The 61,347-nt window shown below is 38.7% G+C and overlaps 2 protein-coding genes and 1 long non-coding RNA gene across 3 annotated transcripts; 2 read left to right on the forward strand and 1 right to left on the reverse strand.

Moving 5' to 3' along the window:
* The first annotated feature begins 5,612 nt into the window (after positions 1-5,612).
* Positions 5,613-9,584, forward strand: dlx5a (distal-less homeobox 5a). Its single transcript, XM_061255279.1, has 3 exons — positions 5,613-6,278; positions 6,901-7,085; positions 7,437-9,584. The coding sequence occupies exons 1-3, from the start codon at positions 5,921-5,923 to the stop codon at positions 7,740-7,742; spliced, it is 849 nt and encodes a 282-aa protein (XP_061111263.1). The 5' UTR covers positions 5,613-5,920; the 3' UTR covers positions 7,743-9,584.
* A 1,087-nt stretch (positions 9,585-10,671) lies between these two features.
* LOC133137130 (uncharacterized) lies at positions 10,672-31,076 on the forward strand. Its single transcript, XR_009709590.1, has 2 exons — positions 10,672-10,799; positions 29,740-31,076. It is a non-coding gene; the product is annotated as an uncharacterized LOC133137130 (long non-coding RNA).
* Positions 12,415-15,538, reverse strand: dlx6a (distal-less homeobox 6a). The gene is made up of 3 exons (XM_061255187.1): positions 15,002-15,538; positions 14,027-14,220; positions 12,415-13,516 (listed from the first exon to the last, which is right to left on the reverse strand). Exons 1-3 carry the CDS (start codon positions 15,309-15,311, stop codon positions 13,277-13,279), a joined length of 744 nt encoding a protein of 247 aa, XP_061111171.1. The 5' UTR covers positions 15,312-15,538; the 3' UTR covers positions 12,415-13,276.
* Positions 31,077-61,347: the final 30,271 nt, after the last annotated feature.

Genomic DNA, 61,347 nt, shown 5'->3' on the forward strand with positions numbered 1-61,347 from the left:
CTAATTCAGACCAGCTCCTCAATCAACAGTTTGACCAGCTCAAGCTATGTATTGAAACAGCTCTCAGCTGGTCAGAAATGTACCGGTACTAGTTTCTAATCAATTTGTGTGTCAATGACTCCTGGTCCGAAGTCGGTTCCGAGGTTTCTGGAATAGACCTTCTACTTTCTGGAACAGACCCCAGATATAGCCTATGTATTGTGTGTTTGGGCAGTGCTATAAAGCCACAAATGGTATCACTGAAATTGATTGACTGAGGCACCTAGCTCTTCATTCTTGAAAATTGATTCCTTTTGCTATAAGACATGTTTTCTGTTTAAAGGAAATGTTTGCCACCAGCCTGTGCTCTATACTGCCTCTAATATCAGATGGATAGTTTACAGGCATTAACAGAAATAACAGATTGTAAATGCTATTTAATTTGCTGGCATTGTCACTCACATGTATTGATATAACATTCCAACTGAACAATAATCTGTGAATTTAAATAGCCGATACAACCACCGGTGTCCACGCTTTGACAACATATCTATGATTATAATAAATGAAAATTACAAAGATTATTAGTAAGACAGTTTTGGAAAAATATATTTTTTTAAGTCAACTTAAAACCCGAGTGGTTGAACCTCTGACTTGAGCCAATGTAGGCCTATCGCAAGTCTCAATATCGCTCTCCTCAAAACTGCAGAACTGCTGTAGGGGAAAATTCACAGAACAAAAGATCTCCCTTCTAAAAAAATGATAAACAATCACAAGTCAAAATCAGACTCCACCTTAGTGAGCAGGCTGGTTCCTCCAAAACTCTCGACGATGTATGCTAAAAGTATATCAATATATCCATATTAAAGTATGATATGTACCCTGTATAGTTTCAAACTGATTAACTGCTAAATTGTGCTAGAATTACACAGTGAACCCATATGTAACCATATGTATGGGGGAGGCGTCTCGAACTGTGTCAAGGACAGCGGGCAAAGCGAGATATGCCTTTACAGCTGATTTCTCCGGGACTCTCGATATTTTATGCCAGAAGTGTATCCATATGCAAGTGACTTATAATCAATATATCCCATGTACGCTGCTTGTTATCAAATCAAATGAACCTAGAACATTAATTATAGCTGAGCTTATGAAAATGCAAGAAACCACAGTGAAAACTGTTGAAATAAGAGCAAAGAATGCAATGTACATTTACTCACTTAGAAGAGAATAATTAATCAAATGTTTAGGATGTCTGTGTATTAGAAAAGTATATTAGAAGTGAATATTAATCAAATGTTTAGTATGTCTGTATATTTTCAATGATTTACTGCTCATAAGATCGTGACAGAAAAGTGACCCATATGTGGAAAGATACAGAGTGATGTGTATGGATGACGTGTGTTAAAGGTGGGGCATCCAGAACTTTATGAGATCTTGTAGTTTCCCACTCTGCCAAGAGCAGGTGCGGGGTGAAGTGAGGACAGGGGGCGTCCTGAACTTTGTACAGAGCTGGCAGAGCATAAGGACCTTTGGCGATTTGCCACAATGACGTTGTGGGAGGAGTTGTGGGAGGAGTTAAGATAAGAACAATGTGGGTGATTTGCCAGAATGAGGTTGGAGGTGGAGTTGTAGGAGGAGTAACTGTGTATAAAATGGGTGTAAAAATGGCAGTCTGGGTCCATGTTTTTGGTCCGGCTTTATGCACTTGTGCTAAATAAAGTCTGATTTTCCTGAACAGCTTGCTGCCGTGGTGTCTTTTCCCCCGTGAAGATGTTTTTCGACAAATTGGAGATTTGGACTCTGTGGTTTCCTAGACACGACACTGCGTTTTCTTGGTGTGAAGCAGATCGATAGCCGAAACATGGATCTGTATCCTGGGCGTGGCTTTTGATTGAAGTTTTGTATGCCGTCACGATTAATGACAAATTAAACGATTAATGCCAATGATGGTGAACGATGAATGATAAAAACGGGCTCTGTTTTCAAATCAAATAAACACGGCTTTAATCAAATCGCACATGGCAGCGTTTCCCGATAACGGTGTCTCTTAATGTTTTGCAAAGACTTGAAAGGTTACTAAAGCTGTTTACGTTTCTAGATGTGTTCCCCGAACTATCCCTGAGTATGTTGCTTCAGGCATAGCTTCTACATGCGACGTTACCAGGCCCATCGACCTTTCTAAGATCGATTATTCACTCCATGCAGCGACTGCTTGACTGCGTTACGAGAGAAAGTAGTGTTCTTTATGAATAGAACACTGCAGGAATAGCTACTTGAAAACATTGCATTTATTGCATTGCATTACTTACAAACTAAATTATCCAACCGTATATATAGTTTTCGCCTTTATATTGTATCCGGTTTGTGATATCAGATTGTGGTATCACACCTCATCCCGCTACGCCACCTAGCAATACGCCTTCTTTGGCATGTCATATTTTATTTACATTATTTTTATATGTTTGTCGTGGTGCCTTAAATGACTTTGCAATTTGGGTTGATTTGCCAGAAGCAAAATCACATTACAGGTAAAATAACTATGGTTAAACATCACTCCAGCCCACAGAGAGAGTGGGCTAAGAAGGTTTTGGGAAACACGCTGCAATGTTAAGGTAGAGCTTTAGGTATAACTTACGAATTATGTAGTGTTAAGAAGGCTTTGGGAAACGCAGCGCATGTCACTTTATTAATTAATGTGTTGGGTTTGCAAGCAATGTAGTTCTTTGTAAATTCACCTGTTTTCATTGTTAGATATGGTGGATAATTTAAAATGTGGCACGGAATACACTCAGTGTGCAGTTTATTAGGTATTTATTAGACTTCATTTTTATGAGTTATGATGCGTTGTGTGTTCAGAGGTGCACTTCTGCATACCACTGTTGCAATGTGTGGTTATTCGCGTTACTGTCACCTTCCTGTCAGCTTTTACCAGTCTGGCCATTCTCTTTTTTGTTTTTTGCACCGTTCTTCGCAAACTGTAGAGACTATTGTGCGTGAAAATCCCAGGAGATCGGCAGTTTCTGAGAAACTCAAACCGACAATCATTCCACAGTCAAAGTCACTTCGATCATATTTTTTCCCCATTCTGATGGTTGATGTGAACATTAACTGAAGCTCCTGACCCGTATCTACATGATTGTATGCATTGCACTGCTGCCACACAATTGGCTGATTAGATAATTTCTTATTACTGTACCTGGTGCACTAGTAGATACATGCAATTGTGTAACATGTTGTCGTGAAGGAGAGTATCTTTTTCTTCCAGTCATGCACCTCATTTCAAACAGTCTTCACTGTCTCTTTTATATTTATTGAGCCTTGTAGCTTGAAATGTTTGTATTTAGCAATAGTGCCTTTTATTGACTGATCTGACTGATAATGGTCACAAATCTTTTGCCTTAGAGTTTCTTATTGTGTGTGGATCTTGCTTTGTATATTATTGCTGTTCTATTAGCAATGATATAAGACACTTCTATGAAATCGCTTCCAATTGTATGGCAAAAGTGTTGTTAGATCTTGCTAGTGTTGGGGCTTTCTGGATTCGTAAGCTAGTTGTGATTTTTTTGTTTTGTTTCATTAATATTTGCTGAGTGTTTGGCTTTATTCTTTCAAATAAAGTCTCTCTAGTTTAATTTTCAGGACATCACAGGACATAATCCTATCAATGTCACTTGAAAGCAGAATTCTCTGTGTATCTTCACTGGAGAACTCAAAAGTCGTTGCACAGTTATGAGTAAGCACATTAATATCTTGAGAGCTCATTGTTGAAAATCTCAAAAATGATTTAACTGAGTAGGTTGCCAAAAGAAAAAGGCCATGAATTGTTGACTTACTAAGACAAAAACTACTTCTGTACGCCTACTGAGACACATACAGTGTGTACTAAAAGGCAATGAGACAATAGGCCAGTACCTTTCCTCCAGCAATGTTTATTTCACAGCCTTACAGACAGGATCCTCCCTCTTTCTTTAGAGCCACGGGAAACAGCTTCAGACTTTGTCTATTCATTTCTTCGAAACCTACTCCCTGTTTGCCTGTTGCCTGCGCAATCAGTAATTAATTAAAAAGATTCAAGGTTTAAATGCTTGCTAATGTCACTGAAACTAAGCCTTCCTGACTATTCTAATTATGAGACATCATGGCAACTCCAGGGAAGCAACTCACCCCAAAGCAATGCCGCAGCTATATAAAATAATCTCCATAGCGTCATCCACAATCCACTATATTGTACAGTATATACAGGATGTAAATTGATTAGCTTGAAAATGTTTTCATACAGTTCTCATCAGATTCTGAGACGTCTTAGCTACTACTGATCTATTTGGCTGATGTTTTACTGAAAGTGCTTTATTTTAGAGTATTTGCATCCATATTGTCTGTATAGGAATTATGGCTCTTTTTATACATAGTCTCTTCATTTTAGGGAAACTATGTGTTGTTGCATCATTAGTTCATGCACAAGAAAACAAAAGGTCTACAGTTTATTCTAGGTGTGGAATTTGCATTTGGAGTCTGTTGAAGACCTAATAAGTATCAACACCGGTAAAGCAGGCCATGAATGAGGCTTAATATTTTGAATAAATCAATAAGAGATATAACTAAAACAATTGTTTGATGCATCGTTAGGAATCAAGGTAGCACATGACCTCGTGGACCATGTAAGATGACTGTCAACTGTCAAACAGATCAAGAACACAGGATCTTTTACAGATCACCCGATATGGACATAAATGCCCTCAAATTAAAGCCGACAGGCTGCGCTTCAACCTCACTGCTGTAGATTAAAACAATGGCTTCTTATAGGTACCACAGGGTGGCGCTATTTTACCACCATACAAAGATTATGTTCTCCCCTCGCACTGTGAGCATTTTGTCAGCCTCCTTAATTGTTTTTACAGTGACTGCTCTGATTGCTATCACAATCAATCGGTTGGCTTTCACTTTATGAATTTGTGTGGATAATGACTTCGCATACATGTTTTAATAACGTGCGCCATGTTTTTTATGTCTGTCTAAGGTAAAAAGATATACCCTATACGTTACACAGATGTGCACAGACAGTATGAGTGAATAAATCAGTTAAACATACACTTAACCAGCTAAACGCAAAAGATGACATTCATATATCCGTCTGATACTATAGCCGACACGATCGTTTCTGTATTTATTGTTCGGTATTCTTATCTGAAGAAATAAATACATTCAATATATTTATATAACTTGTGCCATTCGATTGGTTTGTTTCAATGCAAAAATTTATTCAGAACGTATTTAGGAGAATATGGCAACATGGCATTCTCTAAGGGTTGAACCTGCTAGGGCGCTTGCTTGTTTTTTTTTTTTTTTTTTCTTGTTTTTTTTTTATACGCAAAGATAGATTGATTATCAGTTATTTTTAAGCATGATGTAAAACATCACAGAGTAAAATATGTTTGTTACATCTGATCAACTGGTATGACACGGGAAATTAAGCAATAGGCATTCATTCACCCAATATACGTTTTTATTTGGATTTAGATGGCATTGAGGGGCGTGTAAAAACATTTGTGGGCGTTCATTCAAACTTCCAATATAATTTCGGCTGGCTTCATATAACGTCTACGCAGCAATTTTACGAAATTAATTAAGCAGTGTGTCCAGTGTACCTTGGGCATTTTGGGCTGATATGTAAAAACAATATCTTGGTATCAATAAGCTTTGTTTTGCCGAACCGGTTGAACGAGTTGGGTGTAGTTCCTGTCTGCTCCCTTTGGCCAATGGAACCAGATCCTCCCTGCAGTGCGTAAGAGCGCAATTTAGGATTTAACCAAGTCTTTGCTGCGAGGCTGGCAGCAGTCTGCGAGAGAACCCGTCTGTGTAGCACACGCAATGTCAGCGTAAACTTAAGACCATTATTCTTAGGCTGCCCTTCGATCACCACGGCTGCACAACTCGAACTATGACTGGAGTATTCGACAGAAGAATTCCAAGTATTAAATCTACAGATTTCCAGAACCCTTTTCAAATTTCCACGATGCATCACCCGTCTCAGGAATCGCCAACGTTGCCCGAGTCATCGGCCACGGATTCTGGCTACTATAGCCCGGCTGGCGGAGTTCCTCACGGCTATTGTTCGCCCAGTTCGACCTCGTACGGGAAGGCGCTTAATGCCTACCAATACCAGTACCATGGGGTAAATGGATCTGCTGGAAATTACCCTGCAAAATCATATCCAGATTACACTACGTACACGAGCGCCGCTTACCACCAATATGCCGGAAGCTATAGCAGAGTGCAAGCGCAAGCGAGCCCACAAGGTAAGTTGTTTATTATTATTATTATTATTATTATTATTATTATTATTATTATTATTATTATTATTATTATTAGATATTAACATACAATCCCCACATTCCAAATATCAAAAACATCGGAATAGCCTACACCCATATAAATTCTTGCGAACAATTTACTTTATTTCGAAAAAGTAAAAGTCCACTGCCTCCAATTCAACATATTTTTGGAAAAGGTTGCCTATATTTGTTGCTGCGTCGGCTATTTAGACGGGATATGTTTTGGGGTTTCTAGCGAAAATAGGTAAAAGCCTAATTTTGATGGTCCTTTTATAGCCCAAAATCCAATGCTTCCAGACAGCAGACAGCATTGTCGAAATGATCAGCTACAGTAGACTATCCAAATGGAAATATTGCCTGTATTTAAACTCGTTTCTATCATTGAATTTTTCCTGTTTCTATGTATTTTGTTATTTTCGATGTTTATTTTAAGATATATTCGCGATTTGCGAACTATCTGGATATTTTTCCCAAAGCACGATACATTGGACAATTTTATTTTTTTTGGTTTCGGCTATTAACGTTACAAAGTGTCGTTGTCGAAATATCCTAACTTTTTTTTTTTTTTTTTAATTCTTATTTTCAGAAAAAGAAGTGGCAGAGCCCGAAGTCAGAATGGTGAACGGAAAACCGAAGAAAGTCCGAAAACCTCGCACGATCTATTCAAGTTTTCAACTTGCTGCCCTACAACGCCGATTTCAGAACACGCAATACCTCGCCCTGCCGGAGAGAGCTGAGCTCGCGGCCTCTCTTGGGCTCACACAGACACAGGTAATAAAACATGGATCTTTTAAATTTGCGAAGCTTAAATTTTTATTTTATTGTTTCATTTTATATTCTCAATTACCCATCGAGTAGGCACTTTTAATTACTGGAATCCGGCATTATACGCTATTGCTTCTCAGCTAGAATCTCAAACCAAACATTTAACAATTTCCGAAAGCTATTCATTCTGGTGTTGATATTTGTAATAAGAATTAGGTTTTTACGTTTTTTCCCCCTCTTACCTCGTTGCTTTTAGCTTTTATTCATTTTATTAATCATCTTTATCGGTCCTGTATAATGAAAAGGCTAATATGTTTTGAATTGTGTCTTCACTTTGCACTGTTTGGTTCCCCGCAGGTCAAAATTTGGTTCCAGAACAAAAGATCTAAACTGAAAAAGATTATGAAAAACGGCGAACTACCACCCGAGCATAGCCCGAGTTCCAGTGACCCCATGGCGTGCAACTCTCCCCAATCTCCCGCTGTCTGGGACTCACAAGGCCCCACGAGGCCTCACAGCCACCAACAGAACATCAACGCCACGGCAACCTTCTTGGAAAATTCAAGTTCTTGGTATTCTTCAGCGGGTACAGTTAACTCTCACCTTCAGGCCCCCAACTCGATACAACACTCGTTGGTTCTTGGATCGGGGACGTTGTATTGAAACCTTATTTAACTATTTAAATGTACTGGACTCATGTTAATTTTTTTTAAGGAATATGCAATGTATTAATACGACAGTTATAGAGAAAAGTGTATAGTGTGTAAATGTGTGCATGTAATTTATTGCATTTGGAACAGACATTAAACATGTTTTAAACGGACAATGGAACTCCGGACACTTGGAATGGTGCCTTCAATTATGACCTCAAGACTTCTCATCCCCTATGCATACGCTGCATATGTTGATAGGGAAATCCAGTTGTATATAGTAACAAGGAGTATCTGGTACAAAACGTGGACCTCTGAGAATGAATTAGAATCTCATATCCATCTGCATTTAATCAAAAACGATTAAAAAGAAGCATGATTAGCTACATCATTGTGTGCATTGATTTAATTGACTTCAAGATGTGGTCGCTGGAGTTTCCGTTATGATAAAATAATCATAAACCTTTCTTTCTATTAATTTAAATAGGACTGGGATGTGAATACCATATCTAAAAAGTAGTAATAAGCTATGTTTTTTTTAAAATATATATATAAAGAAAATGTACTATGTTCATTTTAAAATGGTACTCAGCTCACAAAACTAAAATGTGGAAACAATATTTTTGGAGATAACTTCGTTTTATGTAACCTTTAATTTCACAATTGTGGTAGAAAATCTAGAAATGCAACGGGTTAATATAATTTTTACCGCTACAATTTAGGTTTAAGCAATATTGTTTGGAGAGGTTATCTACGTCGCTCACCGGCTACGTTAGAGCTAAGCAGTGGTTTTAAAAGTGAGGTCTAACTGTACGCTGTAATTTTTTAAAATAAGATTTGCCTGCGTCATACTGTTGTGCCACTGAAAGATAGATATATATCTTTCATAAGCATAAATGTATATATGTTTTTTCAGCATCGGTGCATACATATCAGAGCACAGTGCTGTGATGGTTTTGAAGCTTATAGAAGCTTTTTATGTTGTGCTTATGGCTTTTAAGTCAAAGTTAGAAACGAATACCCTTTTCCCCTTATTTTTCTTCTTCGTTGCGTTACTATTTCTGTGATTGTAACTGTAGTGTTTTGTGTTTAAAGTTTCGTGGAGTGATGGGGTTTTCCCGCAGAATGAGCTGATAGCATTTTTGTCTTATTTCTTGGGTTACATCTGGATTCCAACCTCCCGAAAATGTGGGTGTCGGTCTGGCAGACAGCAGTCTCTCTCTCTCTCTCTCTCTCTCTCTCTCTCTCTCTCTCTCTCTCTCTCTCTCTCTCTCTCTCTCTCTCTCTCTCTCTCTCTCTCTCTCTCTCTCTCTCTCTCTCTCTCTCTCTCTCTCTCTCTCTCTCTCTCTCTCTCTCCTTCCTTCCCTCCCCTACAATTAGTTGCTTTGAATGGAAGAGAGGAGGCGAAGGGGCGGCTTGGAGATCTGAGGCAACCCGCATTCCTGTGGGTGCAGACCGGCTCCAGCTCTCTGCCACTCCCGACCACAGTCCACACAGTCAAATCGTGTTGGTGCTTCATCGTAATAATAATAATGATAATGATGATGATGATAATAATAATAATAATAATAATAATAATAATAATAATAATAATAATAATAACGTTTCTTATATGTTTACTTTTAAAGCAAATAGTTTGAGATCGAAAAACATTTAGGCTTTGCACCTATATAGGCCTATTGATGGCGTATTTTGGTTGTCATATGTATAGCATGTCGAACTGAAGTTCAAAGTGCATCTTACCGTTTGTCCCATGGGGAAATGTACAACTCTTTGGTTTAAGTCACGTTTTGCAATGAATGTTTGGGCATCTGTTAGTCATCCCGATTAAATCATTAAAAACATTTATTAGACATTTTTGGCTCGAGTCAAATTTTGTCCTGCGGGGAATCTACAAATTGGTGTAGCCTATTGCTTGGCCTATACATGACAAGTTAGGAACATATTAATTGTGAACAAGCAGACACCAAACGGAACTTTTAGTGTTGCTAACACTCCTTTTTGTTCAGAATTCACTGAGCTGTTATATCCTAGTTGTTTGGTTTTCCAATATTTAAATGTAAAGCGATTAGCAGTTATTGTTGGGTGTCGGACTGTTTTCAGTCTCTCTCTCTCACACACACGCGCGCTCACACACGGTCTAACCAATATAGCAGTTTCTGGAATGAAATAAATTAAAGATATTGGACACTGTACCACAACCCGAATAGATAACGAATACAATATAGCCTAATCTATAGTTCCTGAGATAGCTCAATGCCTCTTCCGGAAGCCTTTAGGCCTTGCAGTTTTTCCCAGGGCTGATATAGCCTCTATGAGTGGGATTAGTCTACGGACAAAGCACTACGGACGGACTAATTGTTTGAAAGATTGAAGAACACGCAGGCCGTCTGTATAATGTAGGCTACATACAATGTGGTGTGTTTACAAGCTGCTGGAAGACATAGGCCGACAAAAGGTACAGCCAAAATATGTCTCTTGTCTCAACGTAGCCTACGTAGACTATTTCATACGGTGCAAACATCGTACGCCTTGTCTTTAAATATGTTTGATTTGATCACTCCATCATAGATGTATCGCTGTTTACCCCTCCTCCTATCCAATGCCATTATATCGAGTGCCCCGTTAAATTTAAACTGAACATTTTCCACTCAGCAAATCCATCTGCACAGGAAAATCGAGTCTAAATAATGACAGAGTTAGCTTCACTGGACAGCCTTAACTGTAACACTCAAAAATAATTATACTTCTGCCTGGATTAGGATTCCATTATCATAATCTGGACATTTACAATTATCTATAATTTGCAAAGATGCGCCCGGTCTTGATTACAGAAAGCTTTTTTCTAGCTCACCATCACTAAACAGTGACAGTAATAACAGCTAATTTTGCTGGCAATATAAGAGGTGTCGGGGTGTGCAAACAATTTCACACCTGGATGTGCTTACTCAACCAAGAGCCGTATACCAGACCGCGCTCAGTTGCAGAAAACTCCTTCTCTCGGCTCCGGTCCTGTTTGACCATTCCAATTTAAGGCTATTTCAGAAGAAAATATATTTCAATAATCAAGGTAAGGATTTTATCTGATAATATATTGCTTAATATATCTTTCAAAATTGTATCGCTAATTTGCTTGCGACTACGTTTCAGTCGACCAGCTTTGTTTTCGTTTATAGTTTATTTTTTTTTGTTTGTATGCAGGGACTTATTTAGTGATAATTAATTCAGTAGCATGCTGATGCTACGCATTGCAGATATTTCCAATAAACAACGTGGCTTGTGTAATATCTAAACAGGACACTTCGCGTTTGAAACGAAATATTTTTTCTCTCCTAGATATGGGGATATGACTTCTAATTTCTCACGTGCCTGGATCATATGGTAGCATATGCTAAACTATCGATCTCATTCAAAATATTCTTATTGGCATGTGTTTCATGACCCAAAAAAGGAATATCTGGATTGAAATGCTCTCTTGAAATAATTTCCGATCTGGTGGCGATGCCTGTTTGCTGGATCGGTTGTGGTTGTGCTTAAAAACCAACCACATAACTATAAACATCATAAACCTGATTGAATCCAGTATTTTCACCTTCTCTCTCTCTCTCTCTCTCTCTCTCTCTCTCTCTCTCTCTCTCTCTCTCTCACACACACACACACACACACTCTCCCTCTCTCTCCCTCTCTCCACTATCCTCTCCATCAGTATTTAATATTTCTTCTTACCATTGATTGATCCATTGGCTGTAGCCTATAGAGGCATGCAATCCAATAAGAATCAAAGTTATCACATTTATGGCGACATTGTTATGTCACAAAACGTACAATAAATAGGCCGCGTGCAAATGTAAATTTTTCTGAAATAATAATATTAATAGAGTTGCCCACTCAAAAATAACTAAGACAACTCACTGACACACAAACAAATCCATACACACACGCATGCACACACACGCACACACACAATCATACACACATAGCGTACATACATACATACATACACATTTCCATTTGCACGATTCTGAAATATTTCTTTGTAAATCAATACTGAAGTACTAGGTGCCTACAGCATCAACGACTTGACAGCTGCAGGGCTTTCTCATTTTTCTTTTCAACATAGTAATTTCAGATAATTTCCCCCGCGTTCTCTCTTCTTGGCAATTTGTATATGAATAACAGAATAATTTTGTCTTTTGTTTCCTCTTTGCTACCTCAAATCCAAATAAAGATGCCTTTTAGTATTAAAAGTGGTAGAAAATTACAGGTAATTATCTTTGACGGTAAAAACGCTGTAATCAGCGGGCTACATCAAAAATTACCCTAATTATGCCTGCATTTATGAGAATGAGAAAAAAAACCTTCTCGTAGATAAAACCCATAAATTGTCCCAAATATCTCCTTCATATTGAACAGGACTGCAGCTGGAGGCTTTGTTCAGAATCGATCCTGTGGCGCTTGGCATTCAGCATTTTACAGTGAGAGCGGGGGATAGAGGGGTGAAACATTTTGTCAATACTTTAATAATTGAGGTAGAAAATGGCAAGATTGACTGGACAAGAAACAACCAGGTTCTACGGGAAAATAGTATAGACAGAAGAAGGACTAGGGTAAGTCCGTTTTCCAGCTTCAACGTGTTTATTATTCACATTATATTTTAAGCCAATTATTTTATTTTGTGCTCCTTTGAATGTCTCTTTTAATCGTTTGGTAGAAATGTGTGTGTGTCTTCCTTGGGTTATAAATCTACCGAATCTAAAATGACCAATTATGCCATGTTTTATGAACATATTAGGGTATTTAACATACGACGTGACTATAAAGCCCACGTCTTGCATGCGTAAATAACATTCAGATGCACGGAGCGTAATAATATTTAGATGTTGGAGTTCGATATTCACAATCGAAGACAAACGCACCTCTAAAACTAAACACTATATTTAATATACACCTTTCCCATTTGGAGGATGTCAACATTTCATTGTTGTATATCCGGCATCAAACACATGAGACGTTATTTTTAGTCATGTTTTACTCCATATATGAAAGACAAAACATAAAAACATAAAAAGTATATACAACTAAAATTGGACAATATATACATATTCACACTGCCTCGCTTTGCATGTTTAAAATGGTCAGTGGCATTGCAAAGATAACAGGTTTCGGTTCATCTTAAAATTGGATTTCGTATGGTCTCTGGAGAACAATGTCTGAAATGATCCCTTTCGTGTTCAATTTCTTTTTCGTGTTGCGTTTGGTTATTGAAGTCCACTTTAGAATGAAAAAGGAAGCAAGATAGGAGATATCCCACTGAACAACCAAGAGAATGTTTAACTGCAATGTTCATTCCTTTGGAATTTGTCTCATCAGAACACCCATCCACGGTTGTCCTTAAAAAGTTCTAACTTTCCTTTGTAATGTCTTTCAGTGTTTGACGGCCACTTGTTTTTCAAATGTCAGAAATCAATGATGCAGATAAAACGGGTTTGGATTAGAACCTCTGTGCCCAGGCCTTGGGCCTAGATACATAGTGATTTCCGTGGAAACCTATCTCTGCATTGTGTCCTGATGCGGAGAAGAGTACCAGTGGGAATAGCCGGCCATATAGCTGTTTGCGGGCATGTTTACTCCTTTAGTGTTCGACGAAACGTCCCATATTGGAGGGATTGCCGGAGATCGCGGTGAGAGAGCGATTGAACCAGGCAGTGGGTCAGTCTCGTGAGGGTTACCCCCTTGTTTCAGAAGCTTCTTGAACTTTGACCTCTTATTTTGAAACCAAATTTTTACCTGTAATGACAAGAAACGTATATAAGTTCAAACTCATTTCAATTTTACCCAACATTATGGCGATCAAAATGCTTATCAAAAAGAACGGAAAAGTCAGTTATTTACAGCTGTAACACGTTACATTAGAATATAGCTATTAGTTATATTTCGTCTCACAAATATGAATCATTTTAACAGGGTAGTCGTAAAATTTACCTACTGTATTGAACCATTCACGTTCAATTTGCAATATCATGTCTACATGACGCGTTGTCGTAAGTTTTTAAACGAGTAAGTTAGGCCTACTGCAGGGCTGGTTTTAAAAGACACACATCTATAGCACAAATGGGGAACAACTGCAGCATGATGCTAGCTTATATCATAGCTTTCTATGAAATAGGCTAACAATAAGAACACGAGAACACCAAAAACAACAATAGGCCTAATAATAATAATAATAATAAAATAATAATAATAATAATAATAATAATAATAATAAAAATAATAATAATAATAATAATAATAATATACCTGTGTCTGAGTAAGTCCGAGTGAAGCAGCTAGCTCTGCCCGTTCAGGCAGTGCAAGGTATTGCGTTTGCTGGAAGCGGTGATTTAATGCCTGTAACTGCAAACTGGAGTAAATCGTCCGAGGTTTGCGAATTTTCTTTCCCTTGCCATTAAAACGAATTTCGCCGTTTTCAATTACTGTCGTTTTCTGCTGCTCTGAACAAAGAAAGGGCAATGTTACTTGACAGCCATGTAAACATGAATACAGAAAGCCATAAAAACATATAAAAGTGGGCCTATATGTTCAATATCACAAACCCATGCATTGTTGTATTAGTAAGCTAATAACGTGATGATTTATGTGCCAAGATGATTAATTTATAAATCATAATTATTAATTAATTAGAATCTATGTCTTCGTCATTTCCACAATACAAATACAAATCTAAGATCTTTTGTATGTAATTGCTATACTTACTATAGGCTACGTTAAATCGATAAGTTAATTCCAATATTATTTGTAGCGTATGTAATCCAAATGTGACTAACCTAACCAAATGTAGGACATTAACTGTACCACAATATTTAAAAACGTAAACATTTAGACGTCAATACATTTCGAAAATGTTAAATGCTAATGACATGTTTAAACAGGCATACAGATAGCCCATATAATAACCTGACCAAATTAAGAATGTGCAGGTAGCAGGGAAATGGAGGCAGTCCTATTGGACCAAATGAAGTACAAAAAACAGAGACAACAGAATGAAGATGTATATGCTATATATATATATATATATAAATATATATTGCATCAGCACATTTGTAGGCTACTACAATACGTTTAATCCTACTTTAGCAGAACGAGCAAATAAACGCGGGATGACAGTTCCCGTCTGGAGTATTGGGAAACTCGCGTAAGCATTAGGTTATGAACTAAACAAAGAAGACAGACTATATCAATACATTTCGTGTAGAGCAGGAAAACAAATCTTACCTGTGCCATCTAACCGAGTTTGGCTGGCTGTGTTGTTGCTGTGGTAAGACGGTAGGTATGGACTGTGGTGGGAATGACTCACATAGGAGTATGGTAGCGATCTGTTGTAGGAGTTCGTAGCGGAGTACGGGGAGTTATCGTGCTGGTGGTGCGAGTGAGACCCCGAATGGAGACAGTGGAGCGGGTAGTGGCTGGCGGCCATGGACGGGGAGCTTTGCTGTGAATGAGATTGCTGACCGAACTCCATGAAGGCAGACTTGGACGAGTCTTGAGCTTCCAGACCGTCAGCCATAGCAGTCATGGTCATCATCAAATTTTCTGCTTTGAGAGTACTTACCGTCTCTCAAGTCCAAATAGGTTCTCTCGCAATATTTGTTTTCCCTCTCAGCGAAGATATATTGTCTTATTAACTCCAAATTTCACTGCTCCCTTTTGCTCCTGAAATTCTTACTCGGTTTGGCAGAAGGTGGGTTGGAGTTAGGGCAGAGATTTTAAGGTGGATTCTGTTAAATTTGAGTCCCTGCTTCCAGACTTGATGCAGACACTACAAGTAAAATGGTTTGTCTCCAAAGGGCAGCGCCTTCCGATTGGTCATTCAACCCAACGTCATCAGTACTGTGCTTCTCAGAGACTTCACAGTGAGTTAACCCACCTTACCAGCTACTACCGTACCCATAACTACACTTAAAGGAAAATTAATGGCGAGAGATCTCTGGAATATCCTCCATGAAAAACAATGTATACGCATGTTGCTTGTGAGAGAATATACCTTGCCTGTCAGAAAGTAACAAAACAATTTCATTCACATTTCTCCTAAAGTCTGCCCCTCATTACAATTGATACAATTTAAGATGGTCAAAATGTTTATAGGACATGCGAAATTAGCCTGTTGTCAAACACCATTCATTAGCTTAAACTTTATTGTCAATGTAACATAGGCTACCAGTATGAGTATTGAACATTTTTCTATCCGTTCTCAAAACAAGCTAATCGGCTAGCAATATTTAAATTAGCCCAATCGAAGCTATTACATGGGCTACTCGGCTCAAATGTGAATTCGTTCATTGCGTGCAAAACAGGTTATTAAAATATATTTTAAAAATTGAGACAGTGTAGTCTGCAAGACCTGTCAGTAACATTTACCCCTATCCTGAAAACAGGAGCTTCTGTTATAGTTTCAAATGTATGCAAATTATGCGTGCGGTTAGCGGTTTGGCAAATCTCAATCACAATATAAACTATCGATGCAAAGTGCCTATACTCTATTATGGTCTCTTAATTCTCATTTCAGTTCATTTTTGTTTTATTGTCAACACATTTTTTTCATAATGTGGTATTCATTTAAAAATGGTGGAAAAGGCAATTATGGTCGCAATCAGTTATACTGAACAATTCTCTGATTAACCGCTACCCTTTATTCAAATTGCGGCTATAAAATTAAGAACAATTCGCCTGTAATGATTATGGACTAGGTTTATTTTGGGAGGTGGAATAAAAGTGGATATAGCATAAATTATCCGCTAATTATACACTAGTGTCGCCTCAATTATCCTCTTATCAAAAATGGTTGTCTAAATGCAGCGTTTAGTTTCAATTTTCTCCCTTTCTGTAACAAGAAGTTGGTACCTTGCTATTATTATCGGCGTTGTTATTTACTTGGGGATTTAAAAGTCCACAGCCGGCTAGGATAACCATTTCTCAAGGTTGACTGCGGAGAAACACAAAGCAGGCAGAAATACTTTTCGAAATCTGGTCGTGTTCTTTAGCTACATTATTTTTGGATATATTTTAGCCTACTCATCTCTGTGGACATTGCGAATAGAGGTAGGAATGTTTTTTTTAAAAATCTATGACGCATTTTAAACTAATTTATATTATTTTGTATAGCCTACAGAAATAAATGGATGATTTGATATCCTATTTGCTGTTCATGTACTGATTTTCTTTTTTAATTTCAAATGCTAAACAAGAGGGAGCAAAATAAGTGCAATCGACGTTCTGTTTTAGAGAAGCAAGGTGCATGCACTTTACACGAGACCGCTTTCGCATTGCTACCACATCTCTGAATGAGCCCACAGTCTCCCACAACCTGGGTTCCATTTTAACACGCGAGAGAGAAACCAGATCCTATACCTTTTTTTCTAATCGGCTTTACATATCATAAACACAACTTTCAGGTTTCTCTCTTACTTCTGTTTCAGTGTTTAATTAGTTGAGGCATCATGGTTTATTACCTTTAGAAAGACTCAATATCATCTACCTGCTCTGACAGTTTTATTGCTTGTGAACACGAGGCAAAGTTTAATGTATAAGTTATGTGTCCTGCGGGCACAATAGATAAACGGAACCGTTCTGAGGTAAATTAAAATCAATAGACAAGACGAAAAGAAGGCAAGATTACCACTATAAAGAAATGTAGGCTATTACGCATAGTACATAGATGAGAACGCAAACATTACAGCGAATCAGCAGTTACTTCATCTGCTTCGGGTGTGATTTTACGGGTAGGCAAGTTTAAACATTCGTCAACATTCAACTCACTAGCCAACCTTGCAGATAATATGTATTAGGGGCATTTGCCCTTAACACGGGTTAACCTTAAACAAGTTATTTGGTCAACGACAGGGTTTGCAATAACATTCATACCAATAATCAAGATGCAAGATACGAAATTTGGCTGCGTGGTAACTGGTTAAATTGATGTAAAGAAATAGGCTATTGATGGCCTATGAAGCTGCCATTATTGATCACAGCTAAGCATTGGCTACTGCATTCTAACATTTTGTATATGCACCTCACACCATGGAACACGGGGTAACCTGTAACATACATTAAAACAGACGCACATATTCGCGCCTCTAGACCTGCAAGTATACATTTACGCACGCAAATTACGTAGCAACATACATACATACAGTGGGGTGCAAAAATGTGGTCACCCCCGGTTTAAATGTCTGTTACAATGAATCAGTACGTGATCGAAAGCAAACCTCAACTCTAAATGGTACATGGAGTTAAAAATGAGACCATGCTTCAGCTTTTAATTTTCATCTTTTAGTATTTATAAATGATATAAAAAAAGGAAAAGGGCCATGTGCAAAAGTTTGGGAACCCTTTTGGATTATTCTTTGTTACTTTAAAAAAAGATTATTACCAAGGCCCAGACCCAGGTGTCTTACTCGTTAGGGCTTAAGCGAGTCAGGTGAGTATAATTCCAGGGCTGAACATTTTATTCAGAAGCAACTTCATGCCTTCTAAAGTATCCAACTGCAGTGGCTGTTCTGTCTAGTGTTAACAACCATGGGTTCCTCTAAACAGTTGTCCAAGGATGTCACAATGGAGATGGTTAGAAAAGGATAGAGAAACTCTTTCTAGGTTTCAAACAGAACCATTATTAGAAAATGAGAGATACATGGAACAGTTGATATCAAGGCAAGGTGTGGAAGACCAAGAAAGATATCAGCTAGAATGGCCTGAGACCTGGTGAGAAACGCTCAGAAGAACCCTCACATCACTGCAAAGAGCTGCAAAAAATACTAGCAGACACAGTCTAGCTGACAATAATACAATGTACATTAAACACCAAAGACCAACATGACAGAGTTGCCAGAAAGAACGATCGCAACACAAAATTATATGCAAAAGAAAACATTGAGAAGCCTGAAGACTTTTGGAACAATGTGATTTGGATTGACAAACATAAAATTGATGGTTTTGGTCACCAAAGAAGGTGTGTTTGGAGAAAAAAGGGTAAAGCATTTGTAGAGAAGAACACCTTGACAACTGTTAAGTAAGGAGGTGGATCCATTATGTTTTGGGGTTTTGTGGCAGCTGGGGGCACAGGAAATACTGTGGAAGGAAGAATGGATTCCACCGAATATCAAAAAATTCTAGAAGCAAATGTTTGAAGGTCAGTCTAGACATTGAAGTTGAATAGAGGTTGGGTATACCAGCGATACAATAATCCAAAGCATACCACAAAATCAACCATGAAGTACCTCCAGGAAGGACAGATTAAGGTTTTGGAATGGTCACCATGGTCCCCAGACTTGAATATTATTGAAAATCTCTGGAGAGATCTAAAACATGCCCGACATGAAAGGGGGTCAAAGAATATTTCTGAGCTAGAGGTGTTCTGCCAGGAAGAATGGGGGAAAATTCCAAAAGCGAGAATTGAAAGACTCTTAGCTGGCTACAGTAAACTTTTACAAGCTGTTATATTTGCCCAAGGAGGAGTTACAAAGTACTAACTGACAGGGTTCCCAAACTTATGCACAGGGGCTTTTTCCTTTTTTTATTATGTTGAAACTGCAAAACAAAACAAATAGTAATCTTGCTTTAAACTTTGAAGAAATGTATCATGTTTAACTTTGTACCAGTTAGAAGTCAGGTTCACATCTGTTCACTTAGATATTAATTGTAAAAGGCTTTTTGACCAGGGGCGCCCAAATGTTTGCACACCACTCTACATACATACATGCTTAGGCCTACGTGCTAATAGGAGAGGACAATAGTTTATACAAGTTGTTTTGGCATTCCGAAAAACCTTGGAAATGGGAGGTGCCAGCTAACTGTATTTGGATTAAAGGCCTTCTTCAAATATTGGCTGTTGTCTCTAAAATTAAAATACAAATATAAATTTATTTCTAGCCTAAATAACCAATACAGTAAATGCAAGTACTGTTGATTAAAGTGAAATGGACATTCATGTGAATTACAGGAAACTGAGATTATGTTTTATTTTTTCTTATTTTAAGAACCGTTAAATAATTTAATCCCGGAATAGGAATAGTCCACCCTATATGATTTTCACGGATTAAAAATGATGCAACATTTCAGCCGATGTACCAATTTCTCTGGATTTGAACATAGGCTACATCTGCAAACTATGTAGCGAACCTATGTGGAGTTGTTCGGAAAACTGATAAAATAAACAGCAACGATACTACAAACAGCCTACCCTGATATGCCCACAACCAACAAATTATTGCCTTCTAGCTCAGGAAACACAAACCGACGTGATATTCAATATAATATTTCATTTTATTTGGAAAAATCTATTCATATATCCCTTGCATGCTACTTGAAAACTATATTGTGCAGGCGCGCACGTGTGTGCGCGCAAACTGGTACTCTACCGGCGTGTCTGCGTTTGTTTATTTTTTTAATGGCGACATATGTAAATCATATTTGAGCGTTAACATGGAGATCGTACAAAACACATTCATATTTCTTCCAAGTGGCTGGATTTTTTGTGGTCATTTGCTTTAACAACCATAGACTGGATTGCGTGGGAAGTCACCTCCTGGTTAGGACTCCATTTTATGATAATTTGGGGCGTCAGAACTTGCCAGTCCAGTAGAAAGAGTTAAAGTGTCTTTTCTCTGGTGCGCAAACCCACGGGTTCTACACAGACTAGCAGGCGTCGATTGATTTCCATTGCTACAGTGTGAAGGAAGTGGGGAGGGAAAACGAGAGCAGATGGATCCCACACGCAGCTCTTGGTATTCTAACACGGGTCAGCATTAATATAAATCAGAAGGCGAGCATCCAAAACGTCTCGTGAAAACATCCTTGTTCTTTCTTTTCTGGCTCAAATGTTTCTTGCATGCTCACTGACAACACCACTTCCAAATGTTTACTGTTACATTTGGAAACAACCCATCTGGGAATACAGGGAATCCTGTGACACGTGACAACTAGTTGATCAAATTGGTCAATGTAGCCATTTGACAGCAGCATCAAAGTATAGGTTTGTGATTTCAATGCAATAGCAATACAATTATGTTTCAGCAAATCGCCGAATATTTCCCCCTAATACTACTTCTAACCTACTAGGGAAACTACTACTATTACTACCACTACCTTTACTACGACTACTACTACTGCTACTATTGATTATGATGATGACGATGATGGTGATGATGATGATAATAATAATAATAATAATAATAATAATAATAATAATAATAACAGTGATGTGATGCTGCAGCTGCTGATCATGATTAGCCTACTGCTATTATTTATATGTATCATTAATTGGTCATTTTATTTGAATAACATTCATAATACATTTAAAATAACATTTAATTGATTCATATAAATTCATTCATTAAATTAATATATGTCACATGTAACACACACATATATGTATGTGTTTAACTATATGTGGTAGTATTGCTATTTTGTTATTATTGACACATTTAATCATTAAAGTAATGTGCATTCTCGATATAGGCCCATGATAGATTGACCCATGTTTGTATCTGTGGTCACATCAGAATTCAAGATTCCAAATAAGAGGTTTCAGTTGATAGTACAATTGTCTTCCGAAACAACCTGCCATCACATCGCGGGCGGGATGAGTGATGGGGGTCACCAACCGATCAAATATATGACTCTATTAGAACCGTAATTAGCCATTACGTTTTTCCTTTGAAACGTAAAATAATATATTAATAATACTATTAATAATAATAACAACAACAATAATAAAAGCAGCATTAATAATAATAATAATACATACATACATAGGCCTTCATACATACATACATACATATTGTTCATGTATTTGTTCATTAAGCAATGTTTCTCAGTTCACAATAACATGTCCATTAGGTCATTGTGCACTCGAGGTCATTTCCCGATTCACGGACATTATGCTGCATAACATCCTTCAGTTTATGACGGATGAATTCTATCATCCATAGAATCTTACGTACGAAGATTCTATTATATACCTAGATTGGTGCTTTTTTTTTTTTTGATTGTCAAAATAAAAAGATTTTTTTTTATTGTCAAAATGAATTTGTTCAACCTTACCATCGAACAAAGCAAATCACCACACAGCCATGTGTCAACAGTAGGCTATACGAACTGCATTACCAGCGCCCAGGTAAAAATGGTCGCGATATTCTAGCTCCTGAAAAGAAATATGGACCTTATAGAAACATTTATATCATTCATTTTATGCAATGTGTTTGGGCGCTTTGCAGTCCCTGGGTTTTAATGCACAACAAATGAAATTAAGTTAGTATTTACCGCATAGAAATACTGCATTTACCGCATACTCTTTTGTAAGATGTTGAACAAATGAGAATACTGTGTGTAGATTTTTGGTTCTTTTTTCGCCTTAATACAAGACATTATTAGCTCTGACAGCAAACGGCTCGGGTTTGGAGGAGAGGATTTTGTAGCGAGATGACAGACAGGAAGGGCAGCAATCATTCGCTTCTTGGACTAAAGCTTTTTTTTTTTTTATCAGAATGTACTGTTCGATGCCATTTATCCTTGATGATAGAAAATTGCTCTGTTGCCAGGACGCTGGAGCTGAAATAGAGGGCAAGAGCAACATTTCCATCTTCCAGTTTGAAAGCCATTGAAATGAATTAGTAAAATGAAAAATCCCGTGGTAAACAAAGGAGCCAAACAAAGATACCTTTTCTTGCGCAGAGGCCTTTTCGTTTTGTAATTTTTCGTTTTTCAGCAATGCCCGTGCTTTTCAATTCAACACTTGCTAATCACACAGCAACAACCCCCCCCCCCCCCCCCCCCCCGCATACACATCAAAGGAAATTATACAATTTCAAAGTGCTTAAATAGCTTAAATAAAAGCATTTCCCACTGAACACTGTCGCCATTTATTAAATTCATAAGCAGACTTTCATCATTTTTGCGTGAAAAAGAGTATCTGATCCATACTCATTTGTCTTGTATATTCTGCCTTAAAAATTTTTTATATATTTATTTTCAAAAAAGGTTATAGCAGTTGCGAGAAGAACGCGCAGGCATATGTCTGTATTTACATAGTTCACGAGATTTGTCTGTAATTTTTATTGTAAAAATGACACTGCTCTGCATCTCGAGAGGTGACAATGATATGTTCAGTGACATTTCCTCAAAACTGCAGTTTGTCAGTAGGCTAATAAGCTAACTCCTTTGTGAGAAAAAAAAAATCTAAACTGGGCGTGCAGTCTGTCACAAAATGTGTTTTGGATAAATAAGTCCTGAAATCTGTGTTAAACAGAAGGCCTAACATCGTATTAGGCTCAGCCACTAATTGCAGTTTAAGATTTTAATGATGTAATTAGGATTTTATTCTTTTCCAAGGAGAAAGATGCGGCGTGGAATGGGTGCATTGATTAATTACACACAATGACGCTTTGTTAAAAAAAAAAAAAAACTTTTTTGAAAATATATGAGGCTGCATGATATCACCATTTAAAGTGCACTGACGTGATATATCATGTTTATAGTAGCTCAACATAAATTGTTCTATTTTTCTATTTCATAGAGCCATCTAATGAGCTGTGCCTCAATAAAGTAGTTGTTTTGAAACTGCATGGTTTAGGCATGAGACTAAAAAAAATAAATAAATAAAAATGCTATTTTAAATATACTAATCGAAATGAAACAGGACTGGAGTGTCTAGAGCAAGGAGTGTTAAGAGCTTGCATTTTGCAAATATATTTTTATTTTCTATTTTCTGTGCGAAGAACATTATCACATTATTGAAGCTATTTGTACTAGTAGCCTATTAATATTATCATTATATGCTAATAACAATAATAATAGTAATAATGCTACTACTAATAAAAAACCCATCATCATTCTTCTGCTTATTATTTTGCCTATCATTATGATAGTGATGTTGATGAAAATGAATTGCGCAAACTGAATTGTATTCTAATACAATGACTAATTCATAAGAAATATTAATAATATCAGTCATGATCAGTAACTTATCGTAATCACCATCCTCATCATCATAACTATCACCATATTATTATTGTAGTTGTTGTTGTTCTTCTTCTTTTCTTCCTCTTCTTCCTATTATTATTATTATTATTATTATTATTATTATTATTATTATTATTATTTCCAAATAATGTTTTGTTTTACCTTACATGGAATGCTGGGGGAAAGTCGCAGCAATAAATTGTGGAACTTCATTATTCTCACTTTAACATTTGTTTTTTGAACATGATATTCGTTTCTGTAACCGGTCAAAATATCGCACAGCCGAATTACATTGAATTATAAGCATAGGCCTTTTCACAATCACAGCAGGACGAGTATTTGCTCAGATTTATCTACAAAGGAAAATATTGCGTATTCCCTTATCTTTGAAGTATCATTTTTAATCAGGATTGGTTATGATAATTCGTCTTTGATCTTAGGAAAAGAAAAATGAATTTCAAACATTAGATAATAGGTCTTGAGGTCTACTGTTGAATTACACTGGGTTTGCCTAGACAGGTGGCTAACGCCAAGGGGTAGCCTACATAACGCCTCTGGTCTGTGCTGTAGTGTGATGTAAAACACCACATAATTAAATCACTGGAGTGTGTAATCGTTATAGTCTATAATTTAGACAACACGTACCCCAAGGTTTACAACAAAAAAGGAATGGCTATTACCGATATCCTCTCCCATTTCTTGTACGCTTCGTTGACTTCATGAATTTTGAAGGTAAGCTGGTGGTATGCAAGACAATTCATATATAGCAGCCAAATTCCTTTCTTCACTTTGTTACCCTTTGGTTTTAGTTAACAAATAGCGAAACTTGAGCCAAAATCAGATTGTACTGCTTTGCACATTGTCCATAATTTTCATTTTTAACTAACAAATGGCAAAGCTAATGTTTTGCTTGTTTTGATATATATTTTTTTATTAGGCTAATCGAATATAGGCCTATACTGGAAAAATGCTGTAGCCTATAATTTAGCCAGTTATTTCAATTCTGTAACAGAATGGAAAGGATGAATACATTTGGGTTAGATTGAATCTGGCACATGCAATTTAAGGCAGATACAAATTGTTTATGTTCAATAGCCTTTAGGCTAGTCCTGTAGCCTACTTTCGATAGGCTACACATCTATTGTTTTCAGCAACAAACTAATTATTTCTGACATGGAAACATTTTTTTTTGTTTTTTTACCAATACAGTAGTGTCAATAATATAATGCATTCATAAGGGACTGAAGTAGGCCTACCCCGACTTGCATTTTGGGTGGCTAACCTGTATGTTTAATTACCCTTCATAATACATCTCAATTGTCTGTATTTGTGACTGATTCAATGCAGCCACAAAGTTATTAGAATGGGATTTCAATACAATATGTATTAATTTTGTCACTCACAGTAAAAATGGATTAACCTACATCGCGACATGGTCGAGTAGTTATGCTTTTAGTTAATGCAGCAGAGAGCAGAAAATAGCCTCAGTAAATTCCATTGTGAAGTGCTAAATATTCTGCATAGGCCTTTCACTGTATATTAGACACATTTTTTTTTTAAACCCAGTAGGCTATATATGTATAACCGACAAATCTACCGGTTTTATATGGAAAGTGATCAAATAGCTTGATATGATAATTCCCAATTTGTGAGTTGTAGGCCTACATGTTTGACTGTATAAAAGACCATTTATGTACTTAAGATGTGAAAATATCACCCCTTTATGAATCGGAACTGAATTAATACAAATTTTAGGCTCCTTTTCAATAAATGAAAAAGTCTTGGCCCCGCATGCTTTTCCTTTTGATGTCTTCATGCAAGTAAAACGTCCAGTAGAGGGACAATTAAACTATTACAACATGACTCTAGTCACATTACATAATGTATTTTTACAGATAGGCATGTTATGGTTTACAACGCTCATATTTAATCATTACTGCAATAAAACACGATTACATATTTTTCACGACATAAAGTGAATTTATTGTCATATATATGACAATACAAATAATAACCCTTCAATTTGCTTTGTCTTACTTTTTCCAAATTATGACGGATATAGCAAAACAAATTACAGGACTGGCTCTATTGAACCACAGAGTTACATGGCTTTTCATGACAAATTTCGCTTAGTTTAAGTTTGCTTTTCTTCTTTTCTATAGCTTACAGCAAAATTGAAACATCATGTAGACTAAGTCTCGACAAATGAAGCTATCGCGCTGCTTGAAATTCGTTATTGGACGTTTTAAACATTTTGTGATCTTAATCTGGCTATTTCAAAGAAAACACTGAACACAGTTCCACAGGACGTACTGTAGTAATTGACATCACTGCATACATTTTCCCCATACATACTACTGTCTAAATGGAACAGATATTCTGAATAACCTTCCAGAGTAAGTTGCGTGTGTAGAAACAAGAAGTTGACCAGATCAACACGAACTGAATACCGAAGGGGAAGTGCCACACATAATGCTTTGGAGGCAACAAAAAGGTGCTTGAAATTTAAGAGCTCCGAAAGCGTTGAAGCGAAAAATACGGGAAAGAAAAAAGTAAGTCACACCTGGTGAGACGACTGGGGAAGGACAGCCTTCCACATGCATTAGCTAGCCAGGGCTCTCGTGATAACGAAACGACAATAATGTCGGTTCACAATATTCCCATTGTCACCTGCCAAACCCTGCCCGCGTTTCAGACTAGTCGGTTTCTCACGGGCTCAAAATCTTGAGAGCCTGGTTTAACCTGTGAGCATCAAGAAATAATGGGCGCTTTACGCAGGCGAAACTCTGCGGAGGGTTGCTCTTTTGATGCAAGTGGGTGTGTCGCCTTTATTGAGAAAAGTATTCCATTGTCTCTGGTCCCCGGTCAACTTTGGGGCCCTCATCTACCTTCACGCACTTCCTTACATGTCAAGTAGCCTACACTGCAAACAACGGCAGTAGTGCAAAAATGTAGTATTAGGCCTTAATATCATTTCACAGTTATTAATATTTAGTGTTGATAAATCCAGAGATTGTGTTTCCATTCGTTTTAATGTTGTAGTAACGTAGGGGAGACCGCGGAACAACCAAACACTCTTAGGTTTTCGCGTGCCTAAAAATATATAGGCCTACACATATGACAGCAAATATTTTTAATCCAGAAAGAAGATGTATGTATTTCCTATGAGATCGGTACAGTTCTAGGACATTCCTGGCGATTGCAGTTAAGTAACGGGAGTGAAACTGTTCCAACACGCCCCGACTGTGGGGCAAGTTCAAACAGCGTCCGAAATATCGGAAAACTGACTGGAAAATGTTTTGTTTTAATACATGTCAAAGGTTTGTGAATCCAGCATTTCTTACCGTTTACATTTTTCATCTGATAATTGTCCTGCAGAAACGGTCTATATTTCGTCTATACTAACCGCATATGGCATCCTTAATATGTCATGAATGCCAGGGAAGAAATGGATAAGCGCAAGTGCACATATACAACGTTACATTATTGTGGCTGATGAATTTATAATAGGCGAGAGTACAACTAGCCCAGCCTGTGTTCCAACATGCCCCGACTGTGCTACTTGTACTCCTGCATGGCTCACAGTCTCTGATTGTTATATACTCTGATTGATACTGCTTCATAACCCACAAGACAGTGATTTAAATTACATATATTCGGAGTCTGTGGCATTCACACATCCTCAGTTAATGGAAAAAATACTTTATTCGAGAAAAAAAACATTACTTTTAGGGTGCAATTGGTTAATAACTCTTGATGAAGTTTTACAATGGCCATGCCAGTCACACACAAGAAGCAGGTTGCTATAATAAAAAACTGAAAACAAACCCAGCAAATGCAACTATGCAAAATCGCCATGTTTAAACATGCCCCGTGTTGATTTGTACCCCAGCCTCGTCTAGTCCTATTTTACAGGCAGTTATTTGAGCCAAGTTGTTTTTAAACATTTGTTTTGTGTGATGTAAATAAACAAAAACGAGCTTACATTTGTGACCAAGGTTTAAATGTATCAAAGTTCTGAGGCAGCATTAACATTTTAGTCAACAAGAAATATATACGCGGACATTCACGATATCATACCTATCACTGTACAAAATCAGTTATAGATAAGAAAGTGTGGCGATAAAATGCATTTATTACAAAAAATCATAATGTCTGTCGATATGGGTCATGGCCTACAATTACAAAATCTATCCCCATCGGTTAACGCCCATCTTTAGCTATTAGGGGAACTGGTATATGAAAATTCATGGTAAAAATAACCGCATGCTTCTGTTGTTATGAAATTGAGCAGTGTTTTCAGACATAAATCAGCTGAATTTAAATGCATCACGTCATCACTCTCAGAGGAAAGGGTTCTAAAAAACAACAGAAGCATCCGTTTCTTTTTTTCATATTCCAATCGATTTTCATATCCCTAGAGCTTTCACACCCTCACCCCGCCAAATAACTTTTTTCCGGGAGTGTAGGCTACGTGGCTTACATACGTTTACATAGCATATCTCATAGGATATCTGTGCTATATGCTTGGATTGCTTTGGGGAAAAACACCACACAGGTTACTATTCACCATTCCTTTTGTTCCTTTTCATGAATGAAATATACATAAAAACTGTATGCAGTAGGCTGTATTCTCTGCAAAGAAGAGCAGTAGCCTACAGTAGGTAACAGCATAAAGTAGAACGATAGATAAATGAGTTAATGAGTGCATGCAAGCGGATGACAAGTGTTTTACTAATCTCTTCCGATTTAGGCTACACGGAAGTCAGAAGTAGGCTATAGCGTAAATGTGACAGACAAAGCATTTTCTTGTTCTGATTCAGAGATTGCGGTATCGGTAAGGTGTCTGAAAAGCACATTACACGGGCCTGCAGTTCGGGGGAGGGGGGCGAGCAAGCTTAAGTCAGCTGCGGAGGACGGAAGACCAAAGAGGTATTATTTAAGCTTCACTGATGGATCAAAAGACAGCCGAGATCTTGAAGCCCTCCTTGGAAATGTGGATGGGGAGGACTTTTTTTTTTTTTAGGGGGGGGGGGGCAGTCACCTTTCACTACGTTGTTTGTTCCGGGATTCTTGTCTTGTTCGCGGAAGTGCACAATAGAAGGACGTTATTTTCTAACCAAAGGTTATTGTGTTATTTTCGAGTAGCTAGTAGGCCCACACCACTGAACTGTCTTAAAACATGTACTTTTACGCTCATCAAAATGTTTGCTCATTCCTGCAATGCATTTGAGGCATTTTGAGGCCAGGTGAGGCAGTTATTTCTTATGCTGGGCCTGTTATTTAGTTTGTTATAATATCTTAAGATAATACATAATTATAACATTTCTCTCATAATTGTGCATGCCATTTAGCAAACACATGTCCTGCAGTAACATTGATCAACATTTGTATTGTCACATTTGGTAAATAATTTATTCTCTCATCTATAAAATGAGTATAAACTGCTGTTAATGGGTACAGGCCTGGAACTTGGTGTTAAGGTTAAACTTGTAATGTTAATACTTGTCAGATTCTGGTGGGAGCCTGGGCCAACTGTACAACAGGACCACTAATTGAGAGATTAATAATTAAGAAGCATATAAAGACACCAACAGCTATGCAAAAACCCATCAGTAGGTAACGCAAACAAGCGCATAATTCATGTTTTATGCCTGGTGTCAAACACACATTTCATCATGAAGGTGCATTCCCAGCAGCTCTGAACAAAGCGCACCAAGGAACAATTAACAGACATTGAAAGAATCAATTTTCTAGACGTTATAACTTTTTCTCTCAGATTTGTTTCCCTCCCACCCCATTCCCATTCAGTTCTGCACCAGAACAATTTCATTATTACCACTTTCCCTTGCACCGCAGTAAAAATAAAAAAGACTTTGATTCGAAACTATTGATCGAGTGTGATGAACCGCTTTCAACCTCCCACTCTGTCCTCCCATCCGTCTCCCTCTCTCCCCCCCACTCTCCTTCTCTGTGTCCCCCTCCCTCTCTCTTTCTAGTTTCCACAGCTGCCGTGAGTGAGAGATGACCGGAGAAATAGCCCTCGGAAAGCGACGGGCCATCCTGCTACTATTAGGCTTGTGGCTAATAATAGGTGTTTCAGTCCAGGGAAGATCAATCAGGGGGAATCAGGGGGAATGTTCAGAGGAGCACTTTTACACATCTGCCCAGATGGATGAAATTACACTTGTCTGTTTTTAGTTGCATTACTTCCAAATTGGTTGTCTACTTTTTTCCCTCATTCATGTGTCAATGGTCTACTAAAAGGATTCTGCACTAAATCCCCTGTCATTTTAGTCTCACACCCATCTCCCCTGCTCGCTGTTTATTTACAAACTTGCATATGCACGGATAATAACCAGATAACACACAGCCCGATTTCACTTCTGAGGGGGCCCGGGGCTATGAAATTACCTTGTGTTCACATCCGATGTGCACGGCTTTCTTCTTCTGATTTTACAGTGCACTTATCAACACTTGATGGATGCAGTTCAATGCATTCAAATCCAGCCTGGTTAATGTTCTCTTTTTGGCAGGATCACTGTTAGGCTGTTAGAACTATTTGATATAAAGTTAAACCATTCAAAATAGGCAGTGACAATACGATAATAATTTATTTATAGAAATGTTTTTTAGATTAACAGTTTTCTTTCTGACTAAATGTCAGGGTCAATAAATTAATTTCCATCAGTTGAATGTTGCATAATATTGTTACATTTAGCAAATTTCCCTGATAATGAATGGACAAAAGGTCAAAATTATAATGAAAGAAAAAGGTGACTGTCTGAATTATGTGTATCAGAGAATTCAGCCAAATTAAGATGTGCTCATAATATATAAACACACACACACACACACACACACACGCACGCACACACACACACACACACACACACACACACACACACACACACACAAAAATGTTGCACCTACTATATACATTTTTTGTGTGAAAAAATGCAATTGTATATTCAATTATAGTATGTGCTCATTTGGATAATTAGCTATTAGCATTGGCATTACTGTATGCATTTTCATGCATCAGGATATGGGTGCTGCATTTCCACTGGAATAAATAAAAATATATTACATAGCATTAGCATGTTGATTCAATTCCATATGTCAAATGCAATTCTTTTGTATGTACTTATTTGTACAGTGTATATATATTTCAAATATTTTCAAATATTTTCAAATATTTCATTCCAGAGAATTTCAGATTTTTGATGTAATGAAATAACTTTGAATTTGTATTCATGTTTAAGTGTATTGCAGCTGTGCATGTTTCTGTCTGTTGAATATTTGAAATGAATAAAGGAATTGAAGTTAGTCTAAATTGCTATATGTCTCTCATTTTCTTTTTAAATACTGATTAGGCAAAACAGGAACCACTCAATGCAACACTCAGAATACAGAATGCAAACATATTCATATTTTGACAATACAATTCATATATACATCTAGAGGTGTTTATTCCAGATCTACAAAGACACACAAGCATGGGCAAAAATATCGACAGTGTTCTGTGCAGTTAATTAGAGTGCTGCAAAAAGAGATAACCAAGTAGTTTGGTGTGGAGGTGAAAATGTCACTGTTCTGAGCTTTAGATTATATGACTCAATAAAACCACAAAGTGTTTTCCCCAGAACTTTGAGGAATTAAATAAAGGAAGCGGTTTTTGACACTTACTCGCCACATTTGACAGTCACTGAAATGAACGAAAAAATGTGTGAGAATTGAAGAAGACATACAACCCTCAGTGCACAAGAAACCTGTGCACTCTGCCTCTGGTTTCATGTTGTTTACAAGTTGAAAAAGGATGTCAATCAGAGGTGAAGTATGCCAATCAGAGATGAAGTACCGATGCAGCCCACCCTGCTAAAGCATAACCCGGCTAAAGCACTGGGTTTTGGCGTGGTGACCTGCTGCAAAATGATTTGAAATCCTGACTGCACTTATGCTGCCCGCAGGGCCGAGAATGAGTGACTTTAGTGTTGCCCAGGGAGGGTTGCAGTCCGTGGGGTTTTCCCTTTCTCACAGGTCGTGTGGTCCATCAGCCATGGCTTGTCTGGCTCCACTGGCCTCAGATGAAGTGTGTCTCTCTATCACAATGCCAGCATGCGGCTCAGCCAGTGGACCACAGCGAAAAAAAGTGGCAGCCTTGCTTTCCTGAATAGACAGATTCGGGAGGGGCCCAAAACTACAATTTGACATTAAACAAAGGAAAAAAGACTAAATGCTCCGGGTGTAAGTGCCTATGACACTTTCTTCTTCGTCTTCTTTCCTCGTCACTACATTTTAAGAATGTTCTCAGTGCCACAATCAAACTGATATTTCTTCAATAAGCCTTGTATGAGAGATTTTTCCGATAAAAACTCAGTCCAGAATTAGGATGTTATGCCATATGACACCATGTCTGGTTACAAGCGACATGTCATCTCCTGTAATGTTGCGAGAATGATGTAACCCTGAAAACAAATACGTCATCAAGAGAACAGGATGATCTTTTTAAGCTGATGCAAATTAATGCTTTGTAGGATCATTGTGAGGCATACAGAGACATTGATATAGCATCTCTCAGACACTACAAGCTCTTTTTTTGTCAGGCGCTTGAAGTCTTTTCTGAAGGAAATTCATTACAAAAGGACAAGAGCAACTTTTTTGCGAAGTCCCTGTAACAGCAGCAGGAAATTACATTTGAAACTGTTTCTCCATAGTGAAGCCGTGACACTAGGTTTTGAAGTACTTTTGTACTGCGCAAAGTGTGCCTAAAGTAGGTATATGGCTACCCTTCTTTTCTTCTATTTATATTGAAATGAGGCTTTGCGAGCAGAATACAAAATCTTAATATATGTATTTTGCTCATTTTACAGTGTTTCACATCTCTCCTCTACCGAAACCTCATGTTTTGCCTCCCACTGTGGTAAACAGAGCAGTGCTGCAATAGCAAATGCATTTCATAGTATTCATAATGCCATGGAAGAAATGGCATTCTCCATATTCCCAGACAGGTATTCAAATCTCATGATTGCAAACACATATAATGATAGTGTCTTCCAGAGCCATAGAGGAATCCAACAGATGTAAAAGTTCTATCATGTAAAGCAAAGTATGAAAGGGTCAGCCATAACCATGGTAACGTACCATCCCATAGAATTTTTTCAATAAATGAAGTGTGGTTCCTGTGTGACAGAGAGAATATGCTTATTCCCTCATTTCATTATGAGCAAACCTTAACACAGAGAACCAATGGCACCTTCAGTACAATCAACATACCTGTATATTACACATATCCAAGTTACTCACATTATGAAATTAATGAATTGCAAAATGTTGCCAAGTAAACGTTTCACAGGAACCATACCAGTCATATACCAAAGTAGTGTTACGCATATTTCCCTATATTTCAAGTATCTTTACCCTCTGTTTCTTGAGCCTGAATATGCTCAGTAATACATGGGCCCCAATCTTGCAGCTTTAAAATATTGTTTGTGGTTAATGTTACAGGAGATCTTTACTTGGGGAGTTTGCAGCTGGTGATTTTTCCAAGTTACCACATGTTGTATTCATTTTCTGCATAAGATTAATTGAAATAAATGTGCAATGTCGAAGTAAGCTGCTTTAACTCAACAGGAAGCCTTCATTCCATAGCAGTGTCTGTAAATACTTAGCTAGTGTTACCCTGGATAGATGGGACTACAAAATGTGTTTAGTCATTTAGGAATGTTGCCTTAAATTCACTGGCATGGTCGCTTTAATAAAAATGCATTGCTACTGGACCTAGTCTTTGAGTGTGGGCCGCACTGCATTTACAGCTAATGTGTGAGACTAGAGTTAATGTTAACCAGCTGTAACATTACATGAAATGGGATGCGGCTTGTATTCTGTATAATGTAATTTAAAATAAACGTGCAGTTCTGAAGTGAGCTGTCCATTTAGAAATGTAACAATAGAACTGATATTAGAAGATGAAGCCATCCTTCTTTTTGCAAGTGTGATCATGCAGTCCGGCACAAATAAATATTTCTGTCCTTTGTGGAGAGGGAGACAAAGCGCCAAGCAGTACATCACTAGCCTGCTAACCATAGCTATCTTGATACCACTGAAATGAGCGAAGATTCAACTGTTTATGAAGCACCTGATACATAGCAAACTAAGTAGCTAATGGTTATGTATTACAACATATTAACCTGGCTACAAATCTATCTAGCTGGCTGTTTTAACACTGCATCGCTAGGCAGCAAGCCAGTTCCGACTACAGTGGTCTGCACCAAAGTCATTGTGGAGTTTTATGGCTAACCTTACAGTCTAATTGTGTGAGATAAGACATTTTCATAAATGCCTTTTTGCTGGCTGCAGAAAGTGTATGTTTAAGCAATAGCATATATTTAGGCTATTATTAGTCTGAAAGCCAGCAAGAACAGCTGGTGAGAGGAAGAAATTGTTCTATTTGTAGAAAATGCATCCCATGTACACATCTTTACACACACACACACACACACACACACACACACACATGTAAGCACGCAGGCACGCACCCACGTGTCCTGCAGTTGCCAACTAGGAACAATGCATAACAGATGTCGCGACTGGTTGAAGTGTGTTGGTTTTGGTTAAAGTAGATATTGACCAAAGGAAAACACAAAATAAGCCATATTCCGAGATTCATTGTGTGGCTCAGTGTAGTTGTATCCAAATTTTTTGTTTACACAAAGTCAGAGGGTACAGGAGTCAATGTTTGCAATATTGCAAATTGTCTGTGGCCACTGTAGCTATTTCCATGGGAAATTATGTTCCTAACTCTTAGTGCTATATAAATATGATGCTTCAGAGGACAGCACATGCTTATCTATACTCTCCCAAATCTCTGCCAGAGGTTGCAACAGAGTACTGATATATAAATGATTGGGCATACAAAATTGGAGAGAAAAATAAAATAAAAAACAAGAATACATTCAGAAGTATATCACTATATCGCAGCAGATAACATAACTATCTTATCTAGACTGTTCCTACATTAGCACGAAACAATAGCATATAGCCCCTACAATTTGGTGACATACGTTTCATCTAAAAGAAAAAAGAAAAAACAAACAAAACAAATCAACATATTTTTCCACCTGCTGTACAATTCCCAGTATGTCATTTTAAAAACTGCACACAAATGAAAACTTTAAAACATGTCCTTATAGCCCAGCTTTTATGTACAGAGAATTTATAAGTTACTTTTAAGGATACATTACTTGGTATTTGCTTAGTATGGTATATCCAGCTTTACATTTCCCCTCAGTTCAAAATCAAGTCAAATTGTTGAAAAGGATCTGATAACAGGATGCTACAATGGGTTTTTTAAATATTGGTAATTAAATATTGTCAATCAATCAAGTGTCAGGGATAGAATTAACATGAGACCTCAACTCATTATTCTATCACCTAATACAAATTTAAGATCATAATCCCAAGTGAAAGGACACAAAGAGTCATGACTTCATTGTTATTCTGTATAATATGACAGAACATGGTTATTTCTTTGTGAATGCTCAAAACAACATGAGTTTAGACGGTTGTGCGAAAGACAGGCGACTGCGCCTCTGGTGAAGGTAGCCAGGGGAGTAAGTATCTGAATTTCCTCTCCACAGGCTCCGTTTATGAATCCCCCTTTCTGCTGCTCCGTGCCTCCCGACCGTCGGCTGCCATCCAAGAGGAAACGCTTTCACACCGTCGCTGAAGGAGGCGTCTCCGGGAGACTTTCACATCGTCGCCGAAGGAGGCGTCTCCGGGAGACTTTCGCACTGCCGCCTGCCCTGCCCATCTTCCCCTCCCTGCTCCTGTAACAGAAATGGCCGTCGGGGGTGGCAGTGGGAGGTGGGTTTGTTTAAACGGGCAGCAAGACCAGAGTAGCGTCATGGGTAGCTGGTGAACTTATGGGCTGGCTTGCTGTTGAACTTCAAGAGTGAGAAGACCGGGGACACATGGGGAGTGGAAGATCTTCCTCCACACCCATAACCACTTCTCCCAGACCCTGAGGATCTTTAGAGATGGCTGAAGGTGCCTTGCAGATGACAAAACCTATTCCCTAACATGTATTAGTTTTCCAATGCAGTTCAACAACTGCAGCTACTCTATAAAATTTATGCAATGCAAATGGCTTATATAATGACACATGGCACAATGACAGAGGAATGGAAGTCCAAGCCACCAGCCATTTGCTTCTGTTAAAAAACCCCAACAACCTATCAGACTATGATTTATTTCAAGAATTAAAGATACTAATTACATTCTGAGAAATGCTACCCTTAGTTCAAACTGTGCTACACTTTCTGATATCAGTTTCCACAAAATGCTTTCAATTTATTTATTTATAAATTGATTGATTTATTTATCTATCAAAAACCAATCAGGACCTTTCAGGGCAGACTCTTATTTGCAATAGAAAGGTCCAGAGTGGCTAAAAATGTTTGTGTGACATGGACAAACAGTTTTTGGAGGTTGTTGTGCCCTTTTTGTTACTTTGAGCATGTGCATTTCAAAAGGTCTCTGCACAGCCCTGCATGGAAGTCCTCAATTCCGTTGCTCACTGAAGCAAAAACATATTCAAATTCACCTTAGAGATGCTGCAATTTACAACCAATATATGGTTACAACAGGTGACTCCCCTCTCCTGAAAACAAGAACAACATGAATTAAATATATTCATATATAAAAAAAGACTATTTAGGAAATTTAAATCAATATTTTACGGGAACAGTTGACCATTTATACAATACAAATAAAATTATATGTTTCATAATAGTAAAAGCACAGCCAGGCACTACTGGAAACATGGTTTAAGTTTTGCTTACAAATACTTAATACTTGTATTAGGAAGGTGTGAAGTCTTAACTATTGGTGTCCATTTCAACAAAGAAAAATGACATGGTTCATCATGTATAGTTCAGGTATAGTTCACCTCGGGAATCGGTGGCAGAGCTCATTGCACCAATATCCCCTGAAGCGGGAATCAGGCCTGCCACAATTCATGGCTGCACAAAGAGCCCTCAGAGATACTCAATCCCTTTGCTGCGGCTTATTTCTCTTTCTGTCATTCATGCATCACAGACTCCAGGAAGAAATATGTGAAGTTCCCCCGTAGCATGCGAGCATATGTGATCCAAAACCGTTCCTTGTTCACTGCTTCCCCGTTGGTATGCGACTACCGACGAGGGCGATATTGCCTGGCCTAATGGAATGTCATGGCAACGACTGGCAACGATTTTTTCCCCCCCTGAAACACTGGAACACATTTCTCAGAGACAGAAAGCCAATGAACAAATAATGGGAGCAAGCCAGTGTAAATAAAGTGTGGTTTATGAGTTGTGGTCAGAAATGTCTCTTGTTTTTTTGTGCGCAGTACAAGCCCCTGCCAACATATTTTTTCTGCCATAAGGTTATTATACAAAGCAGGGTTTTTTTCCCCTTGCAGTGAGACACAGTCAATAAAAGGCCGCCTGCAGACCAGTAGTCTACCGCAGGAGAATGGAACAGGCAACTGAGCCAAAACAAGCTACGTCCTTGCATTTTTTTTTCACCTTCGCTTTTCAACATGTTTATCAGGATTCTGAGCTAAATAAATCTTTATAAGCATTGTTTGCATATTAATCCTTAAATTCATAATTACCCTCATCCCTCACACTTTTGCCATGATCTGATATTAAAAATGTATGTTTGTTTAATAAATACCTTGCTCCATCATCGGTCCATCTTATTGACGAAGCCATTCTGAAGGGCTTTGCTTGGAGTGTGATCAAACCCCTCGTTCCGGATTGAACACGTTGCGCCTGGCTGGGCGAATGGGTTTAACATGCTTCAAAGCAAAGATGGGACATTTTTTGGAAATCGCTCTGGTAGTAACTATGTTTCCTTCACCCTAGAGTGACAAAGAAACAGTGCTCCAGTGCATTAGGACAGAAGGGGCTACAAAGAACAGAATCTTTGTGTGAAAGTATATTTTTTAAAGAACCAACATCTGGGTTTCAACAAATGTACGCCCATAGTTATTGCCTTGGATATTGAAAAATGATGTAAGCCTCAACATAGATCATACATACAAAAAAATAAAGAGCTGTACATTGCAATACGTTTCTGACTTCTGCACCAGGGCTGTACATATATTTGTTCAGGGACATGAACATTGTCCAATTTTAGTAGGGTGACCATATATTGGATTTCAAAACAGAGGACGGGAGCAGGTCAGCATTATGAACATAATACTAAGCTATTTGTTTATTTAAATATGGTCTATGTAATGAGTAAAACATAACTGGGACATTTTTGGGAGTTTAGTAATCCCACATGGATGGATGATCTTTGTTCCAAAATCTGAAATGTCTGGGAAAAAGAGGATGTCTGGTCCGCCAATAGGTGCATGTATTTTATGAATTTTATAGTTTATCAACTGTTTATGCACTGAAGCTACTAAATGATTGCTCCATGGATAAATCTCCTGCCCTATGATTAACTGACAACATTGAAAATCATGTTTAAGGAAAAGGAAGCGTTTATTATTATTATTATTATTATTATTATTATTATTATTATTATTATTATTATTAACTAATTAATTAAGGTCCTCAGAGAAATTTCATTTACATATTTATTTATTTCACTTTTTCAGGAAACAATTTAAATCTATTTCTGATGAAACTTCATTGCATTACATTACAGTTATTTTGCTGACACTTTTATCCAAAGCAATGTACAGTTCATAGACAGTAGACAAAGCAGGGGACAATCTCCTCTGGAGCAATGTGGGGTTAACAACTGTACTGATCTTACTGTGGCTACAATTACCAGTCCCAATCCAGAACCTACACCTACAGACAGTTCCTCTTCAGCTAAAAAAAAGCTTGTCTCTCCCCATACATTTGTTGAGGCCAAAATGAAAAATGCCATTAAAAACAAGGGCAGTTTCCATTCAATCACTTATTAGGAGAAAAAACTGTTAAAGTTTGATTGAAATGTTCCAATACAGAATTTATTCAGTACCAAGGATGTGGGAACATAATTAAATTTTCAGGAAAAAAGAGACCAGAAACTGAATGAGAACTAGCCAACTTGTTACACAAGGAGCACAATCCTACTATCAGACCTGGGTCAATTATGTAATAATTTTGGATTCAAATACATTTATGTGTTCAATTCATCTTGCCTGGTGCAATTGAACCAACTGAGCACCAGAAGGTGGGGTTTGCAGTTCTTGAGAGTATTTCATCAATTCCAATACACCAGACAAGCCCAGTAAAGCACAGGAAATTATTTGACAATTACGTAGCTGACCCAGGTCTGCTGCATAAGGAAGTTGCATGTATTTCTATTACTATTCCAAAGTGTACCAGCAATCCAGGACTGGTTTGTAGTTATCAGTGAGTACTAGGCCAACATTAGGACTGCATCAGGACAAAAGTAACATTTCTCAGTCTGGAAACATAAACAAGACTCTTTTGTGCCTGTAACCACTGTATACGTCAACTGTTCTTATGCAGGCTAGTTTTTATAGTGATTGAACAATTAATAAATACAGCCTCAACTAATTTGACATAAAGAAAAGCTATAATAAGGTTTAGCGACTATGCATAAATAAAACACTGGCCCCAGTCTGGAATTTTTTTATGGATCCTAACTAAGATTATTGACAAAACAGAAAGCCTTTCAAGAAGAATTAATTTTTCCACCCTTCAATGTCTTCAGTGGGGCACGCAGCCATCTCCAAATTATTTTGTGGGAATTAAGAGTCTTCAATGTAGTCCGGGATTAAGGAGGCAGACAGGAGTGAGAACACTCATAAGGGTGAAGTGCATTAAACTGCAGCCCATAAAGCTAAGTAGGCCATACATTTAACTGCGTAACACATCCATTACCAAATTTTCAAGTAAGCATATTTTTTGAAGAATGAGTAAAAGTATAGCTCCGCTTTACACTGATGACATAATTGCACTTGCAGACTGGGCAATAAAACTTTTCAATGCTCCTTAGGATGTGAAGCTTGCTGCCTCAAAATGACTAGCGCTATGCTACATTGTCAGCATCATTTTAGCATAGCTGAAGTTGAAGTTTAATGGAAAAGGCAATATGTCTGGAAGTCTCGCAAAACAGATTAAAACTGATATCTTGCCCAAAAAGACCTTTGCAGTATGTTTATTATTTTGTTTTTTTGGGGCATTTTCCACTGTGCACAAAAATTGGGGATTGGCTGGTAAGAAAAACATGAAGTGCTAAACAAAAAGTATTTAACATCAGTTTATGAATAATATGGTCTGGATATCAATTCAAGGTAGTGTAACTGCCACTGATTTTTATAATTGTACTGAGCGATTCAGGACTACTTTCTTGGAAGAAGTATCCCCAAAAGGAGAAGCCATAGGCCCCTTTGTAAAACGAAATATAATGGGGATATAATTCTAGCCATAGCTTATGCTCAATGTGCTCCTCAGCTTTGAAAGGTAAGCAAAAAGAGATTGGGGTTCAGATTCAAGCCAGCTACTGCAAGCTATCTGCCCAACTGTAAAAAGGTACATGCATTTATTTCTATTCCTGACACATTTGGTTGATATCAGACACATCAAAACTCATATTGTTGCATGAGAAGAAGAAAAAAACACCTTGGATAATAGAACTACATTACTTCATTTTTCACTTGGGTTCTCCAGGAGACCAGGAAGCCACAATGGGATCGATGATATGATTATAATAAAAGTGTCTAAAATACCACAATATTATGCATGCATTGATAATACAATCATTTTTTATATTTATTTTCATTTTGAACAATGAGCTTTGTTCTATCACCTGTTCTTGCTAATGATGATAAAAAGGCGATTGAAATTAACTTATGACTAAAAAATGGAATGTTCTTTCAATAACATAAAATGTACATTGCAGCAAAATATTTTGCCAATTTGCACATTGTGTGACATTGCATTTATGTGAAATACTGCAAAATAAGTTCTCAAAAACACTTTTAACTCTTTTATGTTTTGAAGTACTCAAAGTTGCTTGATTTAGAATATATAACCGTTAATTTAACCTCTAATATTGCACCATGTCTACCTCAAAGAACCCCCAGACAACAACAAAATCTTTACATAAATGCATTTTAGGTTTTCATCAAAAAATAATTTACAGCAAAAAAAAATAATCAAACATTTATTTCATTAGTCGACCGTAATGCACACAGTAGAAGGTTAAATAAGTCCATTGCAGTGAGATTGAGACCTTAATGTCGCAAGCCTGTGTCGTGTGTCACAAATCCAGGGCGATGTAATATTTAATGATGTTCCATCATTAGAAACAGACCTGTCATTGTCATGCTGAAATAAACAGAACTAAGAGCAACTACTTCAATTCAGACTAGTTGTTCATTGATTTATTGAAATATGCCCCTAGGCCAATGAAGTGGCCGATCAGCAGTCAAACAATAAGCATGCCTCTATATAAACTGGGTCAAACTGGACTCTAAGCCAGCCATATTGATTTGTACTCTGGGTGCACCAATAATTCAGACTACCAATGCAGAAAATGGAGAAAAAGATAAAAGCAATAGAAAAAGCCATTATACCATAACCTCAATGCTCTCATTATTTGCCTGTGGCACCATGGTTGTGAAATGGATAGGTGGTTGAGAGGGCATGCTTAATTAAGGATGCTTACATGTGTGGGTGGTGCTGAGACTCAGCAGGTTAACATAAATGGAGAGTTCAATTGAATTTTAAAACACTGAGAAATGCCAAGGTAATAAACCAACAGCACATTCGACAGACTGTGCCCAATACTCATGGCACAGGTATTAATATGCCATTAAAGTGTCACATCATCAACATAGTAATGTACATAGGAACAATTGACTGGAGACAATCCCAATATAATGGCACCTCCTGTTAGCATTACAGATGAAAACCTATGACACCAGTTCAGTAGAGAGCTAGTCAATAGCTACAGTGTAGTCCGTAAGTATTAGGAAAGCGGTACAACTTTTGTTCTTTTGGCTCTATGCTACAGCCCATTGGATTTGAAATTAACAAATTAATATGAGGTTAAAGTGCTCACTTGACTGTAAGCTTTTATAAGAGGGTATTTACATCCTGGGTGCAGGCATAATATAGCTTTCAGTATCCAGTCCTGATTCCAGACTTGATTGTCAGAGACAAATACCAAGGGCAAACAATATAGTCAGCCTTATAGAAACAAACGGGGTACATCATTAAGATGAAAGAGAGCATTGGTGTAAGTTTGAAATCATTGCCTTGCAAGTGAGCCAGCACCTGTAGCAGCCATGCTTTGGGGTTTGTTTTCCAAGAGTCAGAATTACTCTAAATATTAGTTAAAGAAGCTCAAACACAGTTTTTTATATTAGAGATTAGAGACAGATATTATGACAATGTCACAAAAAATGGACCTTTGTGTGAAAAGGACACTGACATTACCTTATTTTGTGTAGTATGTGGACTTCCAAAATGCAGAGAAAGCGACGCGACCCCCACGCTTCTTTTTCAAACCACATGTTACAAGACTGTTAAATTGGTATTTCAAATGCAATGGCATGTTAAAATAGAATAGAAATATACAGATAAAAATTGCACTGTGAAAAGCAACAATGAATGCAAAACCCATACTGGCCCAGCTCCTGCTATAACCTGCCTCCCGGTTCCCAAACAACAGTGGCGTTTCAATAAAACATGTTCATGTTGTTGCATTTGTCTTTTAAATATGTCCCTTAAAAATTTTTATAATCGCATCTCAATGTACCACCTGGTGATACGGGTGCCACATCCGCTGAAGCCATTAGGATTATTAAGACAGAAACATTTTAATTTTTAATCCACATCCACATAAAGAGGCATATCCTCTACACCAGACAACGAATCAGAGAAATTACTTTATTTTCTTTTTGGTAGCAGAGAGAGCAAGGAATTGAATGGCCTCCACTTCCCCCAGCTGTGGACGGATGGCCCCATTGTTGATGATGAATCCCAGGTACTTCTCTTCTGGTAAAAATATATTTTTGGGGATTTATTGTCAGCCCCACCAACTTCATCACCAAAAGCACCTGCTGAGCATGTCTCACATGGTCCTCCCTGATCTCACTGTAGACCATCATGCCATCCAAGTAGTCTGCTGAAAATGACTGGGTATCTCTGAGGACCTGGCCCATGAGTTATTGATGCACCCTGCAACCCAAAGGGCATGACCGTAAAGTGGAATAGTCCAAAGGGTGTCCTGAAGGCTGTGAACTCCTTTCCTGCCTGTTTCAGTGGCACCTGCCAGTAACATTGCTAAGATCCAAGGTGGTGATAAATCTTGCCTTGCCAAGATGTTCAATGAGGTCATCTATGCGCCACATGGGGTAAGGATCAAGTCTCGAGAGGCTGTTTAAATGTTGAAAGTCGATACCTGTTCCCACCTATACTCCTGTCCAGGGATGCCATTATATCTATTCATACCCTCTCAAAAGGGATATCAATGATGGGTAGAGTGTGTAATTGCGCATGTGCAACTCCTCCTTGACATCAGCTGACACTCAGTGCACATCTTACAGAAATCCATAACTCAGTAACTTAGGCCCAGAGAATTGGCTTGCAAATCTTGCTATTGTCTTATGTTTGCCCAAAAGTCCCACCCATGGAATATAATAGCCGGAAGTCATGACAGTGTGATGCAATGGTACAGGCACAACCAAAGCCTCCATAGCACCCTTGACCTGGTACAATATGTCCCTTCTGAGGATATAATATTTTTCATCTGCCAGACAATCTGCATCATCAGCCTCTGACACTTTTTCAAACCAGAGTCTCATGCTGCTTCCTGGCAAAGTCATCAAGGACAAAAATCACTCTTAGGTCAGGCTCTGGAAATGGCTCACTGGGCTCCATTGCTACACTACCCGGCACTTTCTGACTTCTCTTCTCTTTCTTTGACTTGTGGACCTTGCCTGGTCCAGCCTCAACCTCTTCATCATGAAAAGGGAAAGCATTTAATGTTTCTTTATTACTTTGGGATCTAGTAACAACAACAGTAGGGGCAGCCTGGAGCATAGTGGTTAAGGTACATGGCTGGAACCTGTAAGGACCTGCAGGTTCCTGCAAGTTCTTCCTCTTCAATATACGCCGTATCCGTCATCTCCTGACGGAGAAAGCCACCCAGCTCCTAGTTCAGGCGCTCGTCATTTCCCACCTGGATTACTGCAACTCCCTCCTCGCCGGTCTCCCAGCTTGTGCCATCAAGCCCCTCCAGCTGGTCCAGAATGCTGCAGCCCGCCTGATCACCAGTCAGCCAAGGTCAGCTCATGTCACCCAACTCCACTCCACTCCACTGGCTTCCTACTGCCACACGCATCCGATTCAAGGCCCTAGTGTTGGCATTTCAGGCTGCTAAGGGGACTGCCCCACCTTACATCCAATGCTTAATCACTCCCTACTCCCCAGCTAGACCACTCCGGTCTGCCAGCTCTGGTCGCCTTATGATTCCCTCTCTACGAGCACCTGGCGGTCGAGCTGCTGAGTCTTGTTTAGAACAGCACTTCATGTGTATTTTACTAGTTATGGATGTGATGCTTTAACTTGTGGAAGAACCTATGCACTTGTAAATTGCTTTGGATTAAAAGCTGCCAAATGACTAAAATGTAAATGTTGATGTAAATGGTTAGATCTCCACAGCCATTCGGCCCAAGAGCAAGCCCTTAACCCTGCATTGCTCCAGGGGAGGATTGTCTCCTGCTGAATCTAAAATCAACTGGTCTGAGGATAATTACCAGAAACTATTTACAGCAGACATTTTAAGGCGTGGATGTTCTAGCTGGACAGTGTGGCCTGATGTGTCCTACCTCACCACAGAAAAAACATCTAGTGTCTCACTTACATTACATTATTGGCATTTGGCAGACGCTCTTATCCAGAGCGACGAACAGTTTATTAGACTAAGAAGGAGACAATCCTCCCCTGGAGAAAGGCAGGGTTAAGGGCCTTGCTCAAGGGCCCAATGGCTGTGCTGACCTTATTGTGACTATATTGGGATTAGAACCGCCGACCTTGCATGTCATTTACCTTAACCACTATGCTACAGGCCGCCCCCGACTGGTTGGCATTTGCAGCTGGTCTGCTATAAGTTAGAACCCATCTCTGGGTTCACCATCCTCATGAACTGCTCTGAGATAATCACCTCAGTAATGTCCTTCACATTACGTCTTTAGGATTGCCTCCTTCACACTGTCAAAGTCAAATGTGTGGGCACTGTCCATTTCCACATTGACACCGCGCCCCTTGCCACCGGGGACCTGGTCTCATCTGTTCATCTGACCTGGTCACTGACACCTCTCCATCGTCTGTCTTGGCATGCAGACTCCCTCTTCATCCCCTCGTCCTGTGCTACTTAGGTCTGCAGCAGAGTCTTCATCATGTCTGCCAGCTCTGTTAGACCCTCTGCTAACTAGCAGTCTTGGTTGTAGGCTCTGTGTTTGAACTGGCAGCCTCTGTTCCATGTTCCAGCTCTTGAGCAGCATGATGTCAAGTCTTAGGAGGCATCTTGTCGCTGTGGCACCATCCCACTTCTGACACCACTTGTGAGAGGATTGGCCAGGGGGTGATGTTGTACACTCAAAACAAAGATGCTCTAAAAGACAAACTTGTGCAAAAGCAATGGATAGATGCCACGCTGAGCTAGCAATTAACCCCAAGACATAGAAGCACATGCCATGTCTCATTTTGAAACAAAAAGTCTAATGTCTAATTTACTCTCCAGCTACATGACTTATCTAGAATGCAAATCTACTTGTAAGGGCGCCAAAATCGAGGAACCCCCAGGAGCTGACCTGAACACAGAACACAAAATAGCATCTGAACTTACCACGGCTTGCAAACAAATTGAGCTATTACTTTACAAAAACATTTATATGCACAAAAAACATACATATTCAGGCATTGGACATACCAGAACTTAATGCAATGTAAGCACAACACATATGTAATTTATTTCTGAATTATTTAGTTGGTGATTTCAGGCACTGTCTAGAAAGCTAAACTTTTATATGATTTTTTTCATGTAAAGATATACGAGGCAACTTCTTGATGTACTTTTTTACTTTTGGGTGTCATAAACCACCAGGGGATGCGGATGCCCAAATGGCCTTGTTAGCTTCAGAAGAATCTCATCAAGCCTCTAAGGGCCTATATTTCCATGAATTGTGAATATGTGATGAGTTCAAATCCCCATGGGTGCAGACATCCATACCAGGGGGGTTACAGAGAAAATATTAGTGGGTTACATTGCTATAAATAAGTGCAGCTGTGTTAATATAGCTAGTAAGCCATTTCCAAATCAGTTAATTTAGCCAACAACTTAATATCATAATTCACACAATGAATGGCAGAGCCAAATGTTTCAGCCAGCTAATAAAGACTTGCATTTAACCCACAATTTCCTTAATTTGAGATCTGTAGGAAAAGAAGAAGTAGAAGAAGAATAAGAAGAAGAAGAAGAAGAAGAAGAAAGAAGTAAGTGTTTTAAATTTATCGTCCTTTTTTCAAACGGTTGAGAATGTTCTCCTCGTAGTGCCTCACACAAGGATAACCACTCCCCTCATCTCTCCACTTGTGACTCATAGTTTCTGCCGCTGGCTTCCAGGCAAGACAATGCATATATTTGAACGTTAGGTTCACTTAAATTAGAGTGCCTCTAAAGGACTATTAGACTATTTCTCGCTACATTCATAGCAAGCTCGCTAGTTTGATTTCATAAGGATGTTATATTTGTGCTTTTATCTTAACTTGGCTAGCTAGCTAGCAAAAATGATCATTGGATAAGTCCTTACATTAACTATCAATAGTTGATATATCAAGTTAGCAGGCTTGTGAAAATTCAGTCTCCCAAGATGAGCACGTATCATGGAGGAAGCTATAGTAACAAACAACAATGTGTGGAGTATGGTCTGTCAATCATAGCTAATTGACAGTTTACCACAACCAGACAGGTTGGGTGAACTTTTATAGTGGGAAATCTAGGCTTCGAAAAATATGTTTTAAAATAGATTTAAATGACTGAATAATAAAAAAAAAAGGTATGCACATTTCTTTTGTTGTTGCCTAAAGACAACTGGCAAGTGTCACATACAACCACCATGTTACTCCTTTTTGTGGCTTCCAATCAAATTCCAGCACATCCACTGTTAAAAATTATATTGCTGGTATTTTACACATGATTGAGGAACAAATCTCTTTAGCTGCCCTCAGACTTACACGCACGCACACCATTCACTCACACATTCATACCTATGGGCAATTTAGACTCTCTAATCAGCCTAACCTGCATGTCTTTGGACTTGGGGAGGAAATTGGAATACCCGGAGGAAACCCATGCAAACACGGGGAGAACATGCAAACTCTACACAGAGAGGCCCCGGCCGACGGGGATTCGAAGCCAGGACCTCCTTGCTGTGAAGCATCAGTGCTACCCACTGCACCATCCGTGCCACCCCCATTTAAATCAGGTTAACCAAAAAAACTTTTTTTCATATTTTTTAAATATTATATTATTATATGCATTAAAATTATTTTGCCTTCAACTTGGTTCATTTTCAACTGTCCAAATGTACCATCAGTAAGGATGGCATAAAATATGTTTGGTGAGACACAACTAATAAGCTATTTTGGCTTCCTAGGGTAATAGAATTAGGGCATTGGAGTTGCTACATAGATATGCATAATTTAATAACAAACTGTACAATGAGTTAGAAATATATTTTCAGTGGTTCATAAAGTATACTTATAATACCTGTAATAACATTAGTGGCTTGGCAGTAAATTACAGCTTCATGATGCAGAGAAGAACAATTGAGAAGGTCTGGATAATATCAGGACATTATGGCTCCCTTTCAAAAAAAGACCTGTTGCACACCATTATACATGTATTTATGCCGGTGCTCTTTAAAATTTTCAGATTAAAAAGCAATAACACCTTTGGGACAAAGGCAAACCAGAGGCAAAGCTTTATTTAATTATTCACTGTTGAGTTTTTTTTTTTTTTTGAGAATGGAGTAGGGGCTTTTTTTCTGAAATCATCAGATGGAAGAGAGCTCACACTTTAGATTGTGCACTTTAATCCCTTTATCTTCATTTCGGCCTCTTGTTGGCACTAAGCCGTCAAGGCTGGCTGGGTTTCAAGGTGAGAGAACAGAAAGGCAATTGAGCGCAGGCCGCGGCCACTGACAGGAGGAGCCAGGCAGCTCTGCCAGAGGTTGCGGTGGAGGGCTGTTAATGAACATTGTAAACCTCTTAAACATAATCATCTGGGTTTCACCCCCAGGTAATGCCTTTCACGTGCCTCTCCCCTGGCCTCCTGGAATTCTCGGAACCCCCGGAGCGCTGCATGGGAGAGGCCTGGAGAAGAGGAGGACCCTGGGAGACGAAGAGGCATCTATCCAAGTACGAAGCCCCAGTTTTGTGTTAATGGGGAGGGTCTGACCAGTTTACCACTGCCAACTGGTCATCAGCAATAGGTGTCATTTTCGGCCTGTGGAGAGTATTTACTGTACCTCTTGATTCACTCACAATGTGGTGAGTGGCAAAGTAATGAGTTTCAGTCAAGGGGTGCTTACAGAGTAATACACACTGATTATCACTGTTGAAATTTTCATGTAAAAAAAGGAAAATATATGATAAAGCATCATGTGGTACAGCATTTGAAGCATTGAACTATCGATTTGTGTCTGAAAATCCCAGGTGGTGCACAGCTGTCCAAAATGATTGCCCTCTACTAGAAAAGTGATGGATATCATAGCAAAATTTATTTTGCTGAAAATACAGTATATGAATGAACATACAAAATCATATGATGAAAATAAATGTGACTGAGACGCGCAAGGCACTACATACGTAATGTTCATTTTCAAAATGTAATAATGGAGTTACAATTTTATGTTGCTTTTCCTTGTGTGGTACTGATGAGGATGGCTGCCAACTAGTTGGCTTCTTTTTTCTTGTGATCAAATGTTTTTTTTATTCAACAAAAATTCTCAAACAGAACATTCAACAGTCTTTTTTCCCCTTAAAACATCCGACTAGTGGCTTGGAAAATGACCGTGTAGGCCATTGCCAGATGCTTGCCACAAGCACAGGTGACACCATATGTGCAAAACACCATGAGTTACTGTATGGTCTGAAGTCACAGTGAATCACAACTGGCTCCATCCTGGCCACAGTTCCTCAGACGCATATGTGCAATCTAGCTGCTCATGAGACATTAGTTACAGCCAGAGAGAGATTACACATGGAACAGTTTTGAGGAGTGCATGTGGTTGCATGGGAAGGGTGTGTGGGATGCATGAACATAGAAAAAACCAACAAGCACAGTGGAGCTACCAGCTCTTTGGGAATGGAGCCCGTTTGAAACTTTGAAACTATGAAATTTTTGTAATCCCAACATATAGCTAAAGAGAGCAGGAGGAGTGTTTCCAGTTCTTTATAAATCAAAAATGTTCACTTGTTTCTGTTAAATGCACACCTTATTAAGGATAGTCTTTGATAAAGAAGCTGAAAAAGCATGAATCCATATGTTACTTCTGGGCTATACCCTGTTTATCTTTCTGTGATATTTTTATCTGTGTATCTTTCAGGCTCTGACACATATTTGGTGTCCTCACAGGTATGTTCATTCCTAACTGTAGGCAATAAAAACAAGCATAGTAAAATGGGAAAGGGGATTGATTGGTTGATTGTTCACTCTGAACTACAGTGGACTAACTGACAGACTATGCACATGGCATACTGCAGAAATGAGAGCACTAATAATATAATCGCAGTAACAGGAGCAAAATGCATTCTGCTCTCTTTATTAAGTCAGTAAGCAGGTGCTGAGCTAATTACTTTTTCCTGTTTACAAATACGGCACAGAAAAAGCCCAGTAAAGCTCACCTTTGTTGTACAGCATGTGTCCTGGGAACAAATCTACTTTAAGCATTGCGTGAGATTTATTAGCTTTCAACACAAGTTAAACAAACCAATGCTTACATAACCATGTGGAAAATTGCCATAATAAATTATTAGGCACTTGCAGAAGGCTCAAGTATATACAAATCCAGTCAATTTCCCTATTAATGTGAGCAAGGAGGCAAAAGGATAAATACCCCTCTGTACCTTTGATTACAACAAATAAGTACTTTACACAAGATGGAGGGGTGTCTTTTGTAAAACAACGTTCTATGCTTTTGTGATTTTTCAAAATTCAATATGAAAATGTAGCTTAGAATAGTCAAAATGGCCAGCAATCAGAAGTCTCAGAGCGGCCTCATGTAGATGTAGTGTTGTGAGGATCTGACACCAACTTATGACAAGCAGTAAAAGACTGACTAATACATGCCTTTCATTTAGGCTTTTTGAGGTAACTTAATTAAATCAGTCTATGTACTGCAAGCTCGGCCCCTATGACCAATGAAAGCCAAGAAAAACAAGACTGTGCAGGTATAGTATGTGTGTGTGTGTTTGTGTGTCTCTGCCCTGTCTCTGTTTTGTGTGTCTCTCACTGTGTGTACGTTTGTGTGTGTGTGTGTGTGTGTGTGTGTGTGTGTGTGTGTGTATGGTGTGTGTGTGTGCGTGTGTGTGTGTGTGTGCATATGGTGTGTGCGTGGACTGAAACATCACGAGAGCGTAGGCGCGGGTGTTCCGTGCGCTGTACTCACATTACTGTACTGGCTTCTCCCAGCGGAGCGCTTCGGAAGTTGTGGCCTGGAGCCCGCAGAACGAGGAGACACTGGGCAGAGACACCTGGGGCAGCAGGGGGGGGGGGGGGGTGTCTCCCCCGCGGCCTGACAGGGCATTCGTCAGCAGGGCTGAGGGCCGACCGAATCCATTAACACAAACAACCGGGCCCACAACGGAGAGGAAGACGGCAATAACTTAGCATTGGGCTCCAGCTTCAAGCATGCTTTCATAGGGGAACATAATCAAGCGTACTTTCTTTTCACGCACCTGTAATAACGCTTTGCCTCCCCCCCCAACACCACCACCCCAACTGCCCCATTATTCTTTCTCCAGGCAGGGAGAGTTTTGCAGATTTGCTAGGGCAATGAAATGAAAAATAAAGCACGGGTAAGGCAAAGTTTGTAGGCCTTGTTTGGGTGGTGATTCTTCTCTCAAAATGATGCTCAAAACTCAGCACTCCCAGTTTAACATGTGCACCTCTCTTGCAGCAATTTTTACGTTCCATGTCGATTTTTCTCTCCCTCCAACAACTTTTTTCCTTCCTACCATTAAAGAATCCTGGATTTGACTCGGTGTTGTGAACAGTGGGACTTTTTGAACAGAAGCGTGACACTGTTAGTGGAGTGGATGAATGTGTAACTGTCAGGCTAGGGGAGAATGAAAGGAGAGGGAAGTCAAAAAGGAGAGATGTATGGGGAGGACAAAGCTACGCGGCACAACTGCCAACGCGAAGGCCGAGCCTCGCGGGGCACAGGGTGCCGATTCAAGATGACAGCCCTGAATGAGTCATCAAAGCCCCCCTCGCCCCCTTCCCTTAAAAACTCCTCCGATGAGACCCCTTGTCCGTTTCAAAGCCCAGTCTCCAGATCTAAAAACGACATGCGAGCAGTCTGTCTCCTCCTCTCTTGTGTCCTAAAACAATGCCCTGCAGCCCTCTTTCCCATGAATGGACAATTGCTTTCAGACACCGGATACTGGCCAATTCCTTCTTTCCAGAAGTATCATTAACCTCCTTGATAATTACTTTTTTTTGGGTTACATCATGTATTCCTTTAATGCTTCCCTTGTTGTGATCTCATGCATTTGATAAGGAAAAGAGTCGAAACTCTCCCCATATATATATATATATATATCAGTTGTATGCCAATAAATGTGTAAGAACAGCCTTGACTGGATGACATTGTAGCTTAAAAAGGATCATTACATAATAATACGTAATAATACATAATAATACATAAACAAATACAAAAAAACATTATTATTATTATTATTATTATTATTATTATTAGTAGTATAATAATAATAATAATAATAATAATAATAATAATAATAATAATAATAGTCATAATAATATGATTATTGTTGTTATTATTATGATACATAATTGGTATATACATTGGCTGGCAATATGCATGACATTGCATTACCATTATTCCTCAGCTCTCTCCTTGTTTGTCTTCCAATTTGGACACCATGAATTAAGATGTTTAGTAGTTGAGGAAATATAATGCAAAAATAAATAAAGTCTGGACTGAATAAATGGACTGAATGAAGGCTAACAGCATAGGAGGTTTCAGGTGGTGTAATAACTGGCTTGACATTTTCAAGAAAGGTCACATTCCCAGATATACAGTCCTGGTGTGATTGAACTTGTTAACAGCTGCTGATAGTCTTCTAAAATTCCAGCCCCCTGTTATTCCATTAGGGTTTGAAACAAAAACGTTATTTCTATATAAACGTCTATTTTGGGAAAGGTGGAAGAGGGCAGTCTCAACTGTATTTGGGCAAGGGCATTTGATTTTAATTCACCAATGTGCACTGTGTTTCAGTCCAGACCGACCAAATTTCTTAATTGCAATCACAGAGGAAATCTATTAAGTTTCTTTTTCTTATTTTCAGCAATTTTGCATGAATGACTGCCATACAAATTAGCTGCAGTCTTTCTGGGCTAGACGGAAAGTCTGCAGGTATGCTAATCATGATATGGCTTAGAGAGAAAAATGAGAACAAACAAAGAAAAGAAAAGAAAAGAAAAATGTGCACAAAAGGAGGAGCACAACAAGTCATGTGCAGAGGGTCATAAGGAGGACATATGAAATTTACATAACGGTAATGACCTTGGAAAAAATAAAGGTCAGCAGCATGCATCTGAAGTCCATACAAAGTGATAGCTGGGCAAGAGGACCCATTGCACAACCGTGTCTACAAATTCCGTAGAGCCACTTTGGTTTTTCGCCAGCGTTTAAATCTTAGAGAGCGCCGTGTAATCTGCACTGTTATTTTTAAAATCCAGAACAGACAAACACCTCCCAACCAAGAATCTGGATTCAATGGCATTTTCAAGAGACCATTAACTGGGTGCACGTGTTGATAAGTCATGGAATCGATTAGCTGCAATACATGTGGTCCTCTCATGTCATTATTAATGGCGTTTAGGGACACATTTTAAAACCCCAGGAATTTATCTGTGCTGTTCTCACTTCTGTAGATAGAGAGAATGCTGTCATTAAATAATTTCTTTCTGCCAGAACAGAGGCACAGGAGAATTTCTCACTTCTTCAGAGCAGAGTTGTGACTCCCATCCATATCCTGTTATAGACATCTTTATGTTCAATGTGCATGGTGGCCTCTTGTTTTCTCACACCCGTTAAGACAAAAATATCGTTCTCAAATAAGAAAGCGAGGGAGGGAAAGGAAGGGAAAAGCATCCTCAGATTAGCCAGATGTACAGCCGCTTGATAGCCCTCAGACTTTTACACTGGAGGGGATGCACCGGGCCCCACGATTGAGAGACAGAGAGAGAAAGAGAGAGAGGGAGAGAGAGAGAAAAAAAAAGAAAGAGAGAAAATTATCTCTGAATTCAGGGGTCAGGTCCAGCCGGGGATGGGTGAAAATGGCACACATGTCCTGAGAAAATACAGGCGGGTTAGACGTCTGGATCCCTCGTGCCTGTGCCAGACCCTGAGAGGAATGTTCTGTCCCTGGGGGACATGTACACAATGGGACCACTTCATGGTGAGGGCGATCTCACCAGCCTGAAGCCATACACATCAACATATCAACACCCTCCTACTCCACACAGAGGTTTCTATATAACCATTATTCCCAAACAATGCTCAGTGTGACAGAGTACACTTGGCTTTTACAAGGACCAGTAAGGATAACGAGAAGAAAAACTTGTAAATGGGGAAAGCCATTTTGAGTCCAGGTTAGTTTCAAATGGATGTTTCTCCCTTTTTGTAAACAAGTAACAAATGCACCCCAATTGCTTGAAATAAACAATACAATAAAGTATTTAGGGAACAGACAACAAACAGGTAGACTGCTCAGCAGTGTTTCGGTATCATTTATACATATACTCAGTGAGCACTTTATTAGGTATTTATTAGACTTTTTTTTTTTTACTTCTACTGCTGTAGCCTATCCACTTAGAGTTATGATGCGTTGAGTGTTGAGAGATGCTCTTCTGCAGACCACTGTTGTAATGTGTGCTTATTTACATTGCTGTCACCTTCCTGTCAGCTTTGACCAGTCTGGCCATTCTCCTCTGATGTCGCTCATTAAAAAGGCATTTCTGTCTGCAAAACTGCTGCTCACTGGATTTCTTTTTTTTTTCCACCATTCTTTGCAAACTTTAGAGACTAGTGTGTGTGAAAATGCCTTGAGATCAGCAGTTTCTGAGATACTGAAATCACCCTGTCTATCACCAACAATCATGGTCAAAGTCACTTAGATCACATTTTTTCCCCATTCTGTTGGTTGATGTGAACATTAACTGAAGCTCCTGACCCATATTTACATGATTGTATGCATTGCACTGAAATTATTCCATTGAACCAAAATCTGTCATATTGACCCCAAAATGTATTATAAGTTTTAGAAAATAATACAAAGAGGAGTATGTAAGCTTTCTAACGATACCAAAGTTATCTCTCTTCTCTCTCTGTTTCCCATTTCATTTTGAGTGCAACTAAACCATGTTTTTGAGAAAAACGACTTCAAAGTTTTGTGAGAGTTATATGAGGCTGGAAGACTACCGACACTGGGCTAACAAAACTCCAGGGCTATAGCTTGTCATCTTATGCATAAACCCTTTAAAACTATATTTTTACTCTGAACATTTACTCTTGACATTAAGACATACAGACCATGAAAACAAATACATTAAAATAGACACAAACGCAGCTGATGATGATTTCTACTCTGTATTTGGCATGTGCAGATTATAAAATTCAAGACATATAAGACGAAAGTCTAAAACAGGCAAAACTGAACATTTTTATATGAACATCGATTTATGTGAAATTGGCTGTTGTGACTTAGGACTGACTATGATAGAGCGGGTCACAATTTTTTGATCTTCATCAAGGGTACCAATATATCTGTACCTGACTTAATATTATTACCTGAAGAACAAGCATCGTTATACATACTCCACACTACCAGTATGCAATGTATTTCTCTGAATGGCCATTATACTCAATTGCACACATTCACCCTATTGTACAGAGTCCATGCAAATCTAGTGGCTGAAACTCCTTCATAGTCTTTTTAACAGTAGTGAAGATTACTGTGAAGTAGTGAAGATGCCAATAGAAATACAAGCATGCAGGAACAAAAATCATCACCTACATCATTATCAATACAAAATGTAGCAATTAATTGAGCAGGTATGTAACAACACTGCCTAGCTCATCACCTCCTTTCTTTCTTTGTACCAAGCCATATAAGAGTGCACAACTCTACAGAGCTTTTCATTATCCCAACATTGCTGTTGATCTGGTTATTCCTGAAGATAGAATAAATACTTATTATAAGGCTATTTAACAATTCATTGGCAAAATATGAAAAGATTGTACCAAATATAGAATTGGATAATATTGCCTTAAACTCATTGAAATAATCACAAAAGAAATTCTGTTCCAATGAATCAATCCTTAATGATCAATTCACAGGATAAAAATAATGATATTTTTGGAATATGAAAAACCCCAAAATTATAAGCAGCTATTTATTCAGCTCTGTGCATGATGCAGTCTAGTGCTTGCACATCTTGTACACCACGTGCTGTTTTGCATGTGTCGAGATTACTGGCTTTAATTATGCATCATACCATGGGTTGCCTCTCTGATCAAAAGCTTCTCATTTACACATTGCACAACTATTATAAATATCTCAATACTGATATTATTTTTGGAAAATTTTGAGTTTTTACTCTATTAGCTGCAGTAACAGTAGTTGTAGCAGCAAAGCACAATGGGTTATAAGCAACAAAACTGCCTATTTGTGCACGTATTCCTTATCTATTCTTCTCAGCTGTTTCTGATTAGTCAGGTGTATTCAATTGCTACCTTTGTGTGGGTATGATAAAGCTTTCAGTATCTTTTCTTGAGTCTATGCTTTTGTTTGCCTATTTTTGCCATTTGTCAACATGAAGACTAGAGTTGTACCAATGGCAGTCAAGGAAGCCATTCTGAGGAAGGAAAAAAAAACCACTCAGAAACATAGGCCAACCAATAGGCTTACCAAAATAAAATGTTTGGAACATCTTTAAGAAGAAGGAGAGCACTGGTGTATGCCTATGTTTGAGATTGGTTGTCATTGGTTTGCTGTGGGATGAAGCACCGTCCAAATGGGCCTTATTTATTAAACATGAGCTGAACAAAATTGACCGTAAATCCTTCAGAAATGCATTTACACAATGATACTGTGGGATTTATCAAAGTTTTCAGATGTCAATTATTAGTAGGATCCGAGCGGACTTCATGAGTGCTCTCAGCTGTTCATATTGTGTGCGGAAATGAAAGCACATGGTTGTAAAGCTTGTTTTGTGCTTTTATTATTCCATTAATATTTTATATTTGATTTGATTTGAATTTTTATTTCCCACCTGTACAGAAACAGTAGTTAAAAACAGATGAACAACAAAATATAAAAAGACATCATAAATTTCCTCCACCAGCACTTAAACTTAACCTATTTACATGTGCAAAAAGGAGTAGGAAGAAGTAACACTTACGTACTCCAACCCCTTTAATCTCTAAACACATCAAACAATAATAGATATACACAAATAGTAAATTTACAAAATAAACATTCTTTTAGGTACTACTTAGCAAACTAAACCAGGCCATCCTGTTTTTGCAGCTAGACATTTGCACTAGACATTTGCATCTTGAAGTGTAGCCTCTGTAGATCTATTCTTGGCATCACGCCTGAATCCTGAAGTGTGTTTCCGATCAGTTGGACAGTTGTTTGGGGTTTTTCTTCATTACGGCAAGAATTATTTGGTCATCAACAGTAGAGGTCTTCCTTGGCCTATAAGCCATTTGCAATTACTGTGCTCACCAGTGCTCTCTTTCTTCTAAAATATGTTCCAAACAGTTTCTTTTGTCCAACCTATGTCTCTTATTGTTTTTTTTCTTATTTCACGGCATAATGGCTTCCTTCGCTCTCATTGTAACAACTATGGTCCTCAGGTTGAGAAAATGCCAATAACAGACTCCAAAGGCAATCAAAAGCCTGGAATCAAGACAAGATACGGAGAGCTTTCTTATACCTGCACCAAGAAAGCGACTGAATACACAGCCGAGAAGCCAACTGTCCAATTACTTTTGGTCCTCTGAAATGGGGCTGACCAATTTTAAACTTGTGGATATCTTTGTTCTATTAGGATACTGAATGAGCTTTACTGAATGCAGCTTCAGGAAGAGTCATAATTTTGAGTACCAAAGCAAACAAATGAGTATTTTTACAAAATAAATTCACAACATAAATTAATGCTATTGATCACCAAGCTGTCAACATTGTTTGACAAAATCAAAATAAATGTAAAACGTGTTTCATCATAATGGACCAACTGCAATTAGCTTCCCTGGTAGACTGAGATGTAGAACTCTCTATGGGACCTGCTTCAGTCTGACAATAAGGCTTCATCGCTGACCCGGGCCAATTCCCCAACTGAGAAATGCCCTGTACAGTACATACCCGAGGAAACCAGTTCAAAGACCAAAGGGAGATGTGGTGACACAGTCCCCAGTGTAGTTATAGGTTGGGAACAAGCCTCCATTTCCTCCTTCTTCCCTTCCTGCTATCTACAGTTCAAATCTAAGGCCTGTTATTATGATTCCTGTACTTGGCATATCTGAGGCCGATTTAGAACATCAACACCATCAATCACAAAGCAAAGGGCCAACCAGCTGGGTGAACCTTGCTGTCCAGCAGGGCTATTTGTCATCTGGGCACGTCTGATTCGCACGTAACGTTTTGCTCGCTCCCAGGACAATTTTCCCCCTTCCCCCCCTCTTGAGTATTCCGCCTGCTTTCCGGAAGCGCATGATTAGAGCCTTAAACCAAACGCTAGTCTGGAGCAGGTGGGGGGTGGGGGAGTTGCTTACTCACGCTCACTTCCAATGTTTTTTTTGTTTGTTTTTTTGGCCTGAACTATTTATATATTTTTCTGCAGTTCTTGTCCTCAAACAAATGAAGATACATCTGAGTGTTGTGTGCTGTCACATTGAGCATTATTTTTAAATATATATTTATTAAAAAACACTGAGAGAAGTGCGTGTTTGCAGAGTAACTGTGAACAGTAGCTTGGTGAATCATTGTCTAAGGAGGTTGCTGTAATCATGCAAAGCAACACAAATTAATAAGTCTTTCCATATGCATCAGGCAAGACAAAAAAAAAAACATTTCAATGGTTTCAATCACTTCAGCTTAAATTCTTGAGCAAAGCCTACAAGCCATAGAGGTCTCTCAAAAACTGATGTAAACAAGTGACTGTTGCAGAAATGTATCAAATTTATTTAATTTGCAAATATTTTGAACATGTTTCACAACATGCTATCTGATGTGGGGGTGAAGGGCTGGTGCAAATGGAACTTCTTATGTTTGTTTGTATGTGCAAGAAAATAAGCAACCTAATTGATTCCTTGGGGCAATCCTGAGATAGAATATTTCCAAATAAAGTTATGCAATAAAAAAATAACTTTTCATCGATTTATTCAGCCCTATATATGTTCATTTGTCATGATCTGTGTATTTGTATTCTCTGATTGGTGTCTAATTTTCTGAATTATTTATGGGAGAAAATCCTTATTTGTTAAACATTCAAAAGAACTGGGTATTTCGCAGACAGTTCCTTTGTCAGGCAGAGCTTCAATGACAGTGCGGACAATGGGGAAATTTGCATAGCCTCCTGCGCCTCCGTAAATGGCTTAGGAGCGTACGATTGTTTGAAAAAGTGGGCAACATCAGCAGATCCAATCTGCATCTCTGCGTAAATGACACTAATTATTAACATCGTGTTCAGCTCACAGGCCATTGACCCAGCATTGTGTTCCACCGAGGAGACGCTGGGAAGGGGGTGGGCGGGCACGGGGAACGCTCAGAGACTCTCAGACGAAAAAGAGTTTTGAAAAAGGGAGGAACGGAAATGGAAGTCAGAACGACAGGACTGATGTCATGTCGTCTCATCAATCAACCCCATTTAACCCCCCCTCCGCCCATCCTCCATGTTGTGAGCTCCAGTTAGCTCTCCGTCCGCCAGGGCCCCCCAGGGGCATAAAAGGCCTTGTTTGTGCGAATGGCTAAATGAAAGTGCTCTCTTGTTCCCCCGGCGCCCCCCTCCACACACACAGACACACACACACGCACACACACACTCTCTTCCCTGAACAAGTGCGGCTCAGTGCTGGGAGTGTGTCTGCCAGGCCGGACTGGTCACGCAATCGCTGGTCCCTCTCTCACTGCTATTGCCAGCTGTGGGTCCAAAGCTAGGCCAGAGGGATGGATAGAGAGAGAGAAAGAGAGAGAGAGAAAGAGAGAGAGAGAGAGACAGAGAGCTGCAGGCAGACAACTTCCCCCATTCTCTGAGAATAAATCATCCATCGTCAACAAACTGCCATAACCAACCAAATAAAAAATAATAATAATAAAAGCATGGCCAGGAAATCCCTTATTTTACACCTTGGGCTGAGGTCTATGCAGCGAGTAGAAAAGCAGTTTGTTTGGTGTCTCTTTTAAACCACCAAAACGTGAATCAACCGGTCGTAGATGCAGGTGACTGTGCTATAACTCAGCTGGCACAGACAGATCGCAAACAGGCAACCTGGGGGTTGCCTGTTGAATGAAGCGCTCCTTCCCAAGGTGATGCTATGGGCAATTATGAATTACTCCCAGCCCTCAATCTGGGCCATAGGGGGTATCAGTGCACCACACACAGGTGCATTAGCCTTAACTAACTTAATCACAAAGGCACCAGTGTGCTGAATTAATTGATACCTCTGTAGTTTTACCAATGCTCACAGGTAGATCTTAATGGATTTCGGAATATAAATCTTGTGAACGTTTACAATGAAAATACATCCGCAATATTTCCATAGAAAATACAGATGATATTGTAGATTTTTACAATGTCAAAATCTTAGTGAAAAATCAGCACCAACCCCTTTGGAATATCAATGTCATATTAAACACATTAAACATGTGAACCACATGAAGCGAGTGGACCCTTGTGATGATTTAGATATTTTTTTGTGAACTGCGTGCTTTGTTCACAGATAAAACATCTCATTTAAGTGAGTCATTCAAAATATGAATCACCCACGCATTATTGGATTTCTACAAATTAAAATGTAACTGCTGTCATGTTGCTTTTTTCAATGACAACCTCCTAATCAAATCAGCCTGATTACAAAAAAAAATATTTTAAGATTTAAGCATTAAGGATGGAGAAGCCAAAGCAGAACAACGGCAGACAGCTGTTGAGAGTGTAGTTCAGGGCTCCCATTTAGGCAGCCAGAAACCCTGAGTAGAGCGGACCCATGTTCAGTACAGTACTGTACAGTCAAAACAAAGCAAAGCCAACCACGCTGCCATATGCAACAGTGAAGAAACGAAAGAAAGCACACAACCGTGTGACTGAATAGCCCTCCAGAGATCTGTAGTTAGCCATCTTCAACTGAAGAACTCGCTGTGCAACATAAACTCAGTCCGCATTTCAAAAACCCACAGACCGGAGTGCACTCGTATTCAGTTTGTTTTTTTGTCTGAGCGGATTCAAAAGCGTGAGGATCGTCGGCACTTCTGCACAGGGGCAACATTTTTATTTTCATTTGTTATTCTTTAAGCACTAGTTATCTGATGAATTGCTTGGACCTAATTCGCTGAATTTAAACCCCATGTACTGAGGAACAGTAGTCAGAGTGCAGAGAGTAAAAATTGAGCCTTGTCTGCATAGAACCCCACAAGTAAATGAAAAGGGAACCTGACGACCTGATGTACTCTTTCAATAGACCCTGGTTCAGGTAATAGAAGGATACCCTCAAATCTTGATGTACATATATAAGGAATTCACTTTACAAGAGACCTTTTTCCATTTCATGGACTTAAATATGGGATTTTTGGCCTGACACATAGAATGAAAATCAATCAGTCATTTCCCTTTGATGCTAAATGGCACCTTAGATGAGCAACCGATAATCCTAATCTCTTAACATAATTTCAGTCACATACTAGTGCGGTGTAGTTTAAGGCAGATAAAGCGTGTCTGGTGTTGTTCAACTACAGACATGACAGACAGCATGACACACCAATCATACCCTGATGGATATCTCACCTGCGGGGGGAAAAGCCAAAGCTGTCAAGAGCACTAGGAAATACATTTTTTTGGAAGGTAGCATATGATTTATTTAATCTTTGTTGAATGAGTGCTCTAAATGCACTTATGGGGTGTGTGTGTGTGTGTGTGTGGGCGTGTGAGAAAGTGTGTGTGTACTATACATGACAAGTTTTTTAATGGGATTTCAACAGTAATAAAACAATGAATCCTTATTATAAACTGGAATGACATTGCAAGAAAAAAAATTAACCACACTTTTCCCA

Source organism: Conger conger, chromosome 9 (genome assembly GCF_963514075.1).
Source record: "Conger conger chromosome 9, fConCon1.1, whole genome shotgun sequence".
Classification (NCBI taxonomy): Eukaryota; Metazoa; Chordata; class Actinopteri; order Anguilliformes; family Congridae; genus Conger; species Conger conger.

Excerpts from the sequence above, each read along its gene's own strand:
- dlx6a (XM_061255187.1), bottom strand. The coding sequence starts at position 15,311 with ATGATGACCATGACTGCTATGGCTGACGGTCTGGAAGCTCAAGACTCG. Across the intron at positions 14,221-15,001 it reads AACTCGGTTAGATGGCACAG|AGCAGCAGAAAACGACAGTA; the intron begins GTAAGATTTGTT and ends TTCTTTGTTCAG. Across the intron at positions 13,517-14,026 it reads TCGGACTTACTCAGACACAG|GTAAAAATTTGGTTTCAAAA; the intron begins GTATATTATTAT and ends TTGTCATTACAG.
- dlx5a (XM_061255279.1), top strand. The coding sequence starts at position 5,921 with ATGACTGGAGTATTCGACAGAAGAATTCCAAGTATTAAATCTACAGAT. Across the intron at positions 6,279-6,900 it reads AGCGCAAGCGAGCCCACAAG|AAAAAGAAGTGGCAGAGCCC; the intron begins GTAAGTTGTTTA and ends TCTTATTTTCAG. Across the intron at positions 7,086-7,436 it reads TTGGGCTCACACAGACACAG|GTCAAAATTTGGTTCCAGAA; the intron begins GTAATAAAACAT and ends GGTTCCCCGCAG.